The following is a 70,600-nucleotide window of genomic DNA, read 5'->3' as shown; positions in this document are numbered from 1 at the left end:
AGGAGATTAGGAGGTGGTAGTCAAGAAACATAGCTTATGACCCTTTGGTTCCTTCCTATTTATAGAGGTCCCTTGTGAACTTAACCATAATGGATCTTGCCCTATTGGGTATTAGATCTTCATCCAATTGCCAAGCCTCTTATATTAGTAGGTCTCTACCTAATAATCTCTTAGTAGCTCTTACTGGATCTCATCTATGGGATCCAATAATTCAGGGGATTAATGGGTATCCAATAAGATAGGGGCTCCGGTGGATATCTAAAATTCGAACCTCTACTCGTCGCAACATCTATCATATGTGTGTGACCCTCTAGGCCCACTATTGAGCTGGCCGTGAGTCATACCTGCTAGAACTCCTTCTAGCTCAGTGAATTATTATCTCTATAATAATTCACTTAACTCATCGACTATAGACATACTAGGCCACTACGCCGTAGTCCCTAGATGATACAGGAGAATCCAATCTTTTTGACCTATCTGTTCTTAGTTACTGTGTACCTATAGTCTCTCATCCATCTAATATCCTAGAGACTGTATACCATGCATGATGTTGTCAGACCCATATGGTTTCTCCTTGAGTCTCGCTCTAATCGGAGTCTCCCGGAGAACTTTCTCTCACAATCCGAATAACCTTGGCCAAGGATTTGTTTGAGCAAGAACATACGAGATATTCCTCTCATGATACCAAGAGCAGATGATCCTTTATCGACATTCAATAGCCCTTGTAAGGTTGGCTGCCACTCCTGATGCTGATTGTGCTAGATCTGAAACTTCCAAACCTACAAGTCTGATATCAAAGAGTGGAGTACTCAAACAAGACATCCTTGATGTCTCAAGTCTAAGAACTAAGTACACCACTGGGATGACAAAATCGTTGTTTGACAATGATGTATTATCAACCATCCAGCATTCCATGAGCGGATCAATCAGTGAACTCATTCTCCAATGAGCACTTACATTGTAGCCCTAGTGTTCTCACATGAGCAACTATGAGACCAACCGCCTCCATCATATGGATGAGTATATAACATACCAGTCTGTCCAGTTCTCTCGATGTCCCTCTCGAGTAACCTATGACTAGGATTATTTAGGGTATGTGTTTAAAGGTGAATCGATCTCATTATCGTGATCTCATCACGATCTGATTCCTATTACACAAATCCATGAATATCATAATATATTTATGCATCAATCAATATAAAGTGAGAAAAATACTATTAGGACCGAAATCGACAATAAAAGGGGGGGTGAATTAGTGCTTACGATAAAAATATCGATTTTAGAAAATCTTCATTCGATAAAAACGATAATGAAAGCATGATTGACTTAGAGTAAGTCAACTAAGCAATTAACTCAGAATGTAATAGAAATGAAATGCAGAAAGAAAGTGCAAACCAGATTTATAGTGGTTCGATCGACGTGACCTATATCCACTCCTGATTCCTCCTCCGTTGAGGCTACCGGCATCCACTAACGGTCTTCCTTCAATGGGCGAAGACCAACTACCCTCTTACAACTCTTTCTCATTTTCACAAGTTTAGGAGACAACCTTTACAAGACACTCACCCCTCTCTTAAATTGAAATCAATACTTAGAGCTAGAGGAGGGGAATTCTCCACAAGATAACAATAGTGTTTTCCCCTATTTTTATTCTCAATTGATGTGTAATCCGAGCTAGGATGAATTGGGTATTTATAGGCCCCAAATGGATTCAAATTTGAAGCCAAAACGATCTCATCCAGTGTTTCCCGGGTCCTAGCGATACCATTGCCTGTGTTGGGCGGTACCACCACCTGTAGCACTGTCACTAGGCGGTACCATTGTCTAACACACTGACACTAGGTGGTACCATCACCTGACAGCCTGTAAAAGTGTGCTCTTGACTTTTCCAGCTCATAGGTGGTTCCACTTAATCTTAGGGGACCGAATGAGCCTTTCACTTAGCCCAAAACAGTCTTAACTCAGGCCAATGAGCCCCTAATTGAGTTAGTAGGGTTCCTCCTAAAACCAACTCAATTACAATCATGACTACTTCAGTCTAGACACAATCAATTACAAACAAAATACTATGTTGCCCGGCATGTCATTGGTTCATTTGGTGCTTCGTTCGATCCTTTCGGCACATCGTCATGTCTTGCGGGGTATTGCCTAATCGACATGTTGACCTCCGTAATATCTGATCTCCTTAACGTAATATCTAATCCTTTTGGCCCGATGCCTGAACTCATGACATAAAGCCTTTTGCCGACACGTCGACCGATCCTTTGGCTCGACGTCCAATCTCCTGACATGTTCCGGCCCAATATATAATTTCATTGCTTTAATCGATTTGTCATTTCCTGTTTGAAGCTAGTCTTGTGCCACTCAAAATGTAGATTAGATCGTTAACTCATCAATTGATTTCATCATCAAAATTCGAGATTCAACAATCTCCCTCTTTTTGATGATGACAACCAATTGATGATGGAGTTTAAACTAAACTCCCCCTATCAATATGTCATATTAATAGAAACTTTGAATTCAGAAAATTATAACTATTTATCATTATATCATTCCAAATCATAAATATTTCAAATCATCATGGTATTAAAATATCAAAGTACATTACATCCTACCATGTATAATCATTATCATACCTTCTGCCCAATTGTCATCAACAAAAAGGAGATGTGCAACTAGTAAGTTTTTCAGATATAATTTTAAATCATTGTATTATAAACATAATTTCAAGTTTTTAAAATATTGTATACCTGTTAGGACTGAAATTGACACTAAGAGGGGGGGAGGGGGGGTTGGGGTGAATTAGTGCTTCCGTAAAATCATATCGGTTTGAAAACTTCATTCGATGAAATCGTATTGGAAAGATATTTAAACTTAAAATACGTTCATAAGCATAGTGAGAGTAAGAAATCAGTGTGCAATGTAAATAAAAAATATAAATTAAATGTAAACTATATTTATAGTAGTTCGGTCTATCGTGACCTACATCCACTACCGATTCCTTTTCACTTGAGGCCACCGGCTTCCACTACCGATCTTCTTTTAACGGACGAAGATCAACTATCTTTCCAACTCTTTTCTTCTTTTCACAAGCTCGGGAGAGAACCTTTACACCTCTCTTTTAGATCTCACTCCTCCATTAGAAATCTTTTAACTCTAGGACGAAGAGATTCACTCATTTAAAAGATTACAATTTTTACTCAAGAATTCTTTCCCCCTTTTCAACTCTATTTCATGCTTATCCATACAGGAATAGCTGGGGTATTTATAGACCCTAAATGACTTCAAAAATAGAGCAAAAAAATGTCTCATCCAGAGTTTCCCGAGTCCTAGCGGTACACCACCATTACTGGACGATACCACTATCTACCAGATTTATGATTGACGGTACCACTGCTTATCAGTCTGACACTAGGCGGTATCACCGCTTAGTCTGACACAATCTTGAAGATTGTGTCTGGGTGGTACCAATATCGGTCTGGGCGGTTTCACCACCCAAACAACCTGGGAGGCCAAGTCCCAAGTGGTGCCATTGCTTGGGCATGCTATGGATTGTTGCATGGGCCTCACTTGGCCCAAATCTGCCTAAACTCAAGCCCAATTGGCCCTTAATTGAGTTGGCATTGTTTCACCATAATACCAACTCTATTAGACCTAAACTAACTCGATCTAGACACACATGATTACAAGCATGAATCTTATGTTGTCCGGTATGTCATTGGTTCATCCGATGCTTCATCCGATCCTTCAGCACATTGTCCTCTCCTTCAGCGTATTGCTTAATTTGCATGTTGACTCCCGCAACTTCCGATCTCCTTATTGCAATGTTTGATTATTCAGCCCGATGCTCGAACTCATAGCATGAAGTCTTGCCGACACGTCGATTGATCCTCCGACCGACGTCCAATCTTTTGACATGCTCACTCTGGCCCAACGTCTGATTCCTCTTGCTTCAACCAATTTTTCTTTTCTTGATCGAGGTTAGTCCTGCATCACTTAAAACATAAATTATATCATAAACTCATCAATTAATTTTATCTTCAAAATCTGAGATTCAACAATCTCCCCCTTTTTGATGATGACAACTAATTGATGATGGAGTTTAAACTAAACTCCCCCTATCAATATGGTATAATTGAGATGAACCTTGAATTCAAATTGAATTCAAGTCAAAGCAAATTTAATCATGAATATTTCATCATTGCATGTATCATTATCATAAGTTGAAGTATTGCGTGCATAATACCAAATCATTATGTATATTTTTAAATTATAAAATTATCATTACATACATGATTCCAAATCATCATTCATAATAAAATTACATCATATCATGCATGATCATCATCATATCTTCTTCCCTTTTGTCATCAACAAAAATGAGAAGTGCAACTAGTAAAATTTTGAAATATGCAAGCTAGCAAGCTAATAAGATAGTATGTTTTGAACATACAAGTTAGTAAGTTTTTCACATATGAAAGTTAGCAAAATTTTGCTTCTTTTGAGATGTACGAGATAGCATGTTTGCTTTTTTTTGCAATGTTCAAGCTAGCAAGTTTTTGAAAAAGAATACAAGATAGTAAATAGCAAGTTTTACATCATTTTAGAATATACAAACTAGTAAGTTTTAGAGATGTGCAAGTTTAGCAATTCTTTGCTTCTTAAGATAGGCAAATCTAAAGATAAGCAAGATAGTGCTTAGTGCTTTCGAAAAAAAAAAATAACGTTGATTCAAAATTTTGTTCGATAAAGTTTATATCCGAGAAGACATTTAAACTTGAAAACATTCGTAAATGATTGAGGGCAGTGAGCAAGTAAATCAGTGAGTGATAAGAATAAAAAGAACGAAAGAAATGACACAGAAGAAAGCACATTGGATTTATAGTGGTTCGGTCATCGGGACCTACATCCACTCCTGAGTCCTCCTCCGTTGAGGCCACCGGTGTCCACTAACAATCTTTCTTCAATGGGCGAAGGCCAACCACCCTCTTACAACACTTTCTCATTTTTACGGGTTTAGGAGACAACCCTTACAAGCCTCACACCTCTCTTGAATGATCTTAAAACTATAAAGGGAGGAGGAGGACACTTAACAATTTTACAACCTGAAATCTCAAGATTTTTATTCACACTTTCATTGCTCTTTCATGCAGGAAAGAGTGAGGTATTTATAGGGCCTAATAACTTCAAAAATAGAGCTAAAAAGTGTCTCATCCTGGGTTTCCGAGGTACTAGCGGTACCACCACCATTATTGGGCGGTACCACCGCTTGTAAACTGACACTGGGTGGTACCACTACCTAGTCTGAGCGATACAACTGCCTAACAGAGCCTAGGAGACTAGGATTTGGCGGTACCACTGCTTGACAGGGCGGTACCACCGCTTGGAAACATTAATTATCGACGGTACCACCGCCCAGACCACTTGAGAAGCTAAGCCCCAAGCAGTTCCACCGCCTAGTCTGGGCGGTGCCACCACCTAATGTGACTGCAAGTGGCTGAATGGGCCATCCAACCACCCCAATTCAGCCTTGTTAAAGACCTAGTTGGCCCCTAATTGAGTTAGTAGGATTTCTCCCAAAACTAACTCAAAATCAAATTCCCAACTACGATAGTTAAGGCTAAAACACTTACTCTACTTGTAATCTAAGTTGTCCTACACGTCAATGGTTCAACCAAACTCTTGATGAACTTCCGACGAACTCCCGACAATCTTCCAGCGAACTCTCGACGAACCTTCGGCGAGCTTTCGGGAAACTCTTGGAGAACCTCTAGCAAGCTTTCGGTGAACTCTCGATGAACTTTCAGTCAGCATTCACTGTATCGTCTAATCCTTCGGCATATCCCCCGATTCATCCGACCCGATGCCCGATCATTGACTCCGGCTCAACTTCGATTCTTCTTTAATCATTTTGACTTTCTCACGATTATAGTTAGTCTTGCATCACTTATCTCAACACATGGATTAGATCATTAATTCACTATTTGATATCATCATCAAAATTCGAGATTCAATATCGACTAGTGATATGGAGAAGTTGATATGACATACACATGTTTAAACATGGTTGACAAGTCAATCATCCTAGCAACTTGTCAGTCATGTCCTACCAACAAGTTGTTGTCAAATCCAAGGGCAAGTGGACTCAACTGATTGCACATGGTCGAACACTTGACCATCTGACCGCATGAAAGGCATGATCAGGCGACGACGTGGGTTGTAGGAGCGACAAATGTTACGCCATTCCCTCACCCAATATGTCGCATGTCTTCTCCTTGACGATCTCGGATATAATTGTTCCCAGGCTATCTATAAAAAGGATCCCAAGGTATGCATTCGAGGGATTCAACTATTCGATCTTATTAACTACTTCAACCCATTCGATAAGTAGATTATTAATTTCAGAAATTGACTTGATCATCAGAGAGGCTATTATCAGAAATACCCTCGACTCAATCTTGTAGGATCGACATGACAAAAAATAGTAAGTGGAACCTTAAACAATCTTAGAATTAGTCTCGATTGGATCCGACTCATATAATCAAAATCTGATTTAACGTACAATGGAAGATTAATTTTGTAAAGTTTAATTATTAAAGATCATGAGTATTGATCAAACTTCAGATTTTGTACTTATTATTTTATAAATATTTTTATATATTAAATAACGTACATTCTTATATAGATTATAATGAGATTTATTTACTGTCCAATGATACGCTAAATTAGGACGTACATATATGCGATGTACCGGCGGCGTCTTTTATCTGTTGGGCCCTACATTATTCATCGGACGGACCGAGGTCGTCACCGGGGATGATCCCTGATTGAGACTCATCGATCCAACGGCCCTGCTTCTTCCTTGCTTCCGCGTTGCGTCTCATTGTACTTCGAACGGCCGCCGTCGTCTTCAACAGAGTTGTTTGTGTGTGTTTAATTCTTTTCCCTTATTCGTCTGGCTTCCCTGCTGAGTACGAGAAAATAGGAAGAGGAGAAGAGGAAGAAGAAGACGAAGGTTATGGCGTCTATGATGAGCTTGGCCAGACGGAGGGCTGGGGGACTCCTCCGACCGGAGACGATGCGGCATGCCGCCGTGTTTTGCCGCGGATTCGCGGCGGCGGCGGATGAGAACGACGTGGTGGTGATCGGCGGCGGTCCCGGCGGGTACGTGGCGGCGATCAAGGCCGCGCAGATGGGGCTCAAAACCACGTGCATCGAGAAGCGGGGCACGCTCGGCGGCACATGCCTCAACGTTGGTTGTATCCCTTCCAAGGTAAAAGATCGCCTCATGGCTCTTTCTTCTGCCCCTTCTTTTCCCCCATTCACATGTCGTCCTTGATCTTCTCCTCTTGGTCTTTTCTTGATTCATACTCGTGTTGCTTGATTGCAGTGAATTTTGCTGATGTTTATGTATTCGGTGCACCAATTAGACCCGATCTGTTGTTTAGGGGCAAACGAATTGGATTCACGTTCTGTTTGTTTGTGGCTTTTCATAGCAGTTGGTGTTTCTTGGTTCTGTTACTTGACTTTGTAAATCTCAAACAGGTGGATCTGAGATTTGGAAGCTGTTGGAGAAAAAATTAACTTGTAGGAAAGATTCAACTTTTATCCCAGTTAATCTGTGTTCTTTGTGGTGATGTTCTCGTTAAGTGGAGTCGTTTGATCGATTTGGGGTTCTTAAGGTCATTGCCTGAATTAATCATTGATATTTGGTTTTTGTCTAAAGCTAGGAAGGTCCCAAAGTCATTTCTTGGAAATTAGAACCATTATCCAAGGAACCAAAAGTCTTTGCAAAGTAAAAACTGGAATTCTCCCATAGTTTTGGAAAATTGTTGAGATAACTTCTGGCGAAGTAAAAATTTTTATTAAAGCTCAAGATAAAAAATCAAGCTCTACTCAGTTTTGACTTCCAACAAAAGACAAACAGCCTTGGAATTTGTTAGTAAATTTGGCTTAGCAAGTGTGATTTCATATCCATGAAGTTTGACTATATGTAACGTTTGGCTTGGTGCTTGATTTTAGTACTCTTGGCAGATGAAAAAAGTGGCAGCCCAGATTCACTGTCAATGCAAGGGTGGGTCTTAATTTTTCTTGGTCTATTTTAGGTTTTGTTCAGTTCAGTTTGGTTAAATGGTGAATTTGAAACTGGACAGGAGGGTTCAAATTTATACACCGAGGAACCAGAATCAGCTTTTAGGATAAACCCCACTTCGGACTGAAATTTTTGGTTCTGCATAGTTGGATTCATTGGTCTTCAATTGAATAAAATAATTTTTTATAGTGGTTTATTCTTCTCATAACTGATAAATGTCAAGTTTTGGTAATTGGTCTGAGATGGAAGACACAAGTCGACCTGGTGTCAAGATGGATACTGCCAGGCAGGCCAAGGTGAGCTTTTGCCAAAACAAAGAATGAAAAACCTGCAAAAATAGATGGACACTGGAATTGCATCTATCTGGATCCTTAAATGCTCAAGTCAAAGGTCGCTCGGTCACTCGGATGTCGAGAGAAGATGAAGTAGAAGAGTTAGCAAACAGAATGCTCTGCCCCTTTTACCATCGGAGAAGGTCCCTCTTATAGTGTTGAAATCCCTAATGCCTCATCAGCAGCGAAAGATTTACCATGTGGAGAATTTTTCCCATATCGATCTGATGATGATGTGATGGATGAGTTGACTGGGGTGTCATGGAATTTACTGCATGGTGTCCACCATGGTTATAAAGTTCACGTGTTGCTTTTATGATTGGTGGTGCTTGTTTTCTATCCCTATCGATAAATATTATTTTCAAATGACCATTCATCTGTTCTGACTGCCACACAAGCCTTTCACCATCCTCCAATTTGCTTCTTTGAGTAATTTCTGATTGTGTTCCATCGTTCCAACACTCTTCTAGTGGAGTTTTTATTGTAATATACCTTGAGATTATGAAGAGGGTCACAACACAGTGATCCCTCTTCATCATGGCAAAAGTTGAGGGGAGACCAATGAATGCAGGTGGGAGTTCAAGGGCATGGAACATATAGTAGAAGAAAACGTGTTTTGGGATTGGCTGATTTAGTTTCAGAACAAGTCTACCCGATGTTGGACCTGTGGTGATGTCAGTTTGGAATGAGCTGTCAGTTTTGATTGGATCTGTTGGTAGATTAATCTCCACAGTTAAATATTTTTTGGGAATGGAACAAAATCTTTCACAAAATATCAAAGAATTGGAAGTGCTTCAGTCATTTTAGCATAAGAGGAAACGGAACAATTAGATATTTTCATTTTGTGTTTTTTTCTATATTTTTTTCTTTTGTGCTTGTAATTGGGATGGTTATACAACTTGAAGATCATAAACTTATAAACTCATGGGTCAAGATATTATTGTTTAATGAAGGAGTGGCTCTTTGTCATACTTTTCCTCCTGGTGTGGTTCCAAGCATCTGAAGTGAGTTTGAATTGATTCCTCATACATCTCTCCCTCCTTCCTTTTTTTTTCTCCCACATAAAGTATCTGAAGTTATTAACAACGGGGACATTGAAAAAAAAAAGAACCTATTTTAGGTGTCTTTAATATTTGTTTCAAGTTAATAGTTCAAGATTATGTTAGAAATAACCAGTGGTAGGTTTATTTTAGGATTTGTGATCATTAGTAATTAACCCTATATAGGATCTATTTTAAGGTTTATGGCAGTTCTTGGATGCATTCACTATTTCTCTTTGCAATAAAAGTTATTTTATTTAATAGATTGCTTTGTTCTTAGCTTGTGAGGCTTATTCTTAACCTTGAATCAGTGAATTACTTGTTAGAGGTGTTACTTCTAACATATGAAGAGCTATTTTGCAAAAGACATTGTTGTAAATATATTTTGACTGAAGATGGATATGTAGAGGTATAATACCTCTTAAATGTGAAGTGTGAATGTTGAATATATAGATATGTCAAGTGACTGTTTGATGGACTCATTTAGGACTCTAAAATTTAAATACTTCTCTTAATAGACCTACGAGATAAGCATACAACAAGGTTGCCAGTTGAATTTCTTGATGTTGTTTAATATTCTGGTATTTTTAAAAACTGTGTGCTGGAGTGTTTCTAGTGACATACCTTCTTCTGCAACTCTCTTCCAGTTTATCTCTTGTTTCTGTTGTTGTCCAACTTTGATTGAAACCCAACAAGATAAACCAAACTGAAAATTTTGTTTTTGTTCAAAATCTATTTTTGTTCTAGCTGGGTTCAGTTTCTGTTTTGGTCAAAAAAATTGAGCAATTAGTTTGGTTCAGAGTTCTGGGGAACATGAATAGAACGAAATGAATCTACTACTAAACAGGACCAGCCATGTGAAATATAAAATAACTAAGTTGCTGAATGATCATTCTTAAGATTGTTAACTAACTCTTTTGTTTTCCTGTTTGCAGGCTCTTCTTCACTCCTCTCACATGTACCATGAAGCCAAACATGCATTCCCGAGTCATGGTGTAAAGTTCTCTCAGCTTGAAATTGACCTACCTGCCATGATGGCACAGAAAGATAAAGCTGTCTCTGGTCTCACACGTGGTATTGAAGGCTTGTTCAAGAAGAACAAAGTAAACTATGTCAAAGGTTTTGGCAAATTTGTTTCACCTTCTGAAGTCTCTGTTGACACCGTTGAAGGAGGCAACACTGTTGTCAAAGCCAAAAATATCATAATTGCCACTGGCTCTGATGTCAAATCACTCCCTGGAATTACTATTGATGAAAAGAAGATTGTTTCATCCACTGGGGCTCTGTCTTTGTCTGAAGTCCCAAAGAAATTGGTGGTGATTGGTGCAGGATATATTGGTTTGGAGATGGGATCAGTTTGGGGAAGGCTTGGTTCCGAGGTGACTGTTGTTGAGTTTGCACCGGATATTGTTCCCTCAATGGATGGTGAGGTAAGGAAGCAATTCCAGCGCATGCTTGAGAAGCAGAAGATGAAGTTTATGCTCAAGACAAAGGTTGTTGGGATTGATGCGTCAGGGGATGTGGTGAAACTGACAGTCGAACCTGCAGCTGGTGGGGAACAGAGCACACTTGAAGCTGATGTTGTTCTTGTCTCAGCTGGTAGAATCCCATACACAGCAGGGCTTGGTCTGGATACCATCGGTGTACAGACTGATAAGGCAGGAAGGATCCCAGTCGATAAACATTTCATGACCAACGTGTCAGGAGTATATGCTATCGGTGATGTGATACCAGGGCCCATGCTTGCTCACAAGGCTGAAGAAGATGGAGTTGCATGCGTAGAGTTTATCGCAGGTAAGGTAGGCCATGTAGACTACGATATGGTCCCTGGAGTTGTATACACACATCCAGAGGTGGCTTCGGTTGGCAAGACAGAGGAGCAGGTGAAGGCCTTGGGAGTGGCGTACCGGGTTGGCAAGTTCCCGTTCATGGCTAACAGCCGTGCAAAGGCCATTGATGATGCTGAAGGATTGGTGAAGATACTGGCTGAGAAGGAGACCGACAAGATTCTCGGTGTCCACATAATGGCACCTAACGCAGGGGAACTCATCCACGAAGCTGTGCTAGCCCTCCAGTATGGAGCCTCAAGCGAAGACATAGCTCGCACATGCCATGCGCACCCTACGATGAGTGAGGCTGTGAAGGAAGCTGCCATGGCTACATACGACAAGCCGATTCACATGTAGTGGCCTTTTGCTGAGACCATATATAATCTTTGCGAGCTTTCAAAATAATTTTTGGAACAGTCAACAAGAGGAACTTTTTCGATTTTTACCAGTCCGTCCATTGTTGCTCTCGAAGTACACATCATAAGTTATCTGCTTTTGTATGTTCTCTTTCTGTATTTGGAATAACATGTACCTTGAAGAAATTCAACAGTCAAAGCGAATCGGCAGTACTAATTGTGATCTTTTGTAATAGTTGATCTTAGATTCAATTCCATTTTATGTTGTGTACTTGTGATTGGAGCATTATGCTTGTCTTTGATATTGCTCTCTCGTCGATGCATTCTGCTTTGGGCCTTCATCAATACTGGGAATGTCCAGATGCATCTGATCTGAATTCTGTAATCATCGCTAGAAGCATCAGTAATCAGGTTTAGAAGACGATCAAATATATATTCTCTTGATGAAGGAAAGCCTTTCATTATATATATATATATATATATATATATATATATATATAGAGAGAGAGAGAGAGAGAGAGAGAGAGAGAGAGAGAGAGAGAGAGAGAGTAAATCTAGCATGATATCTTCTCTAGACACATACCCAACAGAAGAGACATCAAAACTTTATAACAAGGTAAAAATGTCCTTGATTACGTTCAATATATTTCATGAAATTACATTCTTTTTAGAAGTATATGAATCAGATTCTTCCCCTAAACACAATCTGAAGTCCATCTTTGAGAGGAATTGCCTCGTCCATAAACCTACATCCGACCAAAATGAGAATACCGGTATCATTTCTTACCACGAAGTCTACTCCATCACACAGTTTGACTTTGGAATCCATGAGTTGGAGGAATCGACCGATGAGGGGTCAAACACAGGTAGGTGATCGAAAGAGGTACACGCCTGCGGTTACCCACGAAAGACGTGAGGCCGAAGGCGATCGGAGAGAAGGATTTCGTGTGGGGCCCTTGTCGATGTTTGCAGTGGTCAATTTCTCGGGTTTGCTCCATTGGGGCCTCGCTAGATTTCACATAATTTTCTTCGTCTTTTGCTCCTCTTGTCTTCCCCTCCAATAGAAGGCGATGGCGCGACATGGGGCCCTGTATGCTGCTCGCCCTTCCCCTGGGCCATGGCGGGCGGTGAGGAAGACGAAGGACCGGAGTACTGGCTGCGGTGGCAAGTGCCGGCCTGCGCTGCTATCCTCGCCGTCCCCGCCGCCGTGTCGGTGGCTGTGATCTCGAGATACAGGGCCGTGGATCCCCCCAGATCCTCGGATCTGTGGTCCCCCTGCTGGAAGAAGCTCAGCCCGCTCTGGCTCCTCGGCCTTCGTGCTCTCGCCCTCTCGATCCTATTCTGGCTACTATGCCGGGCGGTTCTCCTCGACGGCGCCTTCGCCTTCTACTTCTACACTCAGTAAGCCCCTCAAGTCGCCTTCTTGACATGGAAATGGTCGGCTTCTCCCGCTATTTTGGCTTGTATTGGCTATAAAATCGCCAAAGATTCTTTCTTTTTCCCTTCTTTCTTGCTGGATTTGAAGTAGAGTGAACTTTGAAAGCTGCTATTTCAGCAAATCTTGTCACTTCATACACATGCGGAGGATATGGATCGAGATAGGGGACACTCATAGCAGCAGATGTTGTGCACATCAATCAGGTCATTGGTTTCTTGTTTCCGGTTTAGGGTTCAGGTTGCCAGTAATGAGCTAATTGGGTGTATAGGTCTAATGGTTCCGTTGTTCTTTCGGTTCGATGAACTTATCAATGCATCTTTCTGATGTCACTTTGTTCTTATTTCTGTTGTTTTTAGTTGACCTGAGCTTCTGCTTCCATGAATTCTGTCATCTTTTTATCAATTGCATTATGCTATCTTTAAAGAATGCAAGGAGACAAAACATGAGATGTGCAAAGGAGCAATTTATTTCCTTCTTGAGTTTACATTTCACTTGGCAACTAAATTTATGTGTTGGTAAAAGAGAAGCAGAATAAAGCTACTTTGTGTGTGGCTTCTAAATCAATTAGACCACATTATGCTTATCCTGATAAAATGTAAGGAGAGAAAACATGAGATGTGCAAAGGAGCAATTTAGTTCCTCCTTGAGTTTACATTTCAGTTGGTAACTAAACTTGTGTGTTGTGAAAGAGAAGCAGAATAAAGCTACTTTGTGGGTGGCTTCTAACTCAATTAGACCACATTATGCTTATCTTTATAAAATGTCAGGAGAGAAAACATGAGATGTGCAAAGGAGCATTTTAGTTCCTCCTTGAGTTTACATTTCACTTGGTAACTGAATTTATGTGTTGTAAAAGAGAAGCAGAATAAAGCTACTTTGTGGGTGGCTTCTAAACCAGTAAGATTACATTATGATTATCTTTATAAAACGTAAGGTGAGAAACCATGAGATGTGCAGAAGGGGAAATTTGGTTCCTCCTTGAGTTTACATTTCGCTTGGCAACTAAATTTGTGTGCTGTGAAGGAGAAGCAGAATAAATCTACTTTGTGTGGTGGCTTCTAAACCAGTTACTGACTGTAAATATCCTTTGGATGATCTGCAGGTGGACCCTTTCGTTGGTAATCATCTACTTTCTGGTATGTTCCAGTTCTCCACTTTTGTGATTTTTTGTACCATTTTTCAGAATTTTGCGAGACCCTTGATGGAAACCCTTCTTCATGTTAATCACTTGCTTAATTACCCTAATGCCTTCGACTCATCATAACTAGATGTCTCTAATGGATGCAATTTTTAGTCACCTAGTTACTTCCAAGCATGCATTCAGTTAGGCACATCTTCTGCATCACCTTATGGGTCACTCATTTACTACCAATTTTGCATGCTTACAGATTGGTACCTTTATATCTGCTCATGGTTGCTGGATTTATGCAAAGCGTGCCACTGAAAATGATGAGGCGGATACATTCTTTAATAGGGACTTTGGAGAAGAATTGCCTGCAACTTCAACTGGATCAAATCGAAACACAAAATCTAGCAAATTCCATAATGTCTATGAGTGGGTTGACAATGAACAAAATGCTGGGTTTTGGGGTTACCTCATGCAAATTGCTTATCAGGTATGTCTTTTGACAGCTTCAAACTATCATAAATATTTCTTGAGCAGATCTTATCATTTTACCATCCATCAGCATGTTAGTACTATTAAGGAGGCTTCCAGTTCTACTACAAACTATATTCTTGTGTTCATTTTAAGAAACTTGTTTGCTTCTTTGTCTTGCCAATCATATGGCACATTTTATTGCAATTTCATATTTTCATCAGTTCATCTTATTAAATTTTGTGAGTAAAACCCTTGTATTCACTTGAACAGACTAGTGCAGGTGCTGTTACATTGACAGACATCGTCTTTTGGGGGCTTCTAGTACCATTTCTTTCTGCTGAACATTTCAAACTGGACATGGTGGGTGCTCCCTACCTGTGTAATGTTTTTAATGAAAGTTTTCCTCTAGATCAATCTTCAATGTAACTACTGTTAGTTTCTTTGTTTCCACTATATACACACACACACATCAGTGTTACTGTATCTTCTGAAAGATGCAAAACTACTACTTGTATGTTTACTGTTTGTACTATTTTTCACCTAAGTGCATGCCTGCTATTTATTCAACCGTAGCAATTCACCAACTTTGATTATGATTTTTCATGTTCTCATAGATAATAATATAATGGCTTGCCAGATTTCATCTATCGACATGTATAGAAGAGCATAATACCTAGTGTTCACAATAAAAAAATATAAAAAACTTCTTTGCTGATGATTATAGCATAATTAAAAAAATGTATGCATTTGTTATCAGTGTATGTCATTACCAGAGGTCATATCTAAGTTCAATATAGGAGTTGGTTGTTGCTTTTTAGCTAGAAGCAAATTGGAGAAGGAAATGTGAAGGCCTGAAACCCTAAGAACCACTGAGACTCTCCAAAAGATGCTGCAAAGCACACTGTCATATATATGTCTATTATCATTGGACTGCACAAAATGCAAATAAAACAAGAGTTATATGAAGAACCAGCTGTTAAAGCCTCAATGGTCACTTCAATCATACTGATAAACTGTAATGATAATTTTCTTCCATATTTATGTTTTCTTCAGTATATAGAAAGAATTTTATTTGATACCCAGATTATTTTTTGTGCTTTTCTTGGCAGCTCATGGGGTGCATGCACACATTGAACCTTGTGTTTCTTCTCCTTGATACTGCCCTAAACAGTCTGGTAGATTATGTACTTACAGGATGTTGATCACTTAAATCCAATTTTCCGTATATAAAGAGTTGATGAAATGATTTATATTTCTTTCCAGCCTTTTCCATGGTTCAGGATGGCATATTTTGTTCTTTGGAGCTGTGTCTATGTGATTTTTCAGTGGATACTGCACATCTGTGGTTTTTCATGGTACGGCTTTTACTTTCTGCATCTGTCTTGTTACATAAATATTGAATCTGAATAATCTACAAAAATAAACATCAATATAACAAAAATATCACCAGCTGAAGATCATTGTCATCTCCACTACACTAATGTGTGATTTCCAGTAAACATTATGTGCATCTTCAAGGTTGTAACCAACAATTCTACTATTGTGGCATATGTTGCTTTTATATGTAACTCACTGATAGATTTTCTTTAGGTGGCCCTACTCTTTTCTTGAGCTCTCAACTCCTTGGGCTCCTTTTTGGTTAGTATTAGATCTTTTATTAATCTTCCATCTGTTAACACAAGATACTAACAGCTACAGTAAAACTTGCAGGTACTTATGCCTGGCATTGGTCCACATCCCTTGTTATGGTCTCTACAGCTTAATTGTGAAAGCCAAGATCTCATTGATTCCGAAAATTTTTCACCGTGTCTATATAAGGCCTTAGGATTTATGGTTATACATTGTTAATTCCAATTATTCTGAGTGTAATCAATTGAAAGAAGTATCGGACATCTTTGCAGGTAGATGCCATTTGTTACTGATCACTCAGCTTCTTTGTTGTTGAGTCTTGAGAAGCAGTACTACAGCAGTATCTATTTTTTGCATCAAACTTTTGTCAAGAATGGCTGTGTAGCTGAATTTTCACTCTGAGATTAGACATGTGGAAGTATCATGTGATAAAAACAAAAAAAACTTCTTAGCTATGGAACCTCCATGATTGTTTAACTGAATTTAGTAGATTTTTGGATGATGGTTTTACCAGTCAAAATGGATGCTTCAAGCTGCTATTAACTTGTTGATGTCCTATGTTAACCAGTATGATATTTTGGTAAAGAGGAAGACGAAGGCTTGGCCCATTTTGCATTCTTAATTTTCTGATTGTGGTTATGAGAACTATGTTTAATGTTCTTGATATTGAATTGAAAAAGCATCATAATTGTTGGATGACTAACTATGAGAATGTGTTTTTCACCTGAGTTGGTCTTCATATCAATGATGTAAAGAGTTCAGCTCAAACTAGGCCAGCTTAACTCAGAAATGTTGCATAATGCCTGAACCATAGAGAGCCAAGGATATTGATATAACATTTGAATTCAATGATGTAACATTTGAATTCTGTATTTGTTCTTGATGTACAAATGCATTAAGAACCCAATTATCAATGTAGCTGCTGTAACAAAAACATCCCACAGGCCTGTAGTTGCAGTGTCACAAGATTTGCCCAATTTTGTGTTTACTATTGGGAAAGTTAAAGCAGGAGACATTGTCTTTTATCTTTAGAAAAAGAAGAGAACTCATTTAGTGGTCAGTTTGCAAGAATTATAAAATGCTGTTATTATTTATATATTCTACAAAACCAGTGTAAATTCATACAATGAATAACATCAATCAGATCAACGAGAATTTAGCATGACATTCTTTCAACCACTAAATGACTTGTATATGATCCTTTTGCATAAAGACATTCAGTGAATTACCATCTAAATTCTAATCTAGCATAAGAGATGGACAATATCAGTATACAACATTCAATGAAACTTTTAGAACAATGATCACAACAGCTTGCAAATGATCCAACTACAAAAATTTTGGCTTTCAACTTTAGTAATTATAATGGATAACAACGTTCGTTATGTATCATTCAATACGAGTGGAACATATCAAAATCCAACAGGAGATCGATATGTATGATATATTGATATATTCCTATATACTATATGTCAATACACTCAATACGACTCAGTACAACTCGATACATACTATATCGACAGTTTGATCGGTACACCGATAAGACGAACCATGGTGGACATATCAATCCAACGAGTGGAACATATCAATCCAACAGGAGATCGATATGAATGATATATTGATATATTCCTATATACTATATGTCAATACACTCAATACGACTCAGTACAACTCAATACATACAGTTTGATCGGTACACCGATAAGACGAACCATGGTGGATAATATTACAAATACATAAATTCATCTGTGTTAGAGCTAATCTTTATCATGTTGCCATCTTAGTTTCCACATAAATTAACACAAACAAGCCTATAACAAACACAACAGAAGGACAAACCAAAACAGAACAATACAAACAAATCTGCAAAAGATGATCTTAAAACACCTTCCCAAAAGCTCAACATGCCGATATGGTAACTCACGGTGAAGTTCTCATAGTTCAGCTTCATGTCCAAGTTGGTGACACTTTGAAATTAGATATCTTAATAAGGACAAAATTATGCATATAGCAAATGCAAAATTTACTGTTGGAAGAATATAAGCAAAGATCAAATGAACTTCCATAATGATCAAAAAGATTTATACATTTTTTACAATAATAAAATATGTAGTGAATGTACTTACAGAGAAGATTTACACTTCCATCTGTCACATCTCTGCCTGGTTTTCTGTGTCACTCGTATTTGTATTGCATGAAAGAGACATGTTAAGACTGACCCATTTTAACATACAAGAACCAGCAAGACTAAAAAATTGAGAAGTACAGATCCAAACTCTACCACAATTCCAGGAGAGAAAGCAGGCATATGCTGGCAGAAGATATTTTTCAGTCCCTACTTAGCCTCCTCTGCTATTGAGTCAACAGGTAAACAACCAAAAGGAACTGTCGGCTCAATCTCATCAAATGAACCATAGATGTCTTCGTTGGAATTATCATACTCATAATCTCCATTGTATGTGTCCATTTCCCTATTACCATCATTGTCATTGTGATCATCATTTGTCTCAGTTGCAAGCCTTTGTTCCAAAGAATCTTCTGAATCATCAGGATCTTTACCACCAGGCAGGATTAAGGCCTGGTAAGAATGTTCCACGATCTGGGACAAGCCTTCAAAATCCTCAACCCTCTTGAGAAGAGAATCTGGACTAAGCTTGGTATCATCCAGCAAGAAAGCTTTGCCTGACTCAACTGCACGCTTCCACAAAGAAAGCATTTTTGTGCTCAGGATCTCACTGCTGGAAATGGACTCAACACTGGAAACACTGGATTCATCTGTATTCACATAAAAACTCAGATTTAAAAGACAAATCAGACTGAACCCAAAAGAAAGAAGGATTCTTATTTTATGTGGCCCTAAGAAAAACACGACAACAATATAGGCAAATGATGGAGGTGTATAACTTCACTAGGGTATGACACACTCTCAAATGGGGCCCAAAACTAAACCAAGACATCATGTGTTAGGTATATCGTGCAAAATAAGAACCATCAGGGACTTAAAAGCTTTCTAGCCACTTCCTACCCTTATCCTCTGAAGCTTGTTGCTTAATCAAATCCGCACCTGCACCTGAGTCCTTATATGCATCTGTTTCCAGCTAGTTAAGTCGAGACATGAAATATCATAGATGTGTCTGGATCAAATGTCCAGGGCCTTAGTGGTATAGGACCAATCCCTTACAGTTTATCCTACAAAATGTGCCCAAAAGGAGTAGTAACAAGACCGAACCAACCTAACAGCATTCCTGTGAAGGAAATAAATCAAACAAGCTGCCAATAAGCAACAATTTTAAGATGGCAAATACTGAATATTGGTTTGACATAATGAAAATGCACTTTAAGCTTCGAGATGTTCATTTCAATTTCAATTCCATCATCAGCTAATGCAAGTCAAAAGCAAGGACCATTGTGAGATTCAAATTCCTATCATGTTTATAACCTATAGCTGCTTATTATATGCAATTCACTACAAAAAAAAAAAAAAACACTAAAAGCATATTCAAAAGTAGTTAATTTAACCACAAAGAAAAATAGACACACCTGAATCATTCAAATCAGATGAGTTGCCACTTTCTGTGTGGTGATGCCGCAAATCAATAGACAAAGGAACTTGATATCTTGATTTCCAATCTTTACCTCTCCACATCAATATTTTTTCTTCATCAAAAGACAGCAAAACACAAGGAACCAGTTCCTGTAACATAGCAATAGGGCCAAATTCACTACAGAATACCATCACTTTCATGCTTATTTCAGTAAAGTATAAGAAATCTTCAAATTAGTTTCTACAAAATTTAAGCTACTTCTGATAACAGTTACAAGATAAGAAATCTTCAAATTAGTTCAACCTTCAGCTTTGCACCTAATTTCTTGTAGTCACTTGCATGCATTCCCTGGCAATTAACTTTAACCAACTCACTTTCTTCGAAGGCATCCCTCACATCCTTGACAAGATTTATGTATATTCCATTTTTGGCTGCAAGAAGAGTAGTAAAAGTTCATGAACTTATCAACATATGATAAGTTAAACAATAACCAGAGCAAAAGAAGACAAGCCACAGAACTTCCAAAAAGGGAATCATAAGTATGAATCACCTTTAGAAAAATAAAGACAACTAAGTGATAATCTCTTTGTACAAACTAGGCAACATCCATATATGTTGATGAATTCAAAATAGTAGTAGCACACACAGCAGATGCGTAGTTATATATAGCATGTGTGCCACATTCAGCAGAAAAAATAAGTAAACTGCCCAGTATTATAAGTTTGTATGGACCAGTTAGACACATATTATGCTATTTCTGTGGAACATGCATAACCATATTGACCATCTGGGTCTACATAATGGGTAGATGCAGATTCACTTTTAGATGATATTCCTAGCATTCCACCTGAACCTATTCTTTCTGCAAATATATAAGTTATATGCATATCACATGCCAGTTGGTACATGATTTCATTCTTTAAACTTTCTTCTGTGCCTTCCCTTTATCTCCAGCTAGCAGCCTCATCAAAAAGTTAGACGTAATTAGCTACTTTCATTATATGGAAAAATGGTCCAACGCACGAGACTCCCACCAAAATGGGTTTGATGATGATTCATGTGTACAGCCTTACCCCCACAAATAGAGAGATTGTCTCTTTCAACTACATGAATGAAAACCAACCTGAAAAAGGAAATTAGTAGAGAAACATATATTTATGAAAATTAGAAAAGAAACCTAATATTTATAAAGATGTAGTTTCAGCTTACCTAATTTACAGATTGGCATTAGGTTTTCCCCTTTCTTTCTCATTTCATCAGCTTCTGTCTTTGTAAGTCCTTCTGGAGCTTCCTGAATAAGTTTTGGATAAACTGGAGTCGCTGGCTTCCACAGCATTACAGGATATTTTGGACGTGTTCGGGAATCATAGTTTCTGCCACGAAATAAATACACGATACCACCAACTCGATAGATGATCTTCCCCCCAGTCTTTTCCTGGCATCACAGAAATTCAAAAGAAAATTGACCAGCTGGATGCAGTCATTCATTAACCCACAATATAATAATGCTGAAGAAAAATGAAATGAGAGCATATAAGTTTGTGAATTGATTATAGAATAGGTGGCTCGAAATAAGGACATAGAGATAGATATACAGGTAGATCAAACCAATGAGAAAAAAAACAGTGCAGCTCACAATGGATCTAATTATGGATCAGCAGATGACCATCATATATAAATGTTTTTATCAGGGACCACTCTGTACAAATAGACCACCCATTCTGGTTGAAGTTAATGGCTATAAGCCTACAACAAATGGGAAAACAAGTAGCCACACTAAGAACTTAGATGGCTGATTGGTAGATAGAGGCACCAAATCTACAATTTCTGGACACAATGAAATGACCCTGAACTCCTGAAGTGAGCCATAAACTTGTGGAACACCAAAAGTACCCTGAAGTTTAATGATTGTCAAATTCTATGGGAAACATATGAAAATACATCTCAGAAGTCCAAACTCCAAAGACTTCCTCTTAAAATTGCCTTAGAGCAATAATTCTATTTCAATCTTATAAATATATATCTACTTATGCCTTCATGATTCCCCATTAGAAAACTTGTCATATTCTTGCAAAACCAAATTTCTAATCTCGTGGAAAGCTCAAGCTATATCTATATCTGTACAAATTTCTTCCACAAACCTTAAGATCCCAATGAATATTGGTGATGCATTTCATTTCATCTCACTCCAGAAAGCTGATAAGTTATCTCTAAGACTGTGTCTCAACCACACTTGTCGCTCTAGATAATGTGCAAATGATTATCATCTATGATTTCAGGAGTACCACCCTTTATGAAGACTGTAATTGGAGAATATTGTGTCAGCATCCATGGTCCAAGACATCTTGTACTGAAAAAGAAAATGATCTTTTCTTCTGTTTGTCAAGACACTCAAGACTAATAGTCATTTTCAGGTCCACTGTGATTCATTTTAGATTTACAGAAAGTTGTGGCAACCAAGAGGTTTTGGACTCGTTCATTAGACATTTAGTGAAATTATCCATTATCTACAAGATAATAAAAATATAAAGAACCTATTAAATGAATCCAGGTAGTTATAAGAAATAAGGATACACCGCATGTTTGCTTCAAAATTTTCAAAGAGATAATTGTTACTTGAAAACATAAGCATGGCATATGAGCTATTCTACCTTTTCATGATATGTCATTTAGGTTCTTAGTAAATATAAAGTATTTAATGAAAGAAGGAAAACAATTTTGGTTGAAGTATATAAATAAATAAGTATCAAAAGCTGCAGCAACTGAGGAGCTAAACCAATGAGCCACAATGTGGAATATAAGAAGAGTATATGTACAGAGACTAAAAATATCCAAGAAATCTTTCAGAAAATCAATTGGTTTTATGTTAAAACATCAAAAACAGAAGTTGTTTACTGATCAATACAGCATATCGAAGATGGAGAATAGATTAAATATACTTGTGCACTTTGTTAACTTAAAAAATACTTTATACTTACCAATAGAGACAGCATGGCAGGTGAGATGTGTTAGAAAAAAAAATGGAGCTTCCAACAAATAAGAAAAGGTTTTACCCAAAAAAAAACACTAATACGATTACAGATCTTTACTACGGAGCAGTTATTAACAAAGGAAAGAAAGTCAATACAAGTACAGAATTACAACATTTCATGCACTGAATCATCATATATTTTCTATCAGACTATATGAAGTTAATAGACGAATAAGATGAGGTCCCATGTTGTGTTTTGTTGCTAATGATGAGAGATGAGTAAAGTTGAGGAAACAATAAACTCGAATTATGGGTAAAGGTTCTATAAACTTCTGATTAGCAATGAGGATAAGACATAAAAAGACCATGAGCAATTTTGTTTAGACAAAGAAAAGAAATAAAATAAGATGAATTGGAATTCTAAAATTGTAAAGAAGTAAATGTTTCTGGTATTTCATAAATATATTGTTCACTAAGAAGTGTGGTCAAAGAAATATTATTGATAAAATTAAAGTGAGGTCATTCGGATAGAAAACAGTATCAGAAATACTGTTAAAAAGTCCTAATGCCTCTATCCTTAAAGAAAGTTTAGAATACTTCATAATTCAATTTCAGCTATTCTGATGAAAGATCCATAAACTAATGAGCAAAAAACAATTGCCTAAAATTTCATTACAAATTAATCTATTTGGTTAAGTAGTTTAAGGATTGATTACAGAATAAAAAATTGGTGAAATACAATACAAGGCTTTCGCAATGATATATCTTAATGTGGATAAATTTCATTTATTATCAAGGAAAAGCATATATCAAGACATATACAGACATGTAATTAGACAAAATTATTGTGGTAACTTTTAGAACATATAGAAGCCTGTAAAACACATTATAATGTCTATAGATGGTGGAGTAGGTATAACTGGAAAAAAAAAATGGAATTTGATAATTGAAAATAAGCAGCATGATCATGGCCTTGTCAAGACTTTCATGCATGGTTATGAAAAGATGATGTATAGTTTTTGCACCGGATAATGCACACCATTGTATGTTCAAGCAATATATTGGATAGCAGAATAATAAAAATTGATTATATCAATTGTTTTGTTCACAAGTGCGTAAAATCTTCTACAAATAAGAATCAAATTTCATATAAACATGTGAACCTCAAGATGATGGCAGATGTTGTCCATATCAACAGTAGGAACGCCTCTACACCGAACCTTACAAACTGGCTGCCGCCTCCAATGTGAATGGATCAACTCCAACATGTTATGTGTTAAACCATCCCTACCTGAGTAAATCAAAATCAGATAAACAGAATTAGCCAAAATTAGACAAAATTTAGCATGCTGGTTTCTTGATGAATATATTCACTTCCAGAAAGAGGGGTTGGTTTCGCTTGTGGTAAGGAAATGAAAAGGATATATAATGGAAGTCCATCAGATGGCCAATGAATATTTTTTCTTTTAGAACAAAAATGATCACCTTCAAATCTAATTGATATCGCAATCGTAAAACTTCTTTCTCGTTTGCTAAGGGGTATATTTGCAATAGTGTGAAGGCCACTTGTTATCACATTGAGAGCAATGAACAGCATTTTCTACCTCTTGAAGACACGATGTTAACCTCCCAAACCTTTGGGTGTAAACCACCATTTTGCATTATTAATCAGAGACTACTATGTACGAAGTTTGGTGGCAGATTCGTTGGAATAATGTGACTCGGATGGAGGCCATCAACTATTCGTCTAATTTCAATAATATGTAAACATCTAAAGCATATCTTGTTATATTCTGCAACGGGAATCCTTCCTTACCAAGATTCACCTGTCGGTTGTGCGACAAGCAGGGTTTGACGAGGGCACGAACCTCCCACCTCTTCAGCGGCGGGCCCAATATTTCCTCCCTGCTCCGACCATCCTTGGGGTACCAACCCAATTGGACGGCCCTCCCGGCCATCTCCATCACCTTCCCCTCCTCCTCGTCCGCCACCTCATCATCCTCCCCATCGTCTGGATGGCCCAAAGGCTCGAAAAGGCGGATCTTTTTCTTCCTCTCCTTGTCCTTCTTAGACAAAAGCGGCGCCTTTCCCGTCCACGGGCGGTTCATGGTGGGCGGGGTGAAGGGAAGGAAGGCGGGCTCCCGGAGGGCGAGGGGCTTAGCCTTGGGGGTCTCGGAGTAGCTGAACTGGAAGTCGAAGGGGGCGCCGGGGAGGCGATAGGATACGCCGGAGGGGCCGACGACGACGGAGCGTCCACTATCGTCTCCGGTGACGACGCCATCGGAGACGGGCTTGTAGTATCGGGAGCGGAAGTGGGTGGCCTTGAGGGCACCGTGGGACGAAGGGTCGGGAGGCGGAGGCGGCTGTGGTTTCTTCTTGTTCCGGCGAGGGATGGGGAGAGGAGGAGGGGAATTGGCGGGGAGGGGCTCGTTGATGCGGGGATTGGGTGGCGGGGAGGAGAAGAGGTTGGGGCCGGCGGGAAGGACGGCCAGGATCGGCATCTTCCTGTTCACAGAGGAAGGTGCCGATAGAACGAACGAACGGACGATATCGCTCGAAACGGTGAGAGAGAGAGAGAGAGAGAGAGGAGGGAATGCATTGAGAGGGATTTTTTCCTTCCCTGAAATTACACATATATCCCTCCAAGTCAAATAATTTTCTCGTTCATCCCTTTTAATTAATTAATTAATTAGAGAGATATAGAGTGAAATCAAAATTTAATCTTAATGTAATTAAAAGATGCTAAGTTCGAATCTCACATTTACCACTTATCTTTACAAAAAAATTATTTTACAGATACTAACTATATTGATTAACTTACTTAGTATAAATTTTGCAAAATTATCATAAGATTCACAAAAAACACATATTCAATAAAATTTCAACTCTAATTATATATATATATATATATGTGTGTGTGTGTGTGTGTGTGTGTGTGTGTGTGTGTGTGTATATTATATATATATATATATATATATATATATATATATATATATATATATATAATAAGTTTAATCTCATGTGCCATTAATAGCAGGTGACATTTTAACAAAAATATATACAATGAGATTTCTAACTCTTGAACTGAGATAATAGAATCAACTATACAACCACATTAATGGCTAATTATCTTAATGTTTTGATAAGAAAAAATATTTTGAAGTACTCATAAAGTATTTTTCTAAGAAATCTAAAAAAGTTATAAGAAAAAAAAGAAGTTTCAAGATTTATGTTAGAGTATGTATAAGGGACTTTGAACTTATATTCGAATTAACTTGAGATAGATATTTATTTCTTACATTTTTATTGTTATCATATGGTGAAGAAGATGAGCTTTTTTCATAAAATTAAATATAAAAATTGTTGAGACATAAATTTTTATGTTTGTTATTTTCTACTTTTATGTTTTATTATTATTTTTTTGGATTGTTTTCTTGGTATCCAAGTCTTTTTCCCTCACTATACAAAACACAATTATACTCTTTTTTGAAAGAGAAATCTCAAATTTGATATTATGAAGAGAAAGTCTTAGTGTTAATAGTTTTTGCTTGTATAAGAGAGAGAGAGAGAGAGAGAGAGAGAGAGAGAGAGAGAGAGAGAGAGAGAGAGAGAGAGTGCAGTAGCAGTGTCTGTATCTGCACAAGGCTGGAATGGCCATTGTTTGCAGCAATTCCAACCTTAAAAGTAATTTGGGGCCCCAAATCACACTCTTTTTAGATATCATCTCAATCTTATTATGGAGAGTTTAAGGTGATGCTTCCAATCATAAATTTTCTGAAATCTTGTCCTCCAGAGTTCCTAAAAATTACTAGAAATCAGAAAATAAAGATGCAGAGGTTTGTTTGATTTGAGGAAGCAGACCTGAGTGCCATTTCAGTGACAGTGGAGTTTGGATTGCAAACTGACCTACAGTGAAGAGCTGAGCCAGATTTAACAGCCATTTCTTTTCAGAAAAAAGGAACAACAAAGTTGACAGTGAATTCAGGTGAATAAGAAAATAAGCATAACTAGCCAGGCTTCCTTGTAAATTAATCATGTCTATGTGTAATGTATCACTGAATGGATATTATATGATCTATAAAAAAATTCAGGAAAATCCTTCTAAAATCTGAAGAAAAAAAAACACTCCTAAGAAGAACTCTAGTTTCTGATATCTATCTAAATAAAAAATAAAATCCTAATTATCAAATTATATATAAAGAAACCCAAATCTACCCATGATAGAAAAAAATTTTCAACCAAAGTATTCCTAAATATTCTGTTTTGATAAACCAGCTCTTACCTGAATTATAGATATTACAAAAAGAAAAAATAAAATTAGTTTTTTTATTTATTTCCATCTTTCTTTATTTTTTACTGTTTTAAGAGAAGAAAAAATAATTCTGCTATTCTGATTATATTATATTGTGATAATTACATACTTTCTATTGGAAATGATTAGTTATTGTTCAAAGAGGTTCTACACATAATTAAAAATAGATCTTTCCCATGAGTGTGTGTGTGTGTGAGAGAGAAAGAGAGAGAGAGAGGGAAAGGAAATTGCATGTATCAATTCCTATGAGCAACTTTTGTGCATTGTATCATAGACCTGAAAGCACTTTCCATGCCATGGTTGAGTTGAGGAATGTATTGTGTTTCTGTAGAATGGTCAATTCTTTCTCTTCTTTCAACCAGAGAGAGAGAGAGAGAGAGAGAGAGAGAGGACCACATCGATAGGAAAGAAGAGTGCTTTCTGTAGCATGGTCATTTCTTTCTCTTCTTTCAAGAGAGAGAGAGAGAGGACCACATCAAAAGGAAAGAAGAGTGCACTTATCAATTCTCACGAGCACCTTTTATGCACTGATTCATGGTGAAAGCACACTCCATGACATTGCTGAGCTGAGGAATGTTTTGTCCTGCTTTAACACGGCCATTTCTTTATTCTTCTCCCAACCCGGTTGATCTTTGAGAGAGAGAGAGAGAGAGAGAGAGAGAGAGAGAGAGAGAGGACCATATCAAAGGGAAAGGAAAGTGCATTTATCAATTCTCATGAGCACCTTTTATGCATTGATTCATGCAGGTAAAAGCACCCTCCATGACAAGCATGGTTGAGCTGATTAATGTCTTTTACTGCTTTAACACAGTTATAAATATCTAATAGCAATGATTTTTATGCCTTTTTATTTTAATTTATATTTTTAACTGCAGTTCTTTAAAACTATAATTATAAATGAATCAAAGATTATAGTTCCTTAAAACCGCAATAATAGATGAAACAAATACTACAATTCTTGAATAATTATTGGAAAATTATGTGGAAATCAGCATCTCTTGCTTGAAGAATTAATAGATGAAACACATACAGTAATTCAGATTAACAAGGCAAGTATTTATTGCGCTGTGCAGGAAAAGCAGTGGATTCTCAAGAGGAGTTGTAAGGTTTAAATTGCCATCTTTTTGCTTGTTCTAAGAGTATTATCAAATAGGATAAACATGCAGTCCTATTATGATTTATGGTGATGTTGAGCAGCTGAAGCAACTGACCCACCACCATCCAAATCTGCATTCCTTTTCATGTTTATGTTGAGCAGCTGAAGCAACTGACCCACCACCATCCAAATCTGCATTCCTTTTCATGCAGATGCATGAAGGTTAGGGCTGGCATGGCTCAATTCTGGTCAGTTGGGAGTAAAAGAGCAGATGCATGAAGGTTAGGGCTGCCATGACTCAATTCTGGCTAGTTGGGAGTAGAAGAGAAGAAGAAGAAGAAGAAGAAGAAAACTATGAAGTAGTAAATGTTGACTTTTGCATTTTCATTTTTATGCAGAAGAAGAAAACTATGAAGTAGTAATGTTGACTTTTGCATTTTCATTTTTGTGCCAATTTGTATGGTTTTTAAAATATATTTTCAGAATCTTAGCAATAGAAATAAAGTCAATAGGTCAAAGTAAAAATTACTACATACTTTAGGGAAGAAGAGTTATTATGCCAGGTTGATTGATGATAAGGTAAGTAAAATTTTCATAAATATTTGATGTATTTTTTATATTTATTAATTATATTATTTTTATATTTTGTTAGAAAGAATATGTGATAATTATGTAATTAAATGTATCTATTTTATCTTTCTTTTTGTGAATTATGAGCTACTATTGTGGTAAGTATATCATAGTAATTTGTATACTATTGTGATAAATGTATCTATTTATGTAATTAAATAATGATAAAAATATGTGAATTATTACAATTGAATAATCATTGTAATAATTAAACGATTACTGTGGTTATCATATATAGGGTAAAAGTATCTATTACTGTACTCAGATAATCACAGTAATAGCTAAACTATTATTCTGGTTTTCATTTGCAGGGTAAAAATATCTAACTGTAGTTTAATAATCACAATAATAATTAAATTAATATTATAATTTTTATTTGTAGGATAAAAGTATCTATTATTGTGGATAAAAGTATCCACAATGATATATCAACTATTAATATGATTTTTATTTATTAGGAAAAAGCATCTATGATTGACCTTTTTATCTATGGTTGTAAAAATTATAATTATATATATTTTTTCATGGCATTCATTGTTCCATTGTCATGTGATAGAAAATTTATCAATAGTTAACATGCGATTGCCGTGTAAGATCTTTGTCATCATTGGTCTGCAACTCTCTTCTTTCTTTTTATGATAACGAGAACAATCCTACATTATCTTCTCATCCTTTATGATAAAAGAAGATAATTATAAAATTTATTTTCCTCTTTCGAAGGTATAAAAATATATATTAAACATAAAAAAATATAACTTCTTGAGAATTACTCTAACCCATGTTTAGGGATATCAATTTACTAACTTAAATATCAGAAGGTTCGAGTTAAAAAACCCCATTCAACCTTGGTCTTTGTGCATGTGACATCTTCGAATTGAACACCTCGAGACTCTGACATCTCGGAGCCTCCTCGAGTTTATTTTGGAAGAACGATATTTCTACGTACATGTCTGAATCACATCAGGCTAATTAAGACTTTCACCTAACATTATGGTTTGTAACTATAGAAATAGAATTTACTATTGTTAAAATATAAAAATATATAAATAAAAACCATAGCTACAAATACAATTTGTTGTAGTGTAACATGGTCATTTCCTTTTTCTCCTCCCAACCTGGTGATTTGAGAGAGAGAGAGAGAGAGAGAGAGAGGGAGGAAAGGGAAGTGCATTTATCAATGTCCATGAGCACCTTTTGTGGATTGATTAATAGTAAAAGCACACTCCATTCCATAGTTGAGCTAAGGAATGTATTGTATTGCTGCAACATGGCCATTTCCTTTTCTTCCCCCAAGCTGACTGATTTGTCTTTTCTTTTCACTCCCTTTATATCTCATCCTTTATGTAAAGAGGTCAATCCACCGTCATCTCCAGCGGAAAGCAGGCCAACGAGACCCTGCTTTCGACTCCTCGTTCTTATCACCACCTCAACCATCCTCCCTACCTTTTTTTTTTTCTCCCATTGTTTTGCCTTCTCTAATCTCCATCCACCCTCCTCCCCTCAACAACCACAAGATTAGATTCATGCATACTTGTCCCTGGAACTTCTAATGCATCACCATGAACAAAAGCTTTTCGCCAACATTCTATGTTCATCGGAATCTAACAGATGGTGCTGATCATATCCAGTGTTGTCTTCCTGTGGAACACAAAAGGCATGCGTCAGTGGCACGCTCCCAGGAGACCTTTCCACTTCACCGATCATGCTCTTGTTGGATTTCCACCCATGCAGATCTCATGAGCTCCATCTTAAAGCGAAAGGGATAGAAATGGAGTAGGATACATGATCCAAAATGCACACATTTTGCTGGTCCACAGGGCCAACTTGTCCTCCTCCAAAACTGCAGGCAGGCACATGCAGAATCCATTCCTTGGTCATCTGGTCCGACAAATCATCATCCACCCAAGTATTTTAGCAACTTTTTATTTCCCATCAACAGTGTCAATAGTTTTTGATGACTCAGATTTGGATCATCCATCCCACGGAAGATTGGAGCCACTTTGACAGATTTTATTTTTTCCTCCAAAAGCAAAGGAAACTAAATTTTACTAAATAGAATGAAAAAGTAAACGTTTGTTCGTATCAAATGGGCATATGGATTATGTAATGGGGTGCTTGGACATATAAACAAGCAAAACTTTGACCACTGTTGTGGAAGAACTGGAAAGAGTTTTGTGTGAATAAATGAATAGGGAAGAGGAACTAAAAGAATCATTCCTTGGGAGAGGTGGACACAGTGACATCAATCTTTTCCTGCCCCACTCTTGTCACAGTATGTGTGCCATGGTTTCCCAGTGGTTTTCACCTTTGCCAGTGTTTCTAGCTCTCTCTCTCTGACTCACTCTCTGCTGCCTGCTTTTGGCTTTATCACACACACCCTCTACCTTTTCTTCCCATCTTCAGCTTTTTCCTTCCCCACAACACACTCTCCCCACCTCAGTTTGGCCCTCCCTCAGCTCCCTTCTCATGATGCACTATTCAACCCCATTTCATGCAGAGATCAGCTAGAAAAAGGGGAAAGGAATCATTCTCCTCCTCCAAATTCCCTAATGGCTAGTGGTTTTCTAGCTTGGAGCTTCCTCTTCGCCAGCATCCTAGGACTTCACACTGTTTGCTCTTCAGGTGAGTACCCCTCTCAGTCTCCTCCCTTTCTCTCTTTCAGTATCTTCAATATCCAGTTCTTTTGTGCAAGACACAAACTGCAAGTTAAGCTGCTCATTAGCCATAGCTCACAGTCTTTAACGATTTCAAGTGTAGATGCATACTGAGAAAAGACAGATTCTTCTCTCTATTGGGTCCAAGAGTATGTATGTTCTAGTTAGAAAGGGAAGTTAAGTAGCATTTGTAAGATTGGCTGACAGTCTCTAGGAGTTTCAAGTGTAGATGAACACTAAAAAATAACATTTGTCGAGCAGATTCTTCCCTTTTTGGGTCCAGGAATATGTGTGGACTACTTAGGAAGGGGAAGAAAGGTGCCATTTGTAGGATTGCATGCATATCTCCTTTAGAAATCAGTCTTCAAGACTGTGCATTATTTCGATTACTGTCCTGGTGAGTGATTGGTTCTTGTTGGGTTTGCTTTAAATGTTTATGAAGAAATTTCTAGTCCCGATGAGGAACAAATTGTCCCTGTGTTTTCTTCAGGAACCTTGGTGGGGTTCTCCTATGATGCAAGGGAAGAGAATACTGCCCCTTTGTTGCCCGGTGTGGCACTGCTTAAGATGCTCGTGGCAAACCAAGGTGCCTATTTAGATTCAGTACCCATCACCAGCATCTCTGTCAATCTCTGTGTGAGCCAATTCGAAGTGAAGAAACTACTTGAATCGAAAACCTCAGCAACTTCATGGCCTAGAACTCACCTTATGGACACTCTCATCAAGTTAAACATCGATAGAATTATAGTAAGTAGCAATGGAGAGAGGCTCCCCTTGCTCCTTTCCACCTTGACCTCAGTCAGAGCATCTCTCAAGACTTCCAACCTTGATAGGACTCTGAGGATCACAGTCATGTTCTCCCTCGTAGACCTCAAAACTCTGCACAGGACTCATCCTAAGAGCATTCAAAGGATGATGCATGTTTTAAAGGATTGGGAGTCTCATGTAGTGGTAGAAACTGTTGTGGATGAGGATATGAACTTAGATGATGACTTTCTTCGTTCTACTATCGAGTTGGCTTCCTCTGCTTGCACTTATCTACCTTACCTTGATATCCCTATCATTCTTATTGTGAAAAGCTCTCTGATCCCTACTGGAGTCGAAATAGCTAAGTTTTCGGATAGAATGATGAAGTTCTTAAGGAGTGATGCTTTGCTTAGAAGAAGGATTGCAGGGCTGTTCATTGACATCTCCCATCTTAGGCAGTATGGAAAGAAGACATTTGGTTGGCAAGAAAAATTGATGGTCCCTTCCTTGCAAAAAGAGATTCTCAACCATGGCCGAAAACTTACTGCTGTAACCAAAACCACACTGTATGATACGTTCACTCCGATAACAAATCCTGTCACAACTCCAATTACAATCCCTTCCACGAACCCAGCACCTGCAATAGTGACTGTACCTTCGACCAATCCAGTCACAGTTCTCCCCACAAGTCCAACCATGTCACCCGTAAACATCCCACCTATGAATCCAGTGAGCACTCCGATCACAGTTCCTGCAACAGATCCTTTCTCAACACCAGTGACAACACCTGTAGTGCCTGTGACAAATCCTGCTACAACACCAACAACATACCCTACAAACCCTCCTGTGACCAACCCCGTGACAAGCTATCCATTTACGCCACCAGTAAGCACACCTTCTATATTACCACCGGTAACTGTGCCAAGCACAGTTCCCATCACACCAGCAACTTCAGGGCAGACATGGTGCGTGGCCAAGGCAGGAACCCCGGATGCAGCGCTGCAGCTTGCACTGGATTATGCTTGTGGAATTGGCAGTGCAGACTGCTCAGCTATTCAGCCAACAGGAAGCTGCTACAATCCTGATACCCTTCAGGCTCATGCTTCATATGCCTTTAACAGCTACTACCAGAAGAATCCAGTGGCATCAAGTTGTGATTTTGCAGGAACAGCAATGCTTGTCAACGCTAATCCAAGTAAGACTTATTATTTTTGTATACTATCATTGAGATGTAATTGAAGGACCATAACATATTAGATCAGCCAACCTTCATTTCTTTATGGAAGTAACTAATTTAAGGTATTTAAAGGACTACAACATTGATAGAAAGATCAACCAACCTTTGTTTATTTTCAAAGTAGCTAAAAATGATGACAATCCAGGTAGCCATTTGCCTTATGTAACCGACAATGAGCTTGGAAAGTCACACTAATGCAAAGCTATGAATATTTTGGCAGGTACAGCAACTTGCATTTTTCCATCATCAAGGTATAACCTCAACCTCTTTTTTTTTTCTTTCTGATTTACATCTTTAGAATTACATGTTGTTGACTAGCAGTTCACCACACATAAATTTTCTTCATTTGATACACAGTTCTGTTCCCGGTTACAGTCCTACATCCACTGGAGCTGGCTCTACTCCCAGTTCAGGTTCATCAGTGTTGAACACGTACAACCCAACTGGTTCCAACTCGGTATTTGGTTCAGACAACCCAACAGGCACTGTCAGCAATGCGATCTCTCTTTCCGTCGGTTGGACCTTCTTACTCTTTGCGCTTACAATAGCCTGTATCAGCTGCAACATCTAGTAGCCCTCTAGTATCAGCCCTTTAGTAGCTGCAGCAGTATACATCTGATCGACGTGTAGAGATCATTCAGAAGTTTATTGTGTATAGAAACTGAGTAGTTGATTATGTATCTTAGAATTGACTACATGAGAATTTGTTGGCTTTCTGTATATTATCAAGATGTATTTTACTTCAAGCAAAGCTGAAGAACATGTCCAGTGTGAAAATGATTTGGAATGCAGTAGTGGATGGAGTACATGGAACCTACAAAAGAGAGAATTGATTCAGTTCCAAATGGACTGTCTTCTCTTAACTTTTCATTTTTGAATGAATCTAAACAACAAAGTATACGATCTCTTCAGTAATAGATTGGGAGAAACAATGTGTTGTATTGATTTAGTTCTGAGTTCCCATTGACACTTCTTCACAAGCACAACATATCAAGAATCAGCAAAAAGTGCTTCAAGATGCTTCTCCACTTTGCCAAATAGCATCTAAATCCGATGCTCAGGTACTCACTGGAAACGGAACATACTGAGGAGCTGATCCGATTACATAAAAATATTGATCTCCTGTTTTAATCCACAATTGATGGTACCTTTATGGAAAGATTCTTCATCCCACATCCATTTCATTATTATGACAGCAGCTGTTGTTGGGCGTGGCTTATACGACAAATTTCTCACCTGGAGAATCTAGGCAAGCTCTGCAAGAACTCAATTGAACAGCCACAATTTTATACGAGCTAATTATATACTCTCCTATTCTTAGATATCTTTAACATTTTAATATTTATATTTTTAAAAACTATATTTTGATCCTTATACTTATAAAAAAAATAAAATATTAAAATAAAAAGGTTAAATATTAGAACAACGGGATTAAATATTTTATTTTCATAAAATAAAAATTTCAATATAACTTTTAAAAATATAGGGACCAAAGATACTAAAGGTAATTAATTAAGATATAATATATAATTAACCTAATTTATACTATTAGAATATTAAAGATCAAAGTATGTATATATATATATATACACAAATATATATATATATATATATATATATATATATATTAAACTTATAATTATAGGATTAATTAGGCAAAAAGAGAACTTTACAGGGGTATATACGCAAAATTTTTCCGGAGAGGTAAGAAAGGATCTTTTACGAGATCTTCCTTTTGTAGGGGTTTTATCGTAAACCTCTTCTGCGCCACAAAGACCCCTCTCTGCGTCATCTTATCCTCCTCGCACGCTTTGCTGTGGCTGCGAGAGAGCAACAACCGAGAGCAGCAGCCACCCACCCGTCGTTCTCCGGAGCAAAGAGAAGAAGGCGAAAAGAAGAAAAGAGAAGTGGGATTTTGATCCAATTGGATTCCACCGGGAACAGATGGCTGCCGCTTCCCTTCTTCTTTCTGTCCCCGTGGCCAAGACCGAAGGGACGCTGCTCTCCGGAAGTAACCTCTTACCCGGGCCGGACCGGGTAGCCGCGTTATTTCGGCGAGGCATCCACCGCCGAGCGGCCAAGTGCCGCCCCGCTCGTCGTCGCCCTCCCGCCGCCGTGGCGTCCTTGGGAGGCCTGCTTGGCGGGATCTTTAAGGGCACCGATTCCGGCGAGGGCACCAGGCAGCGGTTTTCGGAAGCTGTCGCTCTGATCAACAGGTTGGAGCCCGAAATGTCACGCCTTTCGGACTCGGAGCTGAGGGAGAGGACGTCGCTCTTGAAGGAGCGGGCGCGGAACGATGAACCGCTCGATTCTCTTCTGCCTGTAAGCTCCTTCTTTACATCCACCAACTTGTAGAGTTTGAATCTTGCTGAAGTCATCGTTCATGATTTTATTCACTATAAAACGCATTGGGGTTTTCTTCTTCGCAGTCTTCTTGTTATTTGATGTATGGCATTCAGAAATTTAGATTAGAAATTGAGAACACAAGAGAGTTCTATTTTAATTGGGTCCATGAAGAATTTCCTCAAAATATTGGGTTCACAAAGAAATGGTTGCTCATGAAATGAGATATGCAGAAGAAGGAAAATGCTGTCTAGTGTGTTTTATCTGCATCACAAGTCAAAGTGGCACTTGAGTCTTCTTAGTTACAGTTTTGTCTACCAGAAAAAAGTGCACATATTTCATTTTCTATAAGGAAAAAGACATATATTAAAAAAGACTGTGTGTATAAGTTCTGTAACCTTGCCAGTTCAAATATAGTTGCCTATTTCTAATACCTATCTTTACTTGTCCTTTGGATGTATTAGATGATTCTTTGAGAAGTCAAATGTACAATTTCCTTTTAGATCTATTAGATAGTTGTTCTGTTTATTATAAAGACCATGTTTTTCTTTGGGGTTTATTTTTCTCGCTTTATCACTTTTATGGTTTTGAATCACATCATCTCCAACCAAGGATCTAATTTTCATATATTTCTTTCTCAATCCTTCTTGGAGCACCATTTATTTTATTATTCGTTAACTTGATAGTTATTGACAGGAAGCATTTGCTGTTGTAAGAGAGGCTTCGAAGAGAGTTTTGGGTTTGCGTCCTTTTGATGTGCAATTGATAGGTATGTTTTCATGTTTTGCTATAATATTGTTTTTTGGTTCTACCCATAACCATATTTGATGGTGTAATGTGGTTTAACAGACTTCTTTCGTATGCATGCCCTTTGATGTGCTAGTGGGTTCAACAAGAGACTTCTTTATGCAAAATGAATTGCTGTGGTTTGATGCATATTTTTTCAGCATTAAAGAGTTGGATTATATGCTATGAGATCCACTCCTATTTATCAAATTAGACTCTTTTATTGGACAACTAAATATCATGTCCAATACTAATGTATCTATGTTCTTCCAAAATGAAATCAAATAAAATGGATTGGTGTCTTAGTGAGTATTAAATGTCACCACTTCAAGGAAAATGTAGATTTTACATGTTTGTAGAGCTTCACATCTTTGTATATGTTGAAGTGCTTATAGGTCAATAGAAAGGCTCCTGGCAACCCTTTTGAATCAGAGACTTCCTGTTGGTTTGACATTTGATTGCCACATTTCTGAGAAATGATAGGTGATGCTTTCACCATTTTTCTCGTGAAAAATTTCCTGAAATTGTTGAGTTATTTGTAACTGTTAGATTACTTTTGTTCCAGCACCAATATTATTAGGCAGTGATAATTTGGAGATTTTGTAATTCTGAATATGTCTGTGGAAGGCATCTTACTTGTCTGCCTATTTGTGTCGAAGGTATGTAGTATGAATTGGGAATATTTAATGATGAAGCTTCCCACCATAATTTTATCTAAAATAAATACAATTAAACTTTGTCATGTGGAATGTGCACTCATCTGGAAGGCTCTTTTCTTGGAACTTTAAGAAGATATTTCACCTGTTGACGATAGCAGATTGGCTTCTTACATTTTTTGTATGGAAGTTTTAGGCATCAACTTGTTGGCTATAAAACAATAACAACAACAACAACAAACTGACGTCCCAACTATTTGGGTTTAATCACATGGGTCTTCTACTACTATCAAGATTTGTACAAAGTTATATCATTAGCTAATCTTTATTTGTAATTTCTAAAACAAGCCTTTTCGTGCCTCCCTCTGTCTCTCTTAGCAAACTTATACTAATTGTCTCACCTTTTCTAACTATAACATCTATAGGTCTAAATCCATTGACTATACTTATACTAACTTTTTAGTTCCTCCTTTAATTTATATACTCTATTTGATATATGTTGTGAGTAATCTACTTGATAAATGTTGGTGCTTATAGTCAATTATATGTAATTCTACACTGGTGCTGGGCAATTAGGCTGGGGAGAATTGTTCTTTGAAAAGCTGCATTGATTGACTGGACCTATTGCAATCTTAAAATGAAATTAAGCTTCTTTGATTTGAGAATGAGAATAACTTCTATTTAGGTGTGGCTTATTTTTCATATGTTTTTGCACATGTAGGTGGCATGGTTCTACACAAGGGAGAAATCGCAGAAATGCGGACTGGAGAAGGAAAAACGCTTGTGGCTGTTTTGCCAGCTTATCTGAATGCGTTAAGTGGGAAAGGAGTGCATGTTGTTACCGTGAATGATTACCTTGCAAGACGGGATTGTGAATGGGTCGGTCAAGTTCCACGATTTCTTGGACTGCAGGTTGGCCTGATCCAACGTACGTTGTGTTCTCATTTGTCAGTTCATTTTCATGATCTGATCTAATTGTCTTGCATCCATCTTCTCATTGTCTGTTCATTCTCATGATCTGATCTAATTGTCTTGTATCCATCTTGGTTCAACTTGTCATCTGAATCGAGGTGAATGGTTGATATCTGATACTTAAGTCAGTTGATTTTTTACATGTTCTGTGGTTTTCCTTTCAATGCAAATGGTTAGACTTCTCTAAAGATATGTTTATATTTGTCTTTACACTGTACTCCAATTTTTGTTTAAACTTAAATAAGAGGAGTTCATTATCCAGGACCCATAAGATCTCAGTGAAGAATAAGAAAATGTGCAAACTAGGTATGCATTCTTAGAGAGACACTCTTTCACATTTCTGAATTTGATTTGCTTCTAAAACTCCTTACCATAGGCTAATCTTATTGGATTTTTTTTAATTATTTTGTTTTATTGATGGTCATGGATTAACTTGCAAAGCCTACACTAAGCTCTAACCTATTTTCATTTTCTCTTCGTATGTTGAGAAAATTTTTAATAAATCTTAAAATGCAAATCTTCTATGATGAAGTTCTGTAATTCTTTTCTTCTTATTGTGAACATTTTTTTGTCTTGTGTTGGCAGAAAATATGACAAGTGAGCAAAGAAGAGAAAACTACTTATGTGACATTACATATGTCACAAACAGTGAGCTTGGATTTGATTATCTAAGGGACAACCTTGCAATGGTTAGATTATCATTTCTTATGCATAATTTTAGTCTTAAACTGTTGTTCTATTAATTTCAATTCCAAAGAAAGTATATTTATTGACTTAATAATTTGGGTTATCATGCTTTGCATTTGTTTAATACCTCTTTCTTGATGATGTTTTCACTTCATATTCACAGACTGTTGATGAGCTTGTCTTAAGGGATTTCAACTTTTGTGTGATTGATGAGGTTGATTCTATTCTTATTGATGAAGCAAGAACACCACTGATCATCTCAGGCCTTGCTGAAAAGCCAAGTGATCGGTACTATAAAGCAGCAAAAATTGCAGCTGCTTTTGAGCGAGATATTCATTATACAGTATGGAAAATGATCTTGATCGCCTATGAAATTTCATTTCTTTAATATCCTGATATAGTTTTATCTTTTTAACTCATGCTCCTGGATAATTTTTGATCCAAATTTTTTATAATTTTTTATTTCTTATATTGCTTGTTACCTTTTAGGTTGATGAAAAACAGAAAACAATTTTACTAACAGAACAAGGTTATGAGGATGCTGAAGAAATATTGGATATAAAGGATCTTTATGATCCCCGTGAACAATGGGCTTCATATGTTCTAAATGCAATTAAAGCTAAGGAACTCTTCCTTAGAGATGTCAATTATATTGTACGTGGGAAGGAAGTTCTTATTGTGGATGAGTTCACAGGCCGAGTAATGCAAGTGAGTATACTGTTCTTGTTGTCGTTGCTGAGTGGATTGTGAATTCTAATGTAACCATAAATGATTATGTCTTGTATGAAATGTGTTATAATTTTAGGCGAGATTGAAGGAACTGAAACAGGTGACCAGAACATTTTTGAGTTCTTTAGATGGTTTTCAAGTTTAGACAGCATAGATACTATGTCAACCCCATCTCTTTTCTTTGTTTATCAATGTTTATAAGAATTCTATGTACAAGTTATTCGAGTATAGGAGCATGATGCAACAGAACTAAGTTGGAAGCACAGCTGTTGATTGTTCAACCAGGTAAAGAACTGGTCCTGAGTTTCATGATCACGTCTGATATAGACTAGAGGAAATTTGTGATTTAATGTTACAAGTATCATACTGATAAGTTATTTGATTAATCATAACTATCTTTCTTTTGTTTGCATGGTGCATCTAATCAAGCAAGCCTGTTGTATCGTTATTTCTGTTGGCTTCTTAAATTAATGTGGTCAAACTGCAATATTATTGCAGTTTGTTATTCAATATATGATGCAGTTAACAAAATGGGTCTTCCACCATGAACATTATATTCTGAACTGATGGGGTTCTTTGTAAATATAGAATGTTTAATGTAATTCAGTTGTATCACTTCTGAATATGGTTCTTTCCTTCTGATTTACTTGTTCTCAAACACTGATTTCAGTTCACTTCTGAAATATAGTTCTCTTTCTTTATTTTTCGTATCTTCTACTTATTCTAGAAACACTCATTTTTAAATGCATTCATGGATGCATAGTCTTTAGATTTAATTCCTCTTGTGTTTTTGGCAGGGCAGACGGTGGAGTGATGGTCTTCATCAGGCAGTTGAAGCAAAAGAAGGTTTACCAATCCAGAATGAGACCATCACACTCGCATCAATTAGCTATCAGAACTTCTTTCTTCAGGTGAAACTGATATTCGTGCTCTAGGTCATTTCTTATGAAGAAAATTTTCTGATAAGACATGCTAACTGGAGAAGCTCTTATGTAGTCAAGAATGTTGGTTTTAGTTACAGCATCAAATGGGCTAACATTGGTTTTATATAATTTTTAGTTTCCCAAACTCTGTGGCATGACTGGCACTGCAGCAACTGAGAGTGCAGAGTTTGAGAGCATATACAAGCTGAAGGTTTCAATTGTTCCAACAAACAAGCCAATGATAAGAAAGGTACTGATTCACTTGCACTTTGTTTTTGCATGTAACCACCATACTGTAATTGTTACTTTCTCCTCTTCAAAGTAGTTGTCTATTGCTTGAAGCTGCAAATATGTTAGTCCACCATTTTAGTCAGAAACCTGATTGTGTAGAAGTTGGGCTACTGGCAACAGTATTCAATATGTATGTATGAGTTGGTATACAGGTTGTGTTGGTTTCTTACTTCTTTCAGTATGACAATTGACAAGTCCAGCAATGAGTAGCTAGCACCAAGGTTTATATGGACCAGGCAATATTTGCTTGGTTTGTCCAGCATAGGCTGTACCACCTGATAAGCTCATCATACTGGGTTTAATGGGTAGGAAGCAGACTGGTGGTTATACCATATGAATTTTTTTAACTGTTGCCACAGCTGTCCTTTTTTTTTTCTTTTCTTTCTTTCATGTATGTTCACTCTCCTCGTTGCTTTCGCCTCCTCCTCCCCACCTATAATTGTCATCTCCTTTGCACTGCTGTACTGCCACTGCATCCGCTGCATCTTCCTCTTCCTCCACCTCCTTCTCATACTCTGCCTCCTCCACTGGCTCTCCTCATCTGCCTTCTCTCTTCTTCTCCTCCTCCTCATCTTCTCTACTCCCTCAATCTATGGTTTGGGCAATAACTACCCGTACTAGGCATTACTACATCAATCTATATCAGCTTCTTACTGGTCCGGTCGGGGACTGGTATCAGCACTGGGCCAAAATTTTAAACCTTGGCTGGCAGCACTGTTCTTTGCTTTCTTGAGCTTTTCTAGCTCTATGCAACATGAAAGTATTAGGCATGTTGGTTGTTTCGTTAAATCAAGTCAACTTGTAACTACAAGGACATCTCTGTTTGACTTTGAAAGTTGAGCTTTATAAATTAATTGTTTGCGTTATGTAAATTATTTGACATCTGATGCATGTAAAACATGTTTAAATTGCATCAGTATGCTTGATATCTAAAGATTCACAAGTATAAGCCTTCTCAAAATCATTATAAAGTGTGCAAGAGACAGGAATGGTGATCCGTTTTCAGAATGAGCAGTTGAGCACAACATTCTATTGATTTGTAGAATTGTCCTGAGTGGCAATTTCACTAGGAAAAAAGGTCATGTAGAATTATCTTCACAAGTTAAACATTGCAATTATGTTCACATTGAGATGCTCCCCATAACTAGGACATATAGATTAATTTTCCAAATTTGGTAGTGAGGAGTGTAAAAATAGAAAAAAATTATAATTCTATGTCGCACACGCAGCACCCTGGATAGAAGTTCCTGAGATATAATGGTACAGTTTTGTACTTATGTTGTTTAGCTTGCTTGTTGTATCTCTATGTCTCTCTGTAACCTCAAGAAATATATAAGCTGCAAATCAGGAAAGGTTTGTAAAATGTCATATAGATTTTTAAAGCAACACCTTGTATCATTAGAGCAACTTAGGACAAAAAACTCATTCTTATTGCTGAATGCTGATTAATGTGGAAGTCACCTTTTTCTAATTCTTTTCAAGAAAAAGATGATCTTTATATTTGCTGACTCAGCTCTCAGGTATTTAAGGATGTCAATGGATCGAGATCTAGAGGAGTCCCAGGTCACTCTGGATCCAACCAAAGAATCATATGAGGAAGCCCAGACTCTGCCCAATCCAATGCTTCATAGTTTATTATAATATTTTGACCTGAGCCCAACCCTTAAATCTTAATATAGGGTAGACCAGACCTGACCTAACATTAGATGACGTTGGAATACACTAGATGAGTTGTAGATGCTTGCATCCTTTCTTAGTTGATGTGGATCTCAAATATGCACATTAAAGCGAGGAGAGAGAGAGAGAGAGAGAGAGAGAGAGAGAGAGAGAACCAAGGTTTGTTGTACCGATGCGTATCACCCGATATAGGTAGTATGTACCGGTCTGACAGGATACTAATATGCGAACCGCCCTCTATCGGGCGGTACCGGTCACTTGACCCCGTATCGAGCGATATAGGGTCTGTACCGGGCTGTAATAGTCGGATTTTCGATCGTTACCGATTAAGGGCTAAGATTGCCCTATTTCAAACGGTCAAATTGACCGTTTGAGGCTTAGAAAAATGTTTTTAAATCCTTGTCTTTCCCCTCTTTCAACTCATTTCACTCTCTCAGTCTCTTAAACTCTCTCAAACTCTTTTTTGACCGTTTAAAGCTTAGAAAAAAGTTTTTAAATCTTTTTCTCTCCCCTCTTTCAACTCATTTCACTCTTTCAGTCTATTAAACTCTCCCAAACTCTTTTTCACTTACATCTCTCTCTTATTCTCACATTTTCACTTTTCTAAACTCAACAAAGATACAATTTATGGATTGGATCAATTTTAGGAGGCTAATTTAGGCGGATTAAGAGGAAGAACACTCTAATCAAGAGGTATGTATTATCTTTCTAGATATTTAATGATTTATGAGATGATTAAGCCTATTCTATGTGGTGTATGACTTAATGTCTAATATGTTGTTTGATATATTTTTTATGGTAGAATAGTATTAATTAAGAAGTAATTAAGGTCTTTAATGTTATAATTAGTATGTTTAATATTGATTTTTTTAAAATTAGACACTTAATAAGTCAAATCTTTATATTTCATACATATTAAGGATTGGATCATATGTTTGTGATGGTATAATAGGTTTATTAGGTTTTAATTAAGTTTTTTAGTATTGTGATTAGTGGTTTTAATGATGATTTAATGAAAATTTGATCGATATTATGTCAATTTACATTATTTTTGCTAAAATTATACTAAAATTATATTAATTTCTAATTTAAAAATTATAATATATATATTTTTTATTTTTCAAGTATTTTTGGATGTTGTTTTTTGATGAGGTGTATCGTCGGGATGCCTTGGTATACTATCGATATGCCTTGGTATGTATCGTACTGAGCAGGGCTCGGTACATCAATACAGACTAAAATTACAATCCTTGGAGAGAGCCCCGAACTTTGTCAAATGCCAAAGTTTCAAGTCCAAAATTTAGAGTTGGACTAAGTAGGAGAAGTAGAGTTGGACAACAGCATGTTCTCACAAAAAATTGAGAGCAAATGAAACATGCATGTGGCTTTTGGTAGATGATGAGGTTGCTTAATGTCACAGGTAGAGAGACTGGCAGGTGATTAAGTTTTACATTAGGAAACAAATTAAGTATAATGTTTACCACAAAATTTATGAGATTTGATAGGACATAAAGTATATTCATTTTGATATGTCCTGTTTTCTTGTGTTTTAATACGCATATAATAAATAACATTCCATAATTTTATTATGACCCAACCCAATCCGATGTGTCACAGATAATGATCCATGTATTGTTTGGCTTGTTGGTCCAATAGTTAGGCCCAACACATTTGCATCTCTACAGATACTGACGCTTTTCTTTCCTGACCTGAAAACTTTTTCTTGATCTTTTCAGGATGAGTCAGATGTTGTCTTTAGGGCAACTACAGGAAAATGGCGTGCTGTTGTGGTTGAGATATCCCGAATGCACAAGACTGGTCGGCCTGTGCTTGTTGGTACAACGAGCGTGGAGCAAAGTGATGCGCTATCAGAACAATTGCATGAAGATGGAATTCCTCATGAGGTGAGGTACTCATTGCACTGTCAAGTTTTTTTTTTTTTTACTTTTATTGTTTAGATTTATATAACACTTGCGCATTTAAGGCTCAATTTATCAAGATTTGAAAAAAAAAAGTCTTCTTTGAAAGATTGCTTACAAAGTAACGTGACATTAAGGACAGTGGTAGCATACCTTGGTTGGCTTTTGGATGGTCTATGACAATGTACGCATTTGTCAATGCAGAAGGATACAATATCTAAGGAGAAGATGCATTTAAATTTAATCTAAATATAGAAGACTAAACATACATTGTTTATCCTGCTTAATGTTTCTGAAATAGTTAGATTGTCTTGTCAATAGCATCAATTAGAACTCTTTGGTATGAGAAAAATTAGTTTGAGACATGGCATAAGTAGTATATCCTATTGGCTGGATGAAATATCAGAAAGATTGTGTACAAAATAATTTACATGCAGATTTATAAATTGATGAATTCTTGAATGTATCTTGAAAGTTAAAACATGTTCCTGGAGTGTGCTTCTCTTTCCATATTATAAATTTTGAGTAACATGATATCCAAAACTTGATTACTTTTTGTTATGACTCATTTGCTCTTTAGTGTTTTATCATTTACTTGATCTTTTTTTTTAAATTTGATTGCTACAAAAAGGAAACGAAAAAAAGTTTACTACTTTTATTCTATTAATAAAAATGAATCAACTTTATGCTTGTCTCAGCATTTCAATTCTTCTTCTGAACTGCTATTCATTTTAAGGTCCTCAACGCAAAGCCAGAAAATGTTGAGAGGGAAGCAGAAATAGTAGCACAGAGTGGACGTCTTGGTGCGGTGACAATTGCCACTAATATGGCAGGTCGTGGAACAGATATTATACTTGGAGGTAATTCTGAATTCATGGCAAGGTTAAAGCTTCGTGAGATACTTATGCCAAGGTACTTATAAATATATTTCTGGTTTATTTAGTGTAGTTGCCAACTTAATAAAAAACTTTGAGATAAAGCATGCTTGTTATACTAGTCCATCTTATATCCAGAGGATTGTAATTTCCTCTAAATATTTTATAATATGCTTTTTTTTCTTTTTGTCAGCAGATAATTATGTTTTTTTCTTTTCATGTATCTATGGTTCTGGTTCTTGTAAACATTGTTTTGATACTCAAGAATGTAAAGGTATATTCTATTTTTATATTTGTCCTGTGCATTAGCCAGGTAACATCTTTGTTATACTAGTACATAACTTGTTAACTTGCTGGGTTCTCTTGTATGCATATTCTCACCGTAGTAACTTAGTTTTTATTAGTTTGTAAGGCTGTAGTTTTTTTCAACTCTCTTTCATTCAAACTGCAAAGAGATTTAGGTGCTACTATACATTTTTAAGTAACTCTAATGTCATTGACATTGCTTTTAATCTAATGCAATTTGACAGTGTTGTCAAGCCAATTGAGGGTGCCTTTGTATCTGTGAAGAAACTTCCACCAAGAAAGACTTGGAAGGTACATTTATGAATTGAACCATTAGTGTTGGGATCTGATGAAATTTCTGAATCTCATCTCAGTGATGTTCTTAGGTGAACGAGAAATTGTTCCCTTGTGATCTCTCTAAAGAGACAATATCATTGGCCAATGATGCAGTGGAATTAGCTGTCAAATCCTGGGGGCAGAGATCATTAACTGAGCTTGAAGCAGAAGAGAGGCTCTCTTACTCATGTGAAAAGGTGTATTTCATGTGAACAATGGCACTAATGACATTGAATTTGAAATGATTTTGAGTGCTGATTTAAACTTCAGTTGAATTTAATTTAGAAATATGTGTCAAACCTTGATTTTAACAGTAATAAGGAAAAGCTGATCTAGGTTTACAACACAGAATATTACTGCATTCCATTTGTAAATCCTAGCAATATGCAGTTTTTGAGCAAAACGATATCTGAGGATTTGTTAGTCCAACAGAATTCTTTATTGTAACTTTTTGAGTAAAATTACATCTAGCAAGATTAATTATAACTTTTCTTTTTTCTTTAACCATTAATTAATATTATAGAATAAATTGAACCCACTTGTTTGCTGTCACATGAATATCCCTAACTAAATGAGGTTGCTGTTTACAGTACTAGATAGTAGATACAATAAATTGAATCCACTTGTTTGCTGTCACATGAATATTCCTAACTAAATGAGGTTGCTGTTTACAGTACTAGATAACTTTTCTTTTTTCTTTAACCATTAATTGCTGTTTACAGTATTATAGAATAACCTGATGATTTGTTGGTAACATCTATTAGATACAATGCTTTTGGAAAGAGACATATAATGTTCTTGCAACCATTGCAGGGACCCACAAGAGATGAAGTCGTTGCAAAGTTAAGGGATGCGTTTATTAAGATTGTTCAAGAATACAAGGTTTATACAGATGAGGAAAGAAAAAAGGTATAGTTGTTATAATTTACTGATGATGAAATTTTAAATTTGCATAAATTTTACTGGCTAATAGATGTTACCAACAAATCATCAGGTTGTGGCTGCTGGTGGGCTTCATGTGGTAGGGACAGAGCGCCATGAATCACGGAGAATTGACAATCAGGTAAAGCTAAAAAAGATATATGTAAAACAAAGAATAGACATGGCAATGGTATAAATTTTCTATTGTATTATTTTCTACTACTTCATATACAACTTGCTTTTCTCTTGCATGTTGCCTGGAGTATATTGTCGAGAGTCGTGGTGGGGTTGACATGTATGATTGGTTACAGAGTGTCAAATGATATTGATGTTTATGGACACACATTCAGGCTTCCATCAATAATTTAACCTCATATAATGCTGTTATTATGTAATGGTAATAAAACACTTGCAGTGCAGTTACATATTATTTTTTCCGTGTTCAGCCTAAGCTTTCATGTCTTAGTCTTGTGCTATGAATCCAGAGTGGATTTAGTAAACATGCTTTAGTCTTCAATTCTATGGTTTTTTATTGAACTATTTTAAAATCCATGAACATCTTCAGGAATTGTACCTGTGATGTTATGGCATGAGACATGAGCCAAATATAGAACTTGGGAGGTTATATCTGTTGTTTAGTTGTAGCTATTCACATACTAGTTCAGTATCAACTGAATAAAAGCATAGAAGACTCCTTTGTCTGTTGTCCAGTCCATGTCATGTATAAGACACATCACAAATGTTGCATTTCTGGTGCTATTAATCCTTTCTGATTCACTCACTGCATTTCCATAGCTTCGTGGTCGAAGTGGACGACAAGGTGATCCTGGCGGCTCTCGGTTTTTTCTTAGCCTTGAAGATAATTTATTCCGGGTCTTTGGTGGAGACAGGATACAGGTACCATCTTCTTCTTGTTTACTGTCTAATGTCCTAGACCTTATATACTTGAATGGTTATCCCTAGCTTTAGAAAACATGGTGTTTTAACTGGCATGTGAATGACCAGAACTTCTACGCTGCAATTGTACTTGAACATAATTTTCAGTTAATATGCTTTGCTACAGGTAACTTTGGTTAACGGATAACTAGTGGTGGCTGTTAGTTATGAGACACCAATGGTAGAGGAGAATATATTTATTACTGAGCTATGCAGTTGATGACTTCTTTACAAACCTTTCCAGAATTCTCCTCATCATTCTGCAAATAAGCTAAATACAGATTGCTTTTACTATTTAGTGATGGTTAATTACCGTAATCACAATGAAATAATACTTCGGTGCTGTTCTTTGTAACGCTAAAACCATTAGATTTTCCTCAAAAATAGAATATGTTGTAGTATTTCTTCTTGTCTGATCGTGGTTTGGTACATTGCTGATGCCGAATCCTTGGAGTTGTTGTCATTCTTATCATATATATCATTAAAATTTTCCCATTATCTATCATCCACTGAAGAGCACTAGAATCGCCCTTTATTATATTCTAGCAGGGTGTCTTGTACTTGTCACCCTAGCTGGGTAATCTCTTGGAGTCATTAGCATATTTACCATAATATCTAATCATGCTTTAGTTTTCTATAAAAATTGGTCAGCGTAAATCAGAAGCCTTTGAGTTGATAAGGTTCATGGCAGATTCAACCAATGTTAAAAACAGTTTCTCGGTTTCAGCCAAATCCTCTCCCCTGAAGTTCCAAACAAGCACAACTCTGGGGGAAGAGAGAGAATCACCGTTGAGGTTCTGTTGGTCACAGTTTGAGGTCTTGCAGTCTGTAATATCTTTTTGCATATCTTTTATAGAGTATACCAAGAGAAGAAATTGATTAAGGCTTCATAGAGGAAGGTTCTTACAAAAGCTGCTAATAAGCATTAGGTACTCATACTGTCATTGTCTATTGTTGCATTATCATTCAGTTGATTCATTGTAGCAGTATATAGCAGAACCACATTTCAAACTCATGAAATTCCAAATATCATGCATGATCCTAGCCTACTCGTGTAGACTCTAGATAAAGTCCATGATTAGGGCTGCGACAACAAAGTCTTCTGTCACTTAGCTGATGTGCACATAAAGAGTGAATTATAGAAGCTAAGGGGAACTCTGGAAGTTAATCTGTATAGAAGAGCATGGCAAACGTAACACTCTATACATAATTCACTTATTTGTTTTTCTGACTTTTGAATCATACAAATGCATAATGCATCTCAAGCATGTCAGCCGTGTCTTCGTTAAGCTGTCTATATATATTTGAATGGACCTACTATGCATTTTTCCTGTGTTTCTGATAGAATTATTATAGTATACTACTGTAAACTTATTGTTTCATGATAAAGTCGAGTTTTGATTGTCAACCTAATGGAGAAGACAATTTGACAACTAAACGTATGTCGTTATATAGGTCATTCTTACTTCTCCTTTTTAATATATTTTATGTTTTTTTCTCTTTTTCCAAGCTAATATAACTTTGCACTCCATGTAAATAATGGTTTCATTTAGAACGCTTGTTAAGGCTTTAAGCTTTGGTTACATGGACAATGTAGGGTTTGATGCGAGCTTTCAGGGTTGAGGATCTGCCAATTGAATCAACAATGCTAACAAAGGCACTAGATGAGGCTCAAAGGAAGGTTGAGAATTACTTCTTTGATATCAGAAAGCAGTTATTCGAGTATGATGAGGTGCTAAATAGTCAGAGAGATCGTGTTTATGCAGAAAGAAGAAGGGCCCTTATATCTGATAACCTACAGTCACTTATTATAGAATATGCTGAATTGACGATGGATGACATCTTGGAGGTAATAATTTTGAATCAAGACATAATTTTGACCCATTCTATATTAATGGTGGTTGAAGATGTGGAACTTTTAATGTCATTCCAATAAGATACATGAATGTATTGCTTTCATTATAGTTGTTCAATTATATCTTTTTTTATTTTTTATAGTTATTCTAATTTTTATCTTTTCTTAAATGCTTAGGCAAATATCAGTCCTGACACCCCCAAGGAGAACTGGGATCTTGAGAAGCTGATTGCAAAAGTTCAACAGTAAGTTCCTATATATGGACATGGTGTCTTTTATGTTTATGTGAATTTTTCTTTACCTACACCTGACTTACAAAATATCCAATTGGCAGATACTGCTACCTTTTGAATGATTTTACACCGGAGTTGGTAGGAAGTAAATGTCCAAGCTACGAGGATTTGCGGGAGTATCTTCGGTATCAAGGACGTGAAGCATACTTCCAAAAGATGGTTGGTCTCTTAGTTGCATCCCAAAATTTCATATATGGGAAGTCACTCATCTTTAGCTAGAGCAGTCTAAGATATTATGATACGTCATACATTAGTTAAGTTCAAAGATGTGCACCAAGAAAAGAACTTGCCCAACATGGATTGATTTACACCTTGTTGGAACATGTTTTTATTTTTCATTTTTTGTTTATGAGACCTAAATGCAGAGCTGTCAAACTTTTCTTCAAAAAAGATTAAAAGAAACATAAGAACTCTGTTTGAAATGGCTTGTGTTGTTATTTTGGCCTATTTGACTATTGTGTAGCATATCTATTATTTACCTGATTGTATATTTCTGCTGCTGCAAATGCTCATAATGTTTCAATTAATCCTACTTTCAGGAAATAGTGGAGAAACAAGCACCAGGGTTGATGAAAGAAGCCGAGAGGTTCCTGATCTTAACCAATATCGACAGACTATGGAAAGAGCATCTTCAAGCAATCAAATTTGTCCAACAAGCTGTTGGCTTGAGGGGATACGCACAGCGAGATCCTCTCATCGAGTACAAACTAGAAGGATACAATCTCTTCCTAGAAATGATGGCCCAAATCCGCAGAAATGTGATCTATTCTATTTACCAGGTTCTCTTTGACGACAAGCTCTGTGATGATTTTTTTCTTCTTGTTACTTTGCGGTTGTTGATTTATGCTTAATGCTATGCTGTTGCAGTTTCAACCGGTGTTGTCAAAGAGTCAACAACAAGGTGATGGTTCAATGAGGAAGGATTCAAGAGGGAAGGGGGCCGATACTGATGCCAACCCCATCGGTGCAGCACAGGCAGCATCGTAGATTGGTTGGTGATTCAGAAGGTACACTGTTCTTCGACAGTAAAAGCTGTGACCTTAAATCCAGTAGGAGGGGCGGGGGGATTCTCTTTGTTGTATCATAAATTGTCCAAATTAAGGGAAGTATTTGCTGTAAGGATGTTAGAAAAAAAAAGTGTATTATGTAAAATGCATACTTGAATATATTGTCTCGGTTTTGACCGCTTGGGGAATTTACGGTCAATATTGAGATTGGATGAAAGATGTCTATGTCAAAGTTTCAAAATCTTTGCTCCTTGACATATTTTTTGGTTCAAAGGGTATTCAATATTTGAATTCGTTTCTTCTATCGTGTGAGAACTTTTTGCTTCTTTAGTTGTCATCCCTAAACTATCCTACACTACATTTGATGTGGCTATCTATCATTTTGCTGATGCTGTTGGCAAACAAAACAACCAAATGCAGTACTCAAATCAGAATCAAAGAGAGAGAGTGTGTGCAACTCTAATTTACACTGACCATCACATACCACTTGTTAGTTTGAACTTTCAAATTTATTTAGACATTTTACCTAAAAAAAAATTATTATATGGCTTGTACTCAATTGGTTTTTACTTGGGGCACTAAAATACCCCTCTGTCATCGTCGCTTTCGTCCTTCCCAATCCCCGCATGCTGAAGGTGGTGGCAAAAGAATATTTTTTTCAAAGTAATGAAAAAAAATAGTAAGAACTGTTTTCGGTAAAATGCCAATTTTATTTCATATAAAAATAGATAAAAATACTATTAAAACTTTTATTATTAACAATTAAGATTTAAATATTTATGCTTCATTGGCACAAGCGATCATCATTAAATCCGATATGTATCACAGGGAATCATTAAACCTATTGTTATAATATGTCTAATATTTTAATCTAATTAGTTCCACATCATCTATCGACCTCCATTTACAACAGCATAATACGAGGAAATCAACCAGTAAACTATTGATAGAAATCATGGAATGGAATCTCCTTTTCACCATTTATGAAGCAATCAGATATAATCCGATATGAATGACACAGATTAGGAATCTTAATTGTAAACATCATAACTGTTGAATATTAATCAGCAATAATAACTGTTGATAGAAAGTCATGGAATCGAATATCGTTAAAATCAGCTATAATCCAATATGAATCAGCAATAATAAACACTCAGATTAGGGTAAACAAACCTGTGAAAACTTGTTTCAATCCAAGTGCATCTCAACAAGTGATTAAGCTATGAGTGCAAACAAAGCTAGGAAGACCTATTCATCTCTTACAATAATGTAGTTAGGAGATATATAGATTCATTAACCAGCATGTATCACGGTGCGCACACTCCTTGGCGCTAACACAATTGTTTCAAGTGATTAATACCTTCAGCTGAGAACACAAGGAAATCATATCTTGAAGCTCCTCAAATCATGCTTTGGGGAGGAAAAAGACACTATGAAACTGATCTAAGCTTGCAAAGCTCCCTGGATAAATCCTCTTCAGGAACTTCACATTAGTAGTAACCCAGTGAAACCTCCTATAAATCACTGGTTCACCATCATCCCCACATCTTTGCATGGTGTAGACTGCAAATGTGATGGAGCAATGGTGCAAGCTGATTCACTTCCATGCTGTCATCATTCACTCTTTATCACATCAGAATTGGAGCATATCCATGAATCCAAGCAGGAATGTCCGTCGTCCAAGTGATTATTTGTTTGGGCATTCTGATGCACGATGGCCAGACCTGCCACAATTAAAGCATGTGCCTCCAAAGCTTCTGTCAGGCATCATAAAATGAACTTTAGAAGATTACACAAGTGACCATGAAAGGGAGCAAATTCATAGAATGTCTCTATATGCTTTGGCATCCAAAAGGCAGAGGCAACTCCGAAAGCATGAACCATCTTGCGTCGTCTTACCAGATCTACATGTTTCAGTTTAGGAGTCCAAGTGTACTAAGCAAACACTATTCTGGTGGTTCAATGATACAATTCTACATTGATATTTGCCAAGTCCAAAGTGAATATTATGTGACTTGTATATGGTTGCTCGATGATTTTTCCAGAGAAACTTTGTGAAAAAATGTAGAAGACAGTTCACTGGTAAAAATAAATAAAAATAGAGTTCCAGTAACTTAACATGATACTCAATTATTGTTGCTTGTTGAAAACCAGTTATAATAGTTGTACACGTTCAACAAGGGTGAGAATTCATAACAATTGAAAGGAGAATTCATAACAATTGCAGAAATCCTATGAAGAAGAATAATCCACCTAGTTTGGTATGACACTGAAAGCACATGTCTAGTGACTGGTTTTACCAACATTTGTAACAAGAAGTTAGTATATACCAGTCAAGGAAATTTAGCATATACAAATGTTTAACTCAAAGGCACTGACATGAGAAGAATTAAATTTGAAGAAAACAGTTAGGCAAAGCAATCTACAGTGTATATGTCAGAAAACTGAATGAACTGGCTCAGACCAAATTATGAACAATATTGTCAAAAAAGAACATTACACTCTGTTAACAAATTTTGCAGTTCTCTACAATGCATCAACAGTACCTGTCCCGATTGCCATATGAGGATGAACGACTTGATCTTCTACCACCGATTAGCCAGTCATCCTCGCTCCCTCTTGGTGATCTAGACCAGCTGTTGTCAGTTCTAGAGACCCGGCCTCCACGTCGGAAGCCATCATCACTGTCAGTTCTAGAGACCCGGCCTCCACGTTGGAAGCCATCATCACTGTTAGAGTCCCGTGCACCCCAACTTCTAAAACCCCTCTGATTTCGATCCCGAGAAGAACCACCTCTGTATCCCCGCTCTCGGTTTGAAAACCGGCCATAATTGTCAGTAGAAGGACCATCATCTTGTAGCGTAGGAAGCTAAAAAAGTACAACAGCAAAAACAGGCAAAATAGATATATCACTGACTAGGTTTTTTACCCTTGAAATAAAAAGAATATAAAAATCAAATATTTACCAGTTCGTATTGGCAAAAAATTAGGAACATATCACATTTCTCAATATTCATAAATACAGTAACCAGAATCCATATGAAACCAAGCCATCAAGCAGATATATAATCCATATGAAACCAAGGGTAATCCAATATCCAAATATTCATAGGCCTTTTAGTTGTTTTAGAACATTAAAATTCTGAAAACTTGGCATGCATGTAAAAGCAGATTTTATACTGACTAAAACGTTTTATCTACATGGATAAGTAGAAGTTGAATATGAAGTATAGAAAAGCAATTGAAAGAATGAGCTAGAGAACCACCTTGGTGATCTTGGATATAGAATTTCCTGGTGGTAATTGCTTATTTAGTAATTCTTTTGCAATGTCTTCAGGCAAATCAAAGACAGCACCTTGAATCTGAAATCATCAGCAATATCAGTGATTATGCAGATGTTGGAATAAAAAATATAGTACCTGAAATATCTTAGAACTGGTCTGTTTAACAGTATACAATCTCAAAGAATCTTAATGCATACTAGTACAACCAATGTATTACAGACCTTGAGTAAAAAGAGACATAAATTAGTTTCAAGATTGTCATACACTAATTGAAAGTTCACTTCTTCACATATATTTTCTCATTCTCTAATGTGGTTATCTTCTAAACACGTATTTTTATTCAATTTGATGTCAATCAATTACCTATATTTAACACAACCATTCCCAATGAGTCCCTTCAATGATACAATTGATGTATTTAATAATCCCAGCTTTTGTCATTCTTATTGAAACATAATCTGATGCCATTAAGTTCCAGGTGTCAATTTTAAATTAATTGCAAGCAGAACCTAAAGGGCATGTTATAGCCAAATTTATGAAAAAAATATCTCTAATATACATACAGTCCAGGAAGTTCTGTACTCCCAATTATCCCTTCTACAGCACATGATCCAATTTGAAATTATACAAGAAAGAAGTCATTCGCACCAATAGTCTGAAACCCATGTAGCTTGAAAAGGAAAAAAAGAAGTGGCACTAAAATATAGTTCAAGATTGAATTTCAACGTCTTAAACGTCATCAACACTCAAAAAGTGTAACAGAGAGATAAGAGCCAACTGTTAGGAAGAAACTTTGACCAAAACCTTGTTTTTAACACGAAATATATTATATATGACCAAGAAACAACATACAAATGGTTTAAAGAGCAAACAGAATGCAAAACACAAAGTCCATGTGGAAAAGAAATCTCAAATGATAGAACGAATTCTGTCGAGGTTTCAATTACTGCTTGAGCAATTTTGAGTCAGAAACACTAAAGACAAAGGACCGGCAACAATCAGAAATAGATTAGAAAGATTAAGCCATGCAAATGGCCTCATAGAATACGAACCCTTTCATCTGCGATCAAATATATTTTGCCCACTTCATCAGCAGCAGCAGGAACAACATCGGAAAGAAACCCAGTAACAGATCTAGCAGAAAAGAACCCTCTTGAGTATCCTGGTTCACGGGTCAATTGCAATGTCACCCATCCCTACACATGGCAGAAAACTGAAAATCAAAATATGTTCAAGAAGCATGCTAACAGAAGCTTATATGCAATTACGCTGGCCAGTTCAACTTATATAGGACAACATTTACCCAGAATTGTTTAATCAACTGGAAAATGAAAGTAGAGCAGTCATAAGGCTTAAATCTTAATTATATTTAGGAGTTAAAAAACAAAAAAAAAGCTAGAAGTTTGATATGGCTCTCTTTGACTATGACTAAGAGTCATATATTCTGTAACATTTGATTAACATACAGAAACTGCAATCTGAATGTATAAAATGAGAATCCACATTTTTGACCTGTTCATGATTGATGAGAGAACGAGATGAAGGCGGTCGAGAAAATCCACTTAAATGTGCCAAAGCAGCAGCAAGAGCTTGCGTTCCTTGTTCATCAGTCAATCTTTGAGCAGTTGGAAGGAAGTACTCTATGGACTCTGGATGAACACCCTGCAGAGTCGCAACAACTTGCTCCGCTGATGATTCCAGTATCTCTTGCATCTGCGGCGGGCTTATAAACTCAAACCTGCATCCTACGTCCCGTTCAAGGGATTTAACTGTTCTCCTCTGGCTGCTAGTAAACATCAAGATAGCAGTGCCTTCTTTTCCAGCACGTCCAGTACGACCAGAACGATGAACAAATGTCTCTGGATCATTTGGCAGTTCATAATGGATAATCTACCAAAAAAGGGAGCCAAAAATATGTAAAGCATGTGACGACATTCTAAAAGAGCTAAGCTGACAAAACTTGCTGAAGAATGTTAACAAATCATGGATTTTACAAGAACATAAATAAGGAGATTAGCTTTGAAAGCCAACATTATCATCATACGTTAATAATAGCCAAAAGTGATCTAAATTAGGAGAAATTATAACAACTCTACCAGATCAACATTTGGTATGTCAAGTCCACGAGCAGCAACGTCAGTTGCAACAAGCACAGTGAATTTCCCTTGACGAAAGCCATTTAAAGTTCTTTCTCGCTGATGTTGAGATATATCCCCATGTAGTGCCTCAGATGCTATACTGTTAGTTAAGGCCATTGATACTTCATCAGCATCCCGCTTTGTCTGAGTGAAAACAATGGCCTTCCCACCCTTTGCATATACCTGTGGGAAAAAAATGTTCATACACTTAAAGCAAACACAAGGGTATCATTACAAAAAGGAAGTGCATTTTTTTGGCAGATAAATATCAAAACAAGACTTCAGCCATAATAGCTGGCAGAAGTAGACCAACTTTTGAACAATTTATCAAAAAATAAACAGACAGACTAGACCGGGGTCAACTTAAGTCACATGTGTACATCCCCACACCAGCAGTATACAGGTACTTGTAGGATATTGTATTGGTAATTAATTCCACTATTTATATATTGCATTTGTGAAAGGGACTTCAATCGTAATTTGCAATTTATGTTTTTGATGAATACACATGTAGAACGAGCATCACTTAGCTCATTTTCAGATAGAAGGAGATGTGTTAATGAAAATATTATTCCACAATCAGCATATAATGCAAATGAATACAATGTAGGCAATCAGCATCAGAGTGAACTATGTATCAAAGAATATACTGAAGATGTCCCCAAAGTTTGTACTGTGGTATACATTTTGAGTATCAAGGTAGCAACCAGTGATGTACAAAACAAGCACCTTTGGAACCAAGAAGAAGAATGGAAGAACTGAGTGACAAATAACCAATCTCTCCAAAGCAAAGATTTCAGCCATACCGTAACTAGGTCACTAAGGATTGTTCGCTTTGAAGTTGCAGTAGTTGGTATTGCATATAGTTTAATTCCTTCGGCTAGCTTCTCATCTTGGTCACCAACCTAGATCAAAAACAAACATTATAACATCAATAGCATGAAGCATAATCATAGTGCAACATCACATCAGAAACATACATAACTAGTCTGCGCATGCATAAATCAAGAACTTCAATCTAACTACAGCAGTGCATTGAAGGGAACGTAAAGATAAAAGCAGTGCACATATGGCATTGATAAAGATGATGGGATAATTAATTTTACATTGATTTATGGCTATTAATTCTTCATTGATTGATGGTTTAACATCAATAAATGTGAAACATACAACCTTTAAAAAGCTTCAGAAGTCTAATCTTATGCTATCAGCAGATAATTACAATTATGTCTAGACTATGTCAAAGTACAGTTTCACTCAAGGAATTCACATATTGGTCATTCCATCCCATGATACATGGCACATACAACCACATGGCTTGCATCGATCAGCGCTAAGCCCATGCTGAAATATGCCAACAATGCTAGCACAAGACATGCCAGTGAAACGAAATCCCTGATTTCACTTATCGCCAAGTAGGCCACTAACATAATTTGCAAGCTTGCTTTTAGAAGCATATAGTTGAATGAATAACTCGGCCAAATGATGTTTCGAACAACAATGCGAAGGGTCAAGAATAGTTAAGTACAAACAAAGCCACCAAGGTCAATCTCTTTTGAGAATTGATGTAGTTTCTTGTATCCAAATCAATTGCCAAGTAAGAAAAGTATTATAATCATCTACAATTAACTATTATCACACAAATACCATGGTCATTGTCATCAACTTCATGTTGGTCTTTGCAATGAAAAGGAAATCTATCAAATTTATGAAACAATTCAAAATTAATTATAAATATTCTCAAGTATATTTAATTTGATTATGCCCATCTTTTTCTTTATGCATGTGAGGATTCAAGAAAATCAGAAATTACCAATTTCATTCATAAAGGAACCAAGTTGAATAAAAATTAGCAATTGACATACCAAGTCAATTGTCAGAGGGTCATTTAGGTTTCTCCTGGCCAATTTCTTAACCCAACCAGGCATTGTTGCAGAAAACAACATATTTTGGCGTTCTGACGGTAGCTTTTCCAGTATTACTTCCACATCTTCTTCAAATCCAACAGCAAGCATCTGATCAGCTTCGTCAAGAACCAAAAACTGAACCTCGCCAAGCCGAAGGCTATTATCATTAATGAGGTCAATTATTCGACCAGGAGTTCCCACAACCACATCAACACCACGAGAAAGTGCATTTTTTTGAATGTTATAAGAAACTCCTCCGTAGACACAGACCGTGCTAAGATAAGGTGCAGACTCTTTAATTTCCTTCTCCACTTGCCTTGCCAACTCCCTGGTAGGTGCAAGAACCAGGGCCCGAGGAAGACGGCCTAACTGCCTACACGAAGCAGTGCAAAGGAACAGTAAATACATAGTGAAAGTGACTCAAACATACAAAGACAGATGATAGCAAAATTTTGAGAACCTTGACTTCCTCCGCCCCTCATCACCCTCGCTAAGCCGTTTGATAATGGGAATTCCAAATGCCAATGTCTTTCCAGTACCCGTCTTAGCCCGTGCAATAATGTCTTGGCCTTCAAGAGCAGGAAGTAACACGGCCCTCTGGCAAAAGACAACAATTATGCATGTAAAAAAACTGTCTGATTTACAAATAATGCAGGATCGACTAACCAAGCTATGAAAGCAGTTAACACAAAGAGAGGAAGACAAAAAAGCAGTTAACTTGATTAGAGAGCTGCCAAAAGAAAAACAATTGCTGCAGCTAAAAGAAGCAGGCATCAAAAAAGCAAAATTGTGTGCCATTTCTCAGTTGTAAAGCATACAATTTTATGAAAGCAAAAGCAATTGAACTTAGCAGGAGGTTAAGGTATTGCATTAGGAATACACCAAGATTGTCGAGTAGAATCATTTGTCATCTACTGGAAAGTTGAGAGACAAACATACAGTTCTACGAAAACAAAAGCAATCAAACTTAGCAGGAGTTTAAGCTATTTGATTAGGAATATAAGAACATTGTCAAGTGGAATCATTTGTCTTCTATTGAACAGTTGGGCGACCGAGAACCTACCAACCTAATTTTATTTATGAATGAAACTCTGAAGCATCAACGAACGCAACTGACAATGAGAAAGTGAGATGGAAAATTAGATCTAAAACCAAAACTTGAACTACTACTTGCAGAAACTTGAAGGTTGAAATGTGGACAAACGAACGATATACAGCTATGAGCTGCCAAGATATGACCGTAGCCAAGCTGTTTTGAGAGAGCACAAAGTCAGGCAATGCCTGACTCACCGGGAAACACTGCTCGCAATTATTAAACTACCGAAATTACCCATCAAGAGAAGAGGAAGATTAGCCCATCAGGTAGGAGCTTAAGGATGACAAAGAGCCATAACATTATGCAATCAAAACCACGCATCGAGAGATAATGAGTTAAAAGCTTAAGGAAGAAAGCAAGACGTCAACTTTGGCCGCACCTGAATCGGGAAAAGGTGAGTAATCCCTCGCTTCTCGAGGGAACTGACGAGCTGCTGCGGCAAGTCCAAGTTGGTGATGGCGAGCTCATCCTTGTCCTGGCCGGCAGCGGCGGAGGAGGACCCCTCTTCCTCCTCCTCGGAGTTATACGCATCCGAGCCGTACTCCTCTTCTTCGCCTTCCTCGAGAGGCGACTTGGAGAGGCCACGGAACCCCTTGAACGCCTCCTCACTCAGGACGGAATTGGGGGACGCGACAGCGGAGGGGACGAACAGCCTGCGAGCGGCACCGCAGACCTTGAGCAGGCTGCCGGAGGAGCGGGGCTTGTCGAAGCCGTAGAGGAGGACCCTCCTGGTGGAGATATCCAAGGAGGGAGTCCGGACCAGAGAAGACACGCCGATGGTGGTGGTGGTGGCGGCGGCGGCCATGGTCGACGGCTTCGTTCGCCTCGAAGTCGCTTAGGGTGAGAAGCGAAGCGCGGCTCCGCAAGGAGGAGGGAGAGGAGGAGATAAGAAGGGAAGGGGAGAGTGAGTCGATAAGGCCGCCTCACACAACGTATGGCCTCATCGACCTCCACCTCGCTTTCCTCCTCCTTCCATTTATAGAGATTGGATTGTCAGAGAGAAGAGCGGAGTGGAATTAGACCGCAGTCAGACCGGACCGGGCTGTGTCTCGGCCCACCGTTGAGCCGGATCAGATTTTTCAATAAATAAATAAATATTATATATATATATAAGAATATAAAAATTATTATAATGATTTAGAAAAACTTGATTTTAGATTTTTGTTAATAATTAGAGAACTTGTAAGATGTAAACAATAATAATAATAATGATAATAATAATAATAATAATGTATAATAGTATAGAAAAAAATTGAACGTAAGGAGTATATTTTTTTTTGTTAGTATTTAAAGGACTTGTTGATATTTTAGATAGCTACTTGAAACTTGAAACGGCTAAGATTTAGAGGTGCTTTTTGATGTCAATATTTAGACAAAAATAATCTGGGCCAATGATCATTGCAAATGCATCAAAGAGTAAATTTTGATTAATGGTAAAGTTAGATCGATTTAAAATTCTAATATTTTCAATTCAATAGCTAGATTGGACTAGCTAAGTAATAGAGAAAATAATCTTTAGCATGCATTTGCAGTATTATTATTACAACTTATGATCCTTTTTTTGTATTTCATGATAAAAAGTTAACAACTTTGAAGAGAATTTATAACAAATCTTTAAAGTGAAACATCATAATATATTTCTGTGATATATTTTACACCTTAAACATTGATTAAACTTATGCACCGAAGATATGCGAGAGAGAATTATAGAGTGTAAATCTTTATACAAGGATAAGATTGATTCTTTGATATCTGAGTGATCACATAATTAATCTCTCTCTTGCATTTGCAGTATGAGTATGATTGTAAGGGCATTGCAGTGGATGAGTAGTTGTCAGAGGTAGAGAAATTTAGTGTTATTGCTTCTCTAACATAACCACATTGCATGTGTGATAAATAGTTATCAAAACCAAATTTAACCGAGTGATCGAATCAAAAAAATAAATCAGACTATTGATTGATTAGATTCACTTATGATATTGATTATGTCAAAAACAAACTAGGATGAATCAATTGTGTCGATCGATTTTTTGATAAGTCGCATTAACTTATTGGTTAAATAAAACCGATTACTTAAAACACCTTTAATTGAAATATTTTTATTATTGGATTAAGATAATATTTATGTCAATCTTAAAATTAGTAATAATGTAAGAGAAAACCTTCATATCAATTAAATGCCTGTTTTCTTTCTTTTTTTTTTGTTTCAATTGACTCTTCCAGTCCTGCAGGAAGCTAAATCATTGGACTGAGGTACTAAGAGTTTTCCCAATAGGAAAGTTCAAAGTCCAACTTTTTATTTTTGAAGTAAATCATTCTCTCCATATGGTCACCAAAATAAACGCAATTTTGTAAATTCAAAATGCGATACAGAAATTATTCCTTAAGGTAGAAGACTAGCATTTTAATGACTAAAAATGTATCCATTTTTGTCTCCCAAATATTCATATGCATCTCCTATTATAACTTAATAAACTTTTTTTTTATATCGATGAACAATTCCTTTTGGATTGAATTAATATAATTATTTTTTTAGATATTGTCATGCATTATTCAATATGAATAAAAGTTTGTGTTTATTATATTAACTTATTACTATAAAAAAATTCAGATAGTTAACCTCAAATAATTGAGATGTTACAATTTTGTCATTGTTGTATTAATATTTTTATCATATTATATGCTAACAATGGTTTATTTTCATTTGCATATGGTTATTAATTTTAATATTTTAATTTTTTACTACACATAATTTAAAATTATCATATAATTTAAAATATTTTTTCATTAAACATGCTTTCTGATTAGTTTCTAATAACTATGGATGAATTCATTTGTACTAACTAGCAACAACAGCGTGAATTAGGTAACACTAATCCAATCCATATGCCATCAAAACAGAGTACTTTCCAGCCATCAATTTAAGGTAAGTAGGATAAGTTTTCCTATTTGTCAACAGTAGAATCTCTAGATTTCAATAATTGGTACAGAAACTTCAGCAGATGATCCAAATATGTAGCCAAGAAATGTTTTTCACATGCCTAACATAATTTGAAAAGCAATCAATTAAGCTTGTACTGTGGCATCTCCTATAATTCAATACAGAAGACATCGCATGTCAAATGATGCATACAATTTCCTGATGAAAAATTAGAATTCAGCAAGTAGTTAAGTTAGCTTAAGGCATGCTTGGCCAACAGAAACTGGTTCTCAGCAGCTGCAATACCTATTACCCAAGTCGCATGCTCCAAGTTTCAACCCCACCATCAAGCAGTCATAAAAATACTTCTTCGCTGCAAATAAGGCCCAGAAGCAAAAGAGAAAATAAAACTTGCATGCCTACAGTTTTACCAGCCTATGTATCCTTCTAAAGCAGCAAGGCAGAGCTACTGGATAGAGACAAATGGTTACTTGAGTTTTGCCAGCAAATGTATTGTTTTACAAACTTATTACATTCTGAAGCATCTCAAGATAAAAATTTTCAAACTGAACCTGATACCCTCATGCTTTTTTAGGCTTTTCTGCACGTCGAGGGAAGATAATCTTGAAAAACCAACCAGCAAAAATAGCACCAATGAAAGGGGCTATCCAGTAGACATAAAATTGCTCCCATGTATTATGGCGATTGCTGATATATGCCCAGCCAAATGCCTGTAAATTAGGAGTTCATGAGTCACCAAACCTCCTCAATTATAATAATGTAATGTCAAAACAGATGATGGATAGACAGCTGATAAATGGTAAGCCACGAAGCAGTATTAAGTAAACTTTTTATGGCACAATAATTCTCATACATGACACCAAACACCCGACTATAAGTAAACTTTTTATGGCACAATAATTCTCATACATGACACCAAACACCCGACTACTAGTTCATGGTTTTTGAGTCAGTATGCTAACCAAAATTCTATATAGTTTCAAAATGTTTACACAAAAGTGTTAACCACCTTAAATTTAACATGAAATAGACTATCTTTATAACCACAACAGAGAGGAAGAAAGAATCATAGATAGTTTGACATTAGAGAAAAACCTGTGAACCCAGTATCTATTATATGCATGATTGCCTACATCAGCAAGAGAAGAACATCATGGAACAAAAATGTCATTTACTGAAATCATAATAGCGAAGCTAATGTGGTTAAATGATACTCATAAATGTTTGTAACATCAATAACGACATCCAGCAGCAACAGCTGTTGACCGTCTTGGCTGACATTTCATTTAGCATCTAAGCCCATTTTCTTTGCTCTCCACTTATTCATCAATAACCTTTGCCTAGTATCAATAGAAACAACATGTGTTGGAACTCTAAGGGTGTGAGATTGCATAAGCTTGAATGTGGATTGGTTCTCTCTCCTATATTCTTATCATCCCCAAAGATGATCTGGGAGGATGTAACAAGACTTGGCTCCATATTTAGATCAGTTTTCCTACTGATCAGTAAGCAGCAGGTTGTTTATTATAAACACAAAACAATAAAGTAGCAAGAACTTAAATATAAAACTAACAAGAACACAAGTGTGACGTATACATAATGTTAAGGGTAAGTTTTGGTGGCATCTTAAGGTGGCTTCCTTTCTGTTATCAGTGCTAAGGTTAAAATCTCTCTGTTTGCAAAGACTGTAGGAAGTGTCCGACAATGGTTTCAGCCTTAGGGCTGTTGTTTTGGAGTGGTGTGATATATAGGAGGTTGGAAAAGAGGTGAAGAAGAAAAAGAAGTCTAAAGATGAAAGAAAGCATAAAGAAGAAAGGGAAAAGACAAGGAACAACATTTCATGAAAAAGACTTTAAAAAAGGAAAAAGGACTTTACAAAAAACTTCATTCATTTCTCTCATCTTCAACTGATACTCCATTAATTAATGGACCTTATCAAGACTTTAATCCTAACCAAGACTGGACTCAGACTATGCAGATAAAAAATGACATGAAAACTTTTTATTCCATAGGATCACAAATATATATTCATATATGACTCCATATCCAATCTATATTACTCAAACTAGGACTCTAGATCTATTTCTCAGAATTACAAGATAATAATGATACAAAAGAAATAAACCATAGGCCTAAGCTGAACCAAAGATGCATCCACTTCTTTTTGTTGCAACCAATTATGTGGCCATGATTATTTTGGTTGGAACTTCTAAATTATAAATAAAATCATTACGATTTGGTGACAAATACAGGTTCACAAGCACCAAACAACTCTTTGACCTCAGACATGTAGTCAATCAAAATCATCATGATTTAATTACCCAAGGTAAGAAGACACAAGGGACAAGAAGATTAATGAGACATATCGGGTATAAAATAAAAAGTCAATTATAAGGTGCGAAGAAATAGAATAGAAGCTTATATTATCTGTCGTAAATTTAAAACGTATAAATAAAGATCGCATTAATTGTATGTTTACCTACCTTTTTAAGTATAAGAATCATTCTTCGCCAGAAAAGGTTGACTTTACCAAAATGATCCAAAGAGGCTACTTTACAAAAGAGAGGCTCTCTCATTTGTACTGTGGTAGGGTATTTTCGAGCAACTAAATTTTCATTATCAAAACTACTTCAACGCATTCTCAATAAAATTTGGGAAATCTACAAGAGATTCTGTAGGAGATCCCTCTTTTTCTTGAGGCGGCTTGATGTTCAAATCATGGTGATGTATATCCAAACTACTTGGAAAAGGATATTCTTCCAATACCATCAAAACTTGTGTTTCAAGTAGATTTCACTATCCCCAAGCAATAATCTAGAGCGGGTTCGATGAGAGAAGAGAAGCCAGCATTTGGTAATGAGGACGTCGAGAGGAAATAGAATTGGAAAAGAAAGGAAGACGGGATAACTCACATTTGCAGGATTCATGGACGGTCCGGTGTAAGCAGTGCCTACCATAATTAAGGAGACAGTGCAGAAGGCGACCAGCCATGTCTTCACGATCGGGCTGCGAGGACCCCGGACGATGATCCAGAGCACGGCCACGTTGATGACGAAGGTCAGAACCCCCTCCGCGATGGCCCCCGTGTGCAGATCCACCTTCAACGAAGGCCCAGTCAGCATGTGCTTGTACTGTAGAGGCATCACTTCCATGATGGCCAAGACACCACCCACCGCCCCAGCCGCCTGCGACGAGGAACAATACAGCCAACAATCCACGACCGATCGATCGTTTTCTAAGCAAGATCGGATCCACAGATCAACGTTACCTGGGCGGGGAAGCGGACGGCCAGGGAGATGAGGTTGTCGGAGCCCAATCCTGCGGCGTAGAACCCGGCGGTTCCAGCGGCGTTGAAGCTTGCGCCGCCAATGGCGTTGCAGGCGATGTCGAAGACGAACACGAGGGCGAAGATGAGGGTGGTGGTGACGAAGACCGAGAAGGCGACGCCCTGGATCTGAAGAGCGGAAGTAATGAGCGAGGTGGCGACTCCCACGGTGGAGACGCAGAACATCCACAGGAACGTGATCAGGGCGTCCCCGGCGGCGGCCTTTATCGCGCCCATCGCCTCCTCCCACTCCCTCTTTCTTCTTGTTCTTCTTCTTCTTCTTCCGCGGTGCAACGAAGACCGAGACCGTACACAACGAGGCTTCGGTCGACGTCTTACCGTCTCCTTCTCCTGCTCCGATCCTCCGGGAAGAGGAAGAAGAGGAGAGTTTATAGGGTTTGGTGGATCGGGTTGGCTGAGAAGGGGGAAGGACGGGGAGCCATCTGTTTCTACCCACCGGCCATTTAAACGGGTAGACGATGAGATGAAACGATCACGCCGCATCCGACGTCCCTAATTTAACAGCAAAAGATCTTTTACTATTCTCCTTATCTCTTTCCAAGCCGCTTTGAGATTAGCGCTGGAAGCACTGCTGATTTGATGCAATCTTAGCCTTTCTCTCATGAAGAAAACTTGCATCCTTTTCTTTAATCAAAATAAAATTGCATTATATTTATATATATATATATAAAGGGTTTGGGGGTCACCCAAATCATACTAACATTTGGAATAACAAGGCATAGGGATTAACTTCGAATTTTCCTAAACAAAACAACTAGAGTTTGTGACAAAGAAATCATTTTTAATATTTTTATTTTTTAACAAAAAGTTGGGAATTCCAAAATGTTTGTTTGGCAACTAATATCATTAAACATATTTAAGAAGATACTGTGGATGGGCCAATCTTTAACAAACACATTCATGGTTAGCCTATTTGTTAAGGTATCAATCAAAGTTATTATTTCACTTTTATTCATTTTCCTTATAATATCATATTGATAATAAAAAATAATCATATAATATCAAACTGTTTTACTTGAGCTTCTTAGTTCCTTTTAAGAGTTGGATACTAGTCTTCATAGTCTAACTATTTCATAAAATATTAAATTCTAATAAAATAATAATAGTTTTTTCTGTTGATTGGATTAGTTCATCAAATTGGAGATTAGAAAAACGTTAAAGTAGTTCTTACTCACCGATCCAACTTAAATATGTTGAGCTAATGTTACAATACTCTCTCTTTTTTTATTAATTTTTGTTTTAGATAAAAAGTTAAAAATTTGGAGCTTAATTATAGATTATTCTTCTAATTAGCTATCTATACTATTCTTATACTTTTTAAAAGTTATATTAAGATCTTTGTATTTATAAAAGTAAAATATTTAATCTGATTTCTTCTCCCGACTCTATTGATGAAAATCAAGATGATAAATACAACTAATTATAGAAATAATTTATAATTAACCTAAAATTTGGGAATGTTTATTTGACAACTAGTCATTAAGTACATTTAGGAAGATATGATGTATTATTCAAAGAATCCAAAAGGAGATTTTTTTATTTTAATATTTATTTTAAGCTCACTCAACTGCTCTTATATTTCATATATATGTATTTTTCATTCATAATCAAATAATCGAAATTGATTTGATAGTAGAATAAGTGGTATATGAACCTCCTGTAAGGATATGCGTGAAACTACATTTGTATTTTTAATCTGCTATGGATATAAATATATTTGTATTGTAATATGTATTTTAGGAAAGGGGTTTGAATGAATGAATCCTCATGAAATGTCTCGAGTATTTTATAAATAATATATAAAATTATATTTCAAAAGTTCATTGAATATTAGATGATAAACTTATCCTTATAATATTTTTAATATTTATTTTAAAAATAAAATATATATTTTTTATTTAATCAATATGTAATCTTACAAAAAAATTGTATGGCCCAAATATATAATAAATAAAAATATATTTCTATAAATAAATATAAAAAAATTAATAAATAAAAAAATAAGTCTTGTGAGAGAAGGGATGAGAAAGTGAGGGTTAGAGTTTTTATTTATATAATGGCAACCTTATCATTTTAGATAATACCATATGGTACTAAGAAAATAAAATATATATATATATATATATATATATATATATATATATATATATATATATATTAGCATCTCATAAATATTAAAATATTAATACTATCCTAATATTAATGTAACATTTAGGTCAAATGTAATTATTAAAAAATTTATCAAATATCAATTCACATTTAAGATGTGCTTTGGAACTTCTCGATGTATATTTTAAATGTATTATCAAGCACATGTTAGTCATACGTATCCTACAAGTCAATCACGTAAATGATAACGTGTGATATAATACATATTCTTTTTATTTATTATATTTTAATAGTTTATTACTTTATATTATTTATTATTATTATAATATATATATATATATATATATATATATATATATATATATATATATATATATATATATATATATATATATATATATATATATATATATATATATATATATATATATATATATATATATTGTAATGCTCATGGATCTGTGCAATGGGAATCAGATCTTGATGAGATCACGATAATGAGACTGATTCACCTTTAAACATCGACCTAAATAATCCTAGTCATAGGTTACTCGAAAGGAACATCGAGATAATCGGATATGCTGGTGTGTTGTATATCCGTCCATATGATGGAGGTAGCTAGTCTCATAGTTACTCGTGTTGGGACACTATGACTGTAGTGTAAGTACTTATTGGAGAATGAGTTCACTAATTGATCTGCTCATAGAAAGTTGGATGGTTAATGATACCTTATTGTTAAATAGTGATTCTGTTGTCCTAGTAATGTACATGGTTCTTAGATTTGATACACCAAAAATATCTTATATAAGTACTCCACTCTTTGATACCAGACTTACATGTTTGAAAGTTTCAAATATAACACAGTCGGTCATTGAGAGTGGTAGCCAACCTTACAAGGGCTATTGAGTATCGATAAAGAATCATCCACTCTCGGTGTCATGAGAAGAATATCTCATGTATTCTTGCTCAGATAAACCCCTGGCTAAGGTCATTCAGATTGAGAGAGAAAGAGTTTTCTGGGAGAATCCAATTAGAGCGAGACTCGTGGAGAAACCGTATGAGTTTGATAGCACCGTAACCGATATACAGTCTCTAGGATATTAGATAGATGAGAGACTATAGATACACAGTAACTAAGGATAGATAGGTCCAAAGGATTGGATTCCCTTGTATCGTTTGGGGGCTATGACATAGTAGTCTAATACGTCCGTAGTCGATGAGTCGAGTTAATTATTACGAAGATAATAATTCACTGAGCTAGAAGGAGTTCTGATAGATATGACTCATGTCCAGCTCAATATTAGGCCTAGAGGGTCACACATATATGGTAGGTATTACGACGAGTAGAGGTTCGAATATGAGATATCCGTCGGAGCCCTTATCTTATTGGATATCCAATAAATCCCTGAATTATTAGATCCTATGGATGATATCCAATAAGAGCCAATGAGATATTATTGAATAGAGATCCACTAATCTAAGAGGCTTGGGTAGTTGTATGGAGATCTAATACCTCCCTTTCTCCTCCTCAAGTAGCAGGTGTGGAGTTTTGGGTAATGATTGGAGGAGCATCATCGTAGCCCTACTATGTGAATCACCACTAGAGAGGAGGATGTTTGACATCCTTCATCCTTTCCTACAGATTTGTAGGGATTTAAGAATATATTATCTACCTAGGTAACACAACTAACTCACGCGTGGTTTTCAGTTTCACGAATTTTGCATATCAATCTTCGTATGACGACGAACACCTTTTTGGGAAATATAAGAATTTTATTTTCTATTCTTCCGCTGCATATGTGATGTCAAATCTAGACTTCCCTATAGTGGTATCAGATCTATGTTGTTTATATGAAAGGTTGGTTTTGAACTACATGTGTTGTGTTTTAGGAAGACTTTTGACGTCAAAATCATTGACACAAAAGGTGAGAAAGGGCAGCAACTGTTGTTGCCCTCGCAGAAGTGGCCAAACATTGTGTGCAATGTTGGCCGGCTACGTGCAAGCAACTGGCTGCCGATGGCCTACAGTGGTGCCCACGAGGGCAAGTGGTGTTTGTGGGCGACCTGCCTGCAAGGGTGGGTGGTGCCAATGGGCGCGCCCGCAATTGCGCTCGCTTTAAAAAGGGGTGTCACTCACGAGCGAGCCGCCTGTGGGGTGTGGTGCTTGCCTGCGGGCGATGTCCCCGCCCCCCCACAGTGGTCATCGCCAACAGGGTGACGGCGTCTACAACATAGCAAAGGGGAGAGTTAGTGTTTTATTGAACAAAAGGATAGCTTTGCCCCTCAAAATTTGAGAAATTTCATATTTTATCCTTTTATTCAAATTATCAAAATACCCTTTACAATTGAAAAAATTCCCTATATATATCCCTAATTTCAAAAAAATATTAGTTAATTATAAGGTTTAATTAACTATTTTATTATTATCTAGTCGTCCTATATAATGATATTTACATGTGATGTATGATGTAGATGGATGATCATGAAATGTATGATGTATGTACATGTGATTATTATTATTATTATTGGGGCCTACGAGCCTCCAATTTTATTCTCGTTTATTATTAGGCCTACGTATTTATGATTAAGTTATAATCACATGAGGAGGTGTAGTGGGAGCATGGAAGCTATAACAAGATTCACAAGGTCGAGACGGATGATCACGACACATGGAGATACGTTGAGATGCTGACAGAACCGACAAGGATGAGATGGACGATCACAGGGCACGAAGATGCATCGCTGTACACATAGATCTTAATGTGAGTAATTAAGCCTAC

At 36.7% G+C, this 70,600-nt stretch overlaps 7 protein-coding genes across 10 annotated transcripts; 4 read left to right on the top strand and 3 right to left on the bottom strand.

The window, feature by feature from the left end:
* Positions 1-6,916: 6,916 nt before the first annotated feature.
* On the top strand, positions 6,917-11,920 carry LOC135596880 (dihydrolipoyl dehydrogenase, mitochondrial-like). The gene is made up of 2 exons (XM_065089125.1): positions 6,917-7,273; positions 10,400-11,920. The coding sequence occupies exons 1-2, from the start codon at positions 7,019-7,021 to the stop codon at positions 11,648-11,650; spliced, it is 1,506 nt and encodes a 501-aa protein (XP_064945197.1). The 5' UTR covers positions 6,917-7,018; the 3' UTR covers positions 11,651-11,920.
* Positions 11,921-12,617: 697 nt separating this feature from the next.
* On the top strand, positions 12,618-16,938 carry LOC135596875 (uncharacterized). Of its 2 annotated transcripts, XM_065089105.1 has the most exons (8): positions 12,628-13,050; positions 14,190-14,223; positions 14,476-14,703; positions 14,958-15,047; positions 15,797-15,862; positions 15,951-16,042; positions 16,278-16,325; positions 16,398-16,938. In XM_065089105.1, exons 1-8 carry the CDS (start codon positions 12,767-12,769, stop codon positions 16,510-16,512), a joined length of 957 nt encoding a protein of 318 aa, XP_064945177.1. In that variant the 5' UTR covers positions 12,628-12,766; the 3' UTR covers positions 16,513-16,938. The 2 variants fall into 2 exon arrangements, with proteins under 2 accessions (XP_064945184.1, XP_064945177.1); XM_065089112.1 differs by lacking the exon at positions 15,797-15,862 and having other exon boundaries at positions 12,618-13,050.
* A 1,418-nt stretch (positions 16,939-18,356) lies between these two features.
* LOC135596868 (CRS2-associated factor 2, chloroplastic-like) lies at positions 18,357-25,406 on the bottom strand. Its single transcript, XM_065089094.1, has 6 exons — positions 24,649-25,406; positions 23,996-24,123; positions 21,071-21,296; positions 20,165-20,292; positions 19,857-20,010; positions 18,357-19,091 (listed from the first exon to the last, which is right to left on the bottom strand). The coding sequence occupies exons 1-6, from the start codon at positions 25,331-25,333 to the stop codon at positions 18,652-18,654; spliced, it is 1,761 nt and encodes a 586-aa protein (XP_064945166.1). The 5' UTR covers positions 25,334-25,406; the 3' UTR covers positions 18,357-18,651.
* Positions 25,407-31,189: 5,783 nt separating this feature from the next.
* LOC135584211 (uncharacterized) lies at positions 31,190-34,285 on the top strand. 3 transcript variants are annotated; one of them, XM_065089087.1, is made up of 4 exons: positions 31,190-31,492; positions 32,015-33,466; positions 33,729-33,759; positions 33,866-34,285. In XM_065089087.1, exons 1-4 carry the CDS (start codon positions 31,420-31,422, stop codon positions 34,077-34,079), a joined length of 1,770 nt encoding a protein of 589 aa, XP_064945159.1. In that variant the 5' UTR covers positions 31,190-31,419; the 3' UTR covers positions 34,080-34,285. The 3 variants fall into 3 exon arrangements, with proteins under 3 accessions (XP_064945159.1, XP_064945148.1, XP_064945154.1); XM_065089076.1 differs by having other exon boundaries at positions 31,229-31,492; positions 33,884-34,285; XM_065089082.1 differs by lacking the exon at positions 31,190-31,492 and adding an exon at positions 31,792-31,921.
* Positions 34,286-35,316: 1,031 nt separating this feature from the next.
* On the top strand, positions 35,317-51,216 carry LOC135596851 (protein translocase subunit SECA1, chloroplastic-like). Its single transcript, XM_065089065.1, has 20 exons — positions 35,317-35,830; positions 36,548-36,620; positions 38,015-38,221; positions 38,851-38,954; positions 39,116-39,295; positions 39,442-39,660; positions 40,479-40,592; positions 40,741-40,854; positions 44,309-44,476; positions 45,228-45,403; positions 45,897-45,963; positions 46,038-46,184; positions 46,801-46,896; positions 46,982-47,050; positions 47,704-47,805; positions 49,442-49,693; positions 49,877-49,944; positions 50,034-50,151; positions 50,532-50,771; positions 50,860-51,216. The coding sequence occupies exons 1-20, from the start codon at positions 35,453-35,455 to the stop codon at positions 50,977-50,979; spliced, it is 3,012 nt and encodes a 1,003-aa protein (XP_064945137.1). The 5' UTR covers positions 35,317-35,452; the 3' UTR covers positions 50,980-51,216.
* Positions 51,217-52,131: 915 nt separating this feature from the next.
* On the bottom strand, positions 52,132-60,368 carry LOC135584163 (DEAD-box ATP-dependent RNA helicase 3, chloroplastic-like). The gene is made up of 10 exons (XM_065089053.1): positions 59,804-60,368; positions 58,789-58,925; positions 58,287-58,701; positions 57,228-57,326; positions 56,380-56,604; positions 55,796-56,173; positions 55,336-55,479; positions 54,266-54,361; positions 53,546-53,868; positions 52,132-52,756 (listed from the first exon to the last, which is right to left on the bottom strand). The coding sequence occupies exons 1-10, from the start codon at positions 60,227-60,229 to the stop codon at positions 52,687-52,689; spliced, it is 2,313 nt and encodes a 770-aa protein (XP_064945125.1). The 5' UTR covers positions 60,230-60,368; the 3' UTR covers positions 52,132-52,686.
* A 2,450-nt stretch (positions 60,369-62,818) lies between these two features.
* LOC103969537 (aquaporin SIP1-2) lies at positions 62,819-66,140 on the bottom strand. Its single transcript, XM_009383099.3, has 3 exons — positions 65,634-66,140; positions 65,278-65,550; positions 62,819-63,075 (listed from the first exon to the last, which is right to left on the bottom strand). The coding sequence occupies exons 1-3, from the start codon at positions 65,925-65,927 to the stop codon at positions 62,926-62,928; spliced, it is 717 nt and encodes a 238-aa protein (XP_009381374.1). The 5' UTR covers positions 65,928-66,140; the 3' UTR covers positions 62,819-62,925.
* Between the last annotated feature and the right edge of the window lie 4,460 nt (positions 66,141-70,600).

This window comes from Musa acuminata, chromosome BXJ1-2, assembly GCF_036884655.1.
Source record: "Musa acuminata AAA Group cultivar baxijiao chromosome BXJ1-2, Cavendish_Baxijiao_AAA, whole genome shotgun sequence".
Classification (NCBI taxonomy): domain Eukaryota; kingdom Viridiplantae; phylum Streptophyta; class Magnoliopsida; order Zingiberales; family Musaceae; genus Musa; species Musa acuminata.
The sequence above is the reverse complement of the archived record's forward strand: the minus strand, read 5'-3'. Positions and strand labels throughout refer to the sequence as shown.

Excerpts from the sequence above, each read along its gene's own strand:
- LOC135596851 (XM_065089065.1), top strand. The coding sequence starts at position 35,453 with ATGGCTGCCGCTTCCCTTCTTCTTTCTGTCCCCGTGGCCAAGACCGAA. Across the intron at positions 39,661-40,478 it reads TCACAGGCCGAGTAATGCAA|GGCAGACGGTGGAGTGATGG; the intron begins GTGAGTATACTG and ends TGTTTTTGGCAG. Across the intron at positions 49,945-50,033 it reads CTGATTGCAAAAGTTCAACA|ATACTGCTACCTTTTGAATG; the intron begins GTAAGTTCCTAT and ends TCCAATTGGCAG.
- LOC135596868 (XM_065089094.1), bottom strand. The coding sequence starts at position 25,333 with ATGCCGATCCTGGCCGTCCTTCCCGCCGGCCCCAACCTCTTCTCCTCC. Across the intron at positions 20,011-20,164 it reads AATTAGGTGCAAAGCTGAAG|GAACTGGTTCCTTGTGTTTT; the intron begins GTTGAACTAATT and ends GCTATGTTACAG. Across the intron at positions 19,092-19,856 it reads ATCTGATTTGAATGATTCAG|ATGAATCCAGTGTTTCCAGT; the intron begins GTGTGTCTATTT and ends ATGTGAATACAG.
- LOC135584163 (XM_065089053.1), bottom strand. The coding sequence starts at position 60,229 with ATGGCCGCCGCCGCCACCACCACCACCATCGGCGTGTCTTCTCTGGTC. Across the intron at positions 56,605-57,227 it reads TCCTTAGTGACCTAGTTACG|GTATATGCAAAGGGTGGGAA; the intron begins GTATGGCTGAAA and ends TTTTTCCCACAG. Across the intron at positions 55,480-55,795 it reads CTCTCATCAATCATGAACAG|GGATGGGTGACATTGCAATT; the intron begins GTCAAAAATGTG and ends TGCCATGTGTAG.
- LOC103969537 (XM_009383099.3), bottom strand. The coding sequence starts at position 65,927 with ATGGGCGCGATAAAGGCCGCCGCCGGGGACGCCCTGATCACGTTCCTG. Across the intron at positions 65,551-65,633 it reads CCGTCCGCTTCCCCGCCCAG|GCGGCTGGGGCGGTGGGTGG; the intron begins GTAACGTTGATC and ends TCCTCGTCGCAG. Across the intron at positions 63,076-65,277 it reads CGTCCATGAATCCTGCAAAT|GCATTTGGCTGGGCATATAT; the intron begins GTGAGTTATCCC and ends CCTAATTTACAG.
- LOC135584211 (XM_065089087.1), top strand. The coding sequence starts at position 31,420 with ATGGCTAGTGGTTTTCTAGCTTGGAGCTTCCTCTTCGCCAGCATCCTA. Across the intron at positions 31,493-32,014 it reads TCACACTGTTTGCTCTTCAG|GAACCTTGGTGGGGTTCTCC; the intron begins GTGAGTACCCCT and ends TGTTTTCTTCAG. Across the intron at positions 33,760-33,865 it reads TGCATTTTTCCATCATCAAG|TTCTGTTCCCGGTTACAGTC; the intron begins GTATAACCTCAA and ends TTTGATACACAG.
- LOC135596875 (XM_065089105.1), top strand. The coding sequence starts at position 12,767 with ATGGCGGGCGGTGAGGAAGACGAAGGACCGGAGTACTGGCTGCGGTGG. Across the intron at positions 14,224-14,475 it reads TGGTAATCATCTACTTTCTG|ATTGGTACCTTTATATCTGC; the intron begins GTATGTTCCAGT and ends GCATGCTTACAG. Across the intron at positions 14,704-14,957 it reads TCATGCAAATTGCTTATCAG|ACTAGTGCAGGTGCTGTTAC; the intron begins GTATGTCTTTTG and ends TCACTTGAACAG.
- LOC135596880 (XM_065089125.1), top strand. The coding sequence starts at position 7,019 with ATGGCGTCTATGATGAGCTTGGCCAGACGGAGGGCTGGGGGACTCCTC. Across the intron at positions 7,274-10,399 it reads TTGGTTGTATCCCTTCCAAG|GCTCTTCTTCACTCCTCTCA; the intron begins GTAAAAGATCGC and ends TCCTGTTTGCAG.